Source organism: Haemorhous mexicanus, chromosome 2 (genome assembly GCF_027477595.1).
Source record: "Haemorhous mexicanus isolate bHaeMex1 chromosome 2, bHaeMex1.pri, whole genome shotgun sequence".
Lineage (NCBI taxonomy): Eukaryota > Metazoa > Chordata > Aves > Passeriformes > Fringillidae > Haemorhous > Haemorhous mexicanus.
Genome location: NC_082342.1, coordinates 117,852,665 through 117,924,200, shown reverse-complemented (window position 1 = coordinate 117,924,200; position 71,536 = coordinate 117,852,665). Strand labels below are relative to the sequence as shown.

At 45.1% G+C, this 71,536-nt stretch overlaps 1 protein-coding gene across 1 annotated transcript; it reads right to left on the bottom strand.

Annotated features, from left to right (window-relative positions):
• Positions 1 to 24,622: 24,622 nt before the first annotated feature.
• RIPK4 (receptor interacting serine/threonine kinase 4) lies at positions 24,623 to 48,203 on the bottom strand. The gene is made up of 8 exons (XM_059840097.1): positions 47,943 to 48,203; positions 39,455 to 39,746; positions 31,463 to 31,611; positions 30,671 to 30,720; positions 29,499 to 29,657; positions 28,488 to 28,594; positions 27,739 to 27,991; positions 24,623 to 26,824 (listed from the first exon to the last, which is right to left on the bottom strand). The coding sequence occupies exons 1-8, from the start codon at positions 48,122 to 48,124 to the stop codon at positions 25,647 to 25,649; spliced, it is 2,370 nt and encodes a 789-aa protein (XP_059696080.1). The 5' UTR covers positions 48,125 to 48,203; the 3' UTR covers positions 24,623 to 25,646.
• Between the last annotated feature and the right edge of the window lie 23,333 nt (positions 48,204 to 71,536).

Genomic DNA, 71,536 nt, shown 5'->3' with positions numbered 1-71,536 from the left:
GTGGTGGGGAGAAGGTCAGGCAGCCTGGGGATTTTGGAACAGAGCTGGATTGCAGGCGCTGCTGCTTTGGGATTTCTTCCCAAACACTCTGATTGTGGAAAAGCATTAAACCACAAATGGGATGAGGCATCTGTCAGTCCATGGGCAGTGCTGGACAGAGAGGTGCTTCCTGACCTGTGCCCTAGGTGGTGACTGTCTACTTGTGGGCAGAGCTGAGATCAGGGGGGCAGAGGGTGTTCAAGGGCTTTCCTTGCCCCATGAACCCCAGCTGCCCCACAGCCTTCAGCAGAGACAGCACAAGGGCACATCTTTGCTGTCACAGTCACAGCACCTTATGGGACAGGAGATGGTGGATGAAACCCAGCCACGAACAACACTGCCTGTGCCTGGTGGAAAAGTCCCTGTCCATCCTGTGGCCCAGCAGCAGAGCTGGATTTCCCTGCCACCACCCCTGGAGCACGCCCAAAGCCTGCAGTGAGTCTGCACTTATGCACCTCCAAGCTGTGCTCTGGCTGCAGCAGGGAGCTGGACCCCCCAGATGTTTCCCAGCTGCATCACAAGTGCTATTAAACACAGGAGGGGGAAGAAGAAAATTGACTTGTCTAGTGCTGTTTTGTCAAAATACAACCAGGACAAGCACAAACTAATTAGAAATCGAGACAACTCCCATATAAAACGCAATGGTGTGTCATGTGTGTGCCAACAGGCAAAGTGATTACTCAGTTGTTGTTCAGGCAAAAATTCCCACTGAGTAAGGTCAGAGTAATCAGCTCAGGATCTGTCCCTGCTGTGTTTGCCCCCAGCTGCCACCTTGCTCTCCCTGTGAGGAGCTCCAGGCACTCTCTGCTCCCGGCCAGGTGCGTCCTGCACTCAGGGCTTTGCTGACTCAAGGCAAGGCTTGGCATCACCCTGGACATCACCCCGTCCCCTGGGAGAGGAAACACAACCTTGTGGGCTCCTCCATCCCTGTGCATACCTAAATTGCCACAGGGATTAGGCAATGCTGCCTGTGGGACTGATCACAGCCAACTGATCACCCTCCCCTGCCTTTCCATACCATGACCTTCATCCACTCTTCCCCAAAAGCTGTGCAGGTCTCTTCCCCACTGCAGGGTGGTGAGGGAGGATTGCTGGTGCCTGGGCCCCTGCTGACAGCCCTGCTGTATCCCCCAAGCCTCACAGTGTCCTGAGGCAGGTGTATGTTTAGCTCCATTTGTACATTTTTGGGGTTTGTGTGCACTGGGGATTCCTCTGTGTTCTCTGGAGATCTGTGATGGTAGAGCCCTGGTATTTTTGGGCAAAATCCTGGCTGTGTCAGAACCTTCACACTTCTCCCTGAATTGATGTTACTCCTCAAAGCCCACCTCCAGGGCTTGTCTTTACCCTGGATGTCCCAGGCTTGGCCAGGATCTGGACCAAAGTTTTGATCTCCACAGTGCAGGAGAGGGTGTCTGTGCTTTTTTTGAGGGGTGGGACTCCGGTGGCTGCAGTTTTAGTAGCTTGGGTAGTCCTTAATGTCAGTGTAACAAGCCCTGCTAGACATTAAACTGTGTCACTCTGTGTCCCCAGCCTTCTATTTCAGGGATTTTCAGTTCCCTGCATCCTTTTTCCCCTCCTCTGCCATCTCCCTGCAGGAATGGATTGCATTCCTAACCTAAAAACCAGGGGCTCTCATCTTCTCCCACTGCTCCCCATTCACTGTCCTGGGCAAGGAGCTGCACCTGCCCCTCTCCTGAGCTGTGGGTTCCCCTCCTGGGTCCTCCACACCTGCCCCAGGCCAGCTCCCCTCTGCTCTCCTTTCCTCCCTGGGCCCCACCCAGCTTTATCTCAGAGACAGACAGAGATATGACACACAGCTGGGCTCACCTGGCTGATGATCTGTCCCCAATTAGCCCAAATGCAAGCTAGCACAGCAAGGAGGGAAGGAAGTTATTGGGAGGGCTTGAGAGAAAATGTCCTGCTCTGTGGCAGCAGCAGAGGAAAAAGGAGAAGGATTGGATTTACAGAAAAAGGAGGCTGCAAGGTGGACTTCTGGATCAGCTTCTGGCAGGACTGATCCACAGACAGGACAGTTCCCACTTTGACTTCCTTTTCTTGTGCTCAGTTGTGGTTTTCTCTTTATATTTCACTTTATGTGCCCCTGGCTTGATGAACCATAAAGTGGGGTAGGTTTGAACCAGCACAGCCCAGAATTTGCCAGAGGAGATGTCCTTTTTCCCCAAAGCTCTTACCCAGCAATGAACTCACAGTCAGTTTTCTTTCTCAGGAGTCAATAGCACAAATTCAGGGTTTCTACTCATGAACATATTTCAACAGGTACCTAAGGAAGACTTTGAAGTGTTTTACCAGAACAATGGGTACTTAAAAATCACAGAATGGTTTGTGTTGGAAGGGATAAAGATCAACTCCTTCCAGCCCCTTGTCACGGGCAGGGGACCTTCCACTAGAAAAGATGGAGATGTAGCTTTTGACATTGTGCAAGAGCAATGCTCTGGGAGGAAATGTCTCCCTTTCTGCTGCTGTGGGTATTAAGTGTGGCTGCTGGGAAGGAAAAGGCCTGTCCTTTGGGAGAGCCTTGTTAAGGGAAACCAGCTATTAACAGGTATATATGGAAAGGGTGGGGTTCCTTATTACTGCACTCGTTTCAGCATCTGCTATCTGCCTCAGGAGTGCATCATGGTGATATCAGCCTTTATTAATATCAAACTCAGTATTACACATCCCTGATTACACCACAGGGGTAATTCAGGGGCTCCCTGACACTGCAGCCTATCTGATTAAAGCAGCAGTGCAGTGATCAGCGACACCAAATTAAGCTGTCAGTGTCAAGGATCTTTTGGTGTAAAGCTAAATTATATCCAAGGATTAAAACCTGGGAGACTGTGATCTCATTAGCTGAAGTTTATCCTGTGAGTGGTTGGGATGTAATAACTTGGTGATGCAGAAATGAAAATGCCCAATGGCCAATTTTCTCTGTGGGAAAGTGAGAAGTTACTTGGGTTTGGTGTGTGCTGCATGACTCTTCTGTGTGGTTTTTTGATTTTTTTTTTTTCCTAATCTAAGGAATATGCCATTGTGGAAAGATGTAGTCATTTAATTCTTTTCCAAGCATGTAGGGATTACAGAATTTTCCCTCTCTCTTTGAGGAAAAGTATCTTTATCTTGTTCCTGTCTTTATTACAGACTTACCACAAAACTCTAATTAGGGGAGCCATGTTTTTAGTGGTGAGGCTGCTAAGAAATTAGTACTTCTGTTCTGAAGTTCAGTGTTGACACTTAAATGCTGTGTGGGAATAAAAAAGCCTGCATTTCTTGCAAAACAGAACTCAATTACTCCTAATGAAAATTTCCCAGAAACCTCTCATTTTTACAGTACAAGTGTCTTATACTCTACTTTCATACAGATTTTAATAGTGAGATCATAGTTTAAAAAATATCACCTATCAAAACAATTTTCTCATTAATTTTGTTAATATGAAAAATTGTTTGGTCCCTTGCTTTCTTGATAACACTTAAATCAATCCTAAAATACATTTAATTCTGTTTACAGTTCCTTTTTTTTTTTTTGTTGGTTTAATAGAAAACTCTTGCCCCAGATGTTGTGATCACCTTTATGCAGCACACGAGTGCCCAGTGCTCCCCCTGGGAGCTGCAGGGTGGCTTCAGATGGATTTTATGGGACTCAGCACAGCTGAGCATGAGTCCCACAATATTTACCCAGCCATGAGGCAAGCAGGTGTAATTATATTGGCCTTTATAATTTTCTCATGGCTGATAAGCTGCCCCTGGTGAGGAATCTGCGTGCTCCTGTGGCTGTGAGTGCACAAAGAGACACCAGGGCTCCCCACTGGACCATCCCAGCCCTAAAGGGAGGGGAAACTCTGCTCTCTTTGTCAGAATTGAAGCTTTTCTTATCCTGCTGTTGGTGGTGGGGACTCTGATGTGATTCAGTCATGTCTCAGGATGCCCCTTCCCCTTTTACCCTTCTCACTGCATTCTTTGCTCTGTGAAATCAGGTCCCTCAAACTGATTCTTCTTCAGAGAACCTGCTGCCCAAACTGGCCTCCCCCTGCACAACTTGGAAATAAATAACCTTCTCCAAGTGCCACCATGCTGTGTCTTGTAATAGCTCTTGCTTTCTTTTCTTTTTCTCCTCTAAACTCGGGCTGTTGATGTGCAGAGGAGCCCGGTGATTGTGCCCTGTCAGGGAGCAGAGATGGGAAGAAGGATTTTATCATCTGCCAGTCAGTGGATGCATGTGAACAGGCAGGAGAGGTCAAGCTGGCCTTTGAGGCAAAAGATGAGCTGGGAAAAAAAAAAAAAAGGTCTTTTTCACTGACAGTGAGAAAGTGGGGTAAGGGATGAAAAATGTCCCAGATTCAGCTTCTTTTCAGTTTCTTTTTCTAGATGTCAATATTTAACTGTACCACTTTAGGGAGGGGCTAGCTGGGGATCAATACTTGTGTTTCTAGTAGTGCCTTTGACCCACTCACATGACACTTGTTACTTGGTGCCTAAATAAAAGCTCTGGTGATAAGTAACCAGTGCTGCTCCTGAGTGAACTGTACAGGAAATGTGCTGGATTTTTACTCACTCAGTTTCCAGCTGGGGAGACAGACACTGGAGTGAAAGCTGAGCCTGAACTCATGACTGGAAATGTCAGACATTGGAAATGGTCATCATTGCTCACAGCTCAAGTCAGCTTCCCGTTCCCCAGCACCTTTTTGTTGTTACTTGGCCAGGTTTCTCTCTTGAGGGATGTGTTTTCCTGTCTTCTCACCCCTCTCATTTCTCTTTCCCTCAGTATTGCAATTCCTGTGGAGCCTCCTCATACCTTGAGAACACTTCCCACACTTCTTGTGGCCAGAAAATTCCCCATTCACCTCCAAATCATCTCTGGGGAGAAAGAGCAGAGGATGATGTGAGGATCTGGGGTTACATTTCTACAGTGGGTTTGGGATGGTTATTTTAAGGGCAAACCCTGTAATTTTCTCAGATTTTATTTTCATTTCATGAAGACAAAATTCTTCTTCCTGTTCCACTTTTAATTGGCACATTTAATGTATCCTACTGTGTGCTAGCAAAAAGAAACATGTTCTCTTTATGCTTCCTCCCACTTTTTGATTCTTTTCCATTCACTCTGTTCACTTGAACATCTGAGCAGCCAATTTGTCTACCTAAGGTTTCTCAAGATAAATATATGATTTGCCATGTGCACCAAAACACGCTAAATGGATAAAAATAAGGAATGTTAAGGTTCTTTAAGTCCTCAAATCTCTATATACTATATTAACTTTCACAAGAAAAGTTTCTTGAATTACTTTGGAGATGTTTCATATGGTGAGGACTCTTTCAGGCTTCTCTCTTGATGCCTTTTTTTCCCTTAACCAGAAATACATGTTCTTTTGCCTGGTGCCATTTTTACACTCCTACCATTATCTCCCATGCATGCCTTTTCCTTTAAGTATTTAATTGATGCTGGAGACTGTGCCCTGTTCAAAAACAATTGCATTAACTCCTGTATTTTTCACATAATGTGATGTGTGTCTGCTGCAGCCTACAAAGGCTTAATAACAAGGCTAAATGCTCTCTGTGGGTGCAGTGAAGATTAAGCTGGTCTGAGTATGGAAAGAGCAGAAAGAAAAGTGGAGGGGAAAGGCTTTTGTTCAGCTGAAGTGGGGTGAGAAACCTTTTCCTCAACTGAAGAGGGATGAGAAACCTTTTCCTCACCTGGGGCCACGCAGGGTTCCCAGGCTGTGGCACACACCAGCCTGTATTTCCTTATCCCCCAGACCTGGGATGAGAACACAGCTGCAGCCAGTGGGATCTGTGCCCCTTCTGCCCCCCAGCACCAGGACCCCTCAGCCTGCTGAGCCTGAAGCCCCCAGGGATGGCACAGCCCCCACGTGGCACACTCCTGTGTGGAGTCCTGCACAGGATGAGCTGTGGGGAGGAGCCCAGAGGAGGCCACAAAGGTGATCACAGGGCTGGAGCAGCTTTCCTGTGAAGCCAGGCTGAGAGGACAGCTGGGGCTGTCCAGCCTGGAGAAGAGAAAACTCCATGTAGCCACATTTCTCTTCACAGAGAAAAACAAGGCACAACTTCCCGAGAATATTTCTGGGATTCACATTCTCTGAACCTCAGAGAAAGGAAAAACAATTCTTATCTCATTTGCTGTGCCTGAGTTTGTGCCAAAGTAGAATGCAATATGGAGATTGTTTGCCCAGAGTGATGGTGTTTTGTTCCCTTGGCCTGTCAGGGCCAGGTGTGTGTGTCGGGACTGTTGGGTGACAGTCACGAGATTCTGGGCAGTGTGAGCAGCTGAGTGCTTGGCAGATTCAGTTTAGATGTGATGTAATATAGTGTAATATAATAGAGAATAATACAGTATAATAAAGTAATTAATTAGCCTTCTGGTAAGATGGAGTCAGATGCATCATTTCTCTCCTTCTTCGGGAGCAAAAATATCCACTGTAGCTCCAGGGAGACCTTGGAGCACCCTCCAGTGCCTGAAGGGGTTATGAGAGAGCTGGAGGGGGACTTTTCACAAGGGCATGTAGTGATAGCACAAAGGGGACTGGCCTTTAGCTGACTTAGGTTTGATATTAGGCAGAAATTCTTCCCTCTGAGGATGCTGGAATAGGTTACCCAGAGAGGTTGTGGACTCCCCATCCCTGGAAGTGTCCCAGGCCAGGCTGGATGGGACTTGGAGCAACCTGGGACAGTGAAAGGTGTCCCTGCCCAGGTAGGGGGTAGGAACAAGGTGATCTTTTAGGTCCTTTCCAACCCAAGGTGTTCTATGATTCTATGAGTGGGGAAATGGGAGTCCAGGAGCATCCTCTGGGACCAAGGAGTGGAACTAGAGACTGGACAAAGATCAGTAGAGAGGATGAGGAACAGGGGTGGGACTTTGCAGGGCACCATTTGCCATCAGGGTGGAGGTTTCACACCTCTGTGCTCAAGAGTCAGCTTTCAAATTCAACCAAGCAAGGACACAGCTCAGCCCTAGCCCCGTGCAACGAGAGCTGTGTGTGCACAGGGATATTCCCTGGTGGAAAGCAGCACTTGTGGTTGCAGTAGAGGGAGAAGCTCATGATTTTGGGGAGGGTAATGGCAGTAGAGGAGGGAGGCCCACACTGGTTGTGTGTACAGGCAAGGTGTTGCAAAATCCTAGCTGTGTCAGCAGCTGGCCAAGCCACGTGGATGTAGTGAGGCAGAACTTGTTGCCTTTAGCCTCATTCTAGGGAGCCAGATTGGGCAAAGCAAATTTATTAACACAGGATTTAATTTACAATTTCTCCTGGAGGAGAAAATTCAGAACTCATCTCATTCTTTTCTCCCCCACTCTACTCTTGCCATGCCTGAAAGGAAAAGTAACCAGCTGAGGTTTAAGGTGTCTGACACCAGTCCTGATGCAATGGCACTGCAGGCTGAAATAACCAGGTGCAAACCCTGCCTGGGAGCGTGGAAGATTTGCTAAGGGACAAAGCTGCCCCTGGTGCCCCAGCTGTGGCTTCCCAGGCACAGTCCCACCCTTTTAGCCTCTGGTGTGGGCACTGCCCTCAGTGTTACTGCCTCAGCAGGCAGAAGTGCTGAGCAAATGCTGTTAGGTAGGGTTCCCACCCTGAGTCCCAGAGAAATCAAGGCTGTGTAAGGGTGCAGATTCACAGAATTCACAGAATGACTGGGTTGGAAGAGGCCTTAAAGATCATCAAGTCCAACCCATGCCCTAACAACTCAGCTAAACCATGGCAAGAGATTGGAAAGTCTTGCTGGGCCATGGAGAAAGGGAAGGTGTAATGGGATAAATGTGTGCAAGGCAAGGTCCTGTGGGAGAAGAGAGGGTGACAGCCAGGTTTCTCTCTGCTAGTTGGGGAGCAGATCATTCACCTGCTGGTTGTTTTCCATTCTCAATCTGCTCATTGCTCATGGTGTTTGACCTGATGTAAATTCCTGCTATCTGTTCATATATCCATGCTCTGGTGCCCAGTGTGTCCCTGTAACATCACTAGCAGCTGCTGGAAGTGTCAGAGTTGCTCTTCAAAACTAGATTCCTGCCACTGGGTTCAATTTCTGCTGGAGATGTGTACAAATGTGCCCTTTACACACACCTGGACAGGGTGGCTGGGAAGAAACTCACACAAAGTTCTTTTCAAGTCAGGCACACAAACCCTTCAATTATAAAAGGGAAAACCAAAGTACTGTGATCTGAGGATCTGTAACAGATCCCTACAGTATGGAAAGGGATGCATGGTGCTTAAAAAAAAAATAAAAATCCCTGTCATGACTGTCTGAGGGTGGGACCATGTGGTAAACAGACACCTCAGTCTCCCAAAGGTCAAGAGAAAAAGGTCAGCAGGAGAAGGAGTTGTGTGGCCAGGTTCCTCCAACATGGGAGAGACAGCTCATCTCAGAAATGGGAGGCAGCTAATAATAGACTGGATATTTCAGTATCCTTCCTGGTGAACAGAAATAGATTGAATAATCCCATAGGTGGGAGTGAACTAAGTGATCATAAAAAAAGCTGGGTCACCATGATAAGAATCGTGGATTTCAGGAAAGGTACTGGGCTGTTTGGATGGATGTTATGTGGGACAAAAGTCTAAAGGGTAAAGGATGACTGGCATTAAGAGACTGTACACAAAACATGCTGGTAGACTCTCCTGATGCAGCAGCCAGCTGGAAAGCTTTGTCTGGAATGCCCTGGAGATGAGTTTGGTACAGACAGGCACAGCCCCACTTCAGATGTGGCACAAACTCGAGTGTGGGGAGCAGTTCCTTGGCAGCAGCAGACCAGAAGGACCCAGCTGTGCACAGGGTACAGAGGATGTCCAGTGGCAAATTTGGCCTTCAGCAAGAATGGCCAAACTCTGAGCAGACTTGTGCTACACTATGGGCTCTCTGGATTTGTATTTTGGGATTCCAGCACGTTGTACCTCAAGTGTTTTGTGTCCACAGGAATGTGAACAGCATTGAAATCAAGATGAGGGTGATTGATACAACGCTGTTTGTTTGCCAACCTGGTTCTAAAAGGTTATTCTTCTTTGTAGTGTGCTCTGAGGTACAAATGGAAGTATCCTGATGTCTGGGTCTGCTCTGAAACATGCACAGTGGAGCCAAAGATTCACAGTGCTGACGTGTTGGCCTTTGTGCAGTCTGGGGATGCAAGGGACATAGCTCTTGCTATAATAATATTCACAATACTACTGGTGAAGAACAAGAGATTTGCAAGAAATGTCATGTAAGTACCAAAGCCCTGTGAATCAGCCCAGCTTTGTTGCCTTGCAGCCCTCTTGCACACTAAATATGTTCTGTTAGCTGCTGCTAGAGGTTCCTTTTACTGTTACAAAGCTGGAGCATGAAGAGAAATATGTGCCATGTCCAGCTTTTCCTGTTCAGGGAGTAATTTTTTCCATGACGTCTAATCTTTTTCTTTTGCTGAACTGTCAGCAAAGCCAGACCACTTTGGCTTGGCATTTCGCCCACATCCACCTACATATTTTTCTTAACAGCAAACAAACTAATTAAATGCCTTTATCTTATGAGGCATTCCTTTCCCTGGTAGTTACAGATTTAAAAAAATAAATAAAACTTCTCATTATTTTGAGAAAACAAGAGATGAGTCAATGTGTTCACAGCCTGGTTTATTATTAAATAAGAAGGCAGGATCATAAAAAATATGAGCAGAGTGGAAAAAAATGTTAGTGCTTGTCACATTGTGTTTGTGGCCAGTGAAAAAAGACTGTTCCTACTCCAGTGAGCATTTCCAATATCTATTAAAATTCATGAGCAATACATTTGCACATGAAGGTGGACAGGGGTACATAAAAGAGGAAGAGGTACCTCTTATGTGAAAGATTATTGTAATAAAATGTAAATTTTATAAACCCAGGTTCATATTGCTTCGTGTTCAATAGCCCTTTCAGTAATGCCAGCTGGAAGTGGAAAGGCAATTATTCAGAGTCAAGAGAGGTTCTCCAACTCTGAAAGATAACAATGATCTTGAAAAGAAGATAAAACTTCAATTAGAAACTCTAAATTTTAAAGTGAATTAATTGTGAATGGAAAAATTCAGATAGGTTGTCTAAGCCAACATCTGCACTTGGGGGAGTTGGGGGATAGCAGGATGTGTTCTCTGGAATTTGTAGCTCCCAAACAATTGCCCTGATGATTTGGATAAATTCCCTGCATACATCTTGTCTGGTGGGTGTCAGGACACACCTGTGCAGCAGAATAGCACAGGACAGCAAGGGAGCAGGAGCAAGGGACACTAAGCCTGGCTTTGGGTGGTGCCACGAGAGCAGTGGGGCTGGTTCTGAGATGGTTTCCCGTGCCAGGACTGAGGAGCAAAGGTGGTGCTGGTGAGGGCAGGTGGCTCTGGTGTGAACCTGAACTGATCCCTCTGGACCTCCTGGGCCTGGGCAAAAAGGTGCCAATGTCTGAGTGCTGACTGCAGCACCCTGACCAACCCAAGGCAGCAGCCAGGCAGTGAGTGCTGAGCATGTTGATAATCTCCTGCCAGGACAGCAGCCACTGCAATGCTCTAAGCTAAAGTGAAAATAACAATAAAGAGGTCTTCAGTTGTCTCCTTCCCTAATATTAAGCCCGGTTCTAGGCTTGCCTGTGTTTGTCTGGAGAACATTTTGTGCCCCAAGACAAACCAAGAGACGCTTGCTGCTATTACCAGCAGCCCTCATTCTACTTTGGGAGGTGTTGCAAAATGTGTAAATCAGCTTAGCTTTTCATCCCTTGGTTTTCTTAATCAGGGCTTCAACTCCAGCCTTTGATGCAGGCTTTACTCACAACAGACCTATTAAGTTATTTGCTCCTGCTATTGTATACCCAGGAGATCCACACATGCCCCACAGTTACACAGAAGCCATCCAGACTGACACCAGTGTTTATGCAAATCTCCAGGATTTATCATTTGGCCTAGACTTTTGGGATAAAGTGCCAAACCTGTATTTAAAAACTACCATGCTGTGGAGCAGCATCCCAACCCCAGAAAAAAAAAAAAAAGAAAAAGAAAAAAAAAGCAGGAGCTATTGGCTTCCAGTGGCACCATCTCTAATCCAGCCTCCCAGCCCTGAATGATTCAGAAGCTGGCTGAGATCTCCCATGCATTGTTCTGATCCCTAATCCCCTAATCCTGCCGGGTCCTCCTCCTTTGATATGCAACAGAGGGCTGCTGTTTGCCAAGGGGTGGTGAGGAGACACCAGATGCTGGAGGTTTGGTAGCACTGGGCAAACTGGAGTCAGTGTGGTCCGAAAAAGGAGCTGGGAAGGCCCCGTGGGTGGAGCTGATGGTGAGTTTGGCCAGACAGAGATGGTGAGCAAGGCTAAATAACCCTGCCACCAGCTCCCACCCTGCCTTCCCACTGGGCCAATCACAGCAGGAAAACAGGCTCTGCCAACCCAAACATTCAGTGTGTGTGCCTGCAGACACAAATGTGGGAGTCCCTGCCTCATCCCAAAATAGCCCAAAAGTCATTGGCTTGTTTTAATGCCAGCCCTCCTCCTGCTTGGGAGCTCTGTGGATCACTTGGGCTCCACCAACCCTGCTGCTCCTAATCTTGGCCCTCATCTCAGCACAGGACCTCTGGCAGCTCATCCCTATGGAAAACTCTAATCCCTCCAGGACGCTGTGCAGTCTCTCATCCCAGGCTCCTGGATTTACCTTGTGGTAAAACAGGAAACTCCTCAGCTCCTGCTGAATGAAGCCCTGGCCCTGCCCTGAGCTTTCTGGGGCGTTTCCACTGCCTTTGGGTTTAGATTAACACTGGTGCCACGTGGGTGGGGGGTTGAGGCTCCTGTCTGAGGGACCCTGTGGAAAACTCAGGGACTAAAGAGTTGCATGGATCAATATCTCTCTGTGCCTGCAAGGCCAAACAAGCAAAAGTGAGGGTGTCATCCTGAGTTATCTGTGATTTCTTCAGGTGTGAAAAAATTCTGATTTTTTTTTTTTTTTTTAAACAATGGCAGAAAGCAGGATATTCAGGGCTGGGTTTATCACGGGCTGAAGATCTCTTGGGCTTTATGTCCTGTTCTGCTGTGTCCTGATGGACATTTAAAAATAGGATGACTACCCTGTGGATGAAGAATCCTTATTCATTTTGTGCCAGCTCAGGGCCTGTAAGCAAGGATATCACCCCATCATTAGGGCTCACGCTGCTCACAAAGCTGTAATTTCTGTTCGGTTCTTGTAGTGCCATAAAACTGAGGAGTCAGCATCACCTGGGGCAAAAGGGTCATAATTCACTTAGGTTCAGCTCAACATCACTGGAAGAGAGTGTTGAGAGCAGAAGCTGAAGAGTTTGATATGACATGAGCATCTGCAGGGCCTGTCTGGCTAAGATAAGGGTTGATTTATGTGGAGGCAAATAGTCTTTGATTGGCTCAGAAGGTAGATGAGATTTTACTGTAAGGCTGAAAGCAGCCAGTGCCTCCTGGTGTAATTCAGTGTTGATTATTCTGGGCCAGATTCAACTCATTGTGTACATATATATATATGTATAGTCTATATACTGAACAGGTATTTTGATTTACACCCATGAAAACTACAGGGTAAAAGCAGAGGGGGTTGTGATCTAGGCTTAAGACAAGGGCAAGATGGGTGTTAGGTCTCAGAAAAGCAATTTTCCTCATTGTGAAGAGAAGTGAGAACTTGGCTGATCACTGGTGCCAGGAATGCTGAATCAGACACCCTTGTTTAGGATAAAATGGATGTTCAGTGTTACTGGAATAAGTTACTTGTTCCTGTGATGACCATTGGCTTGCATTCATCCTCTAGGTAACATTGCTCATGTTATTTCTTTTGATCACAAAGGAAGCTTCAAGCAGCTTCTCACAGAAGTCCATAGCTCACCCCCAACCCCCAAAACGTTGCCACGCAAACCCAATACACCCAAAAGATCACCTGACATACCTCCAGCTCTGAGCCTTCCCTACACCCAGGAATTCTCAGCCAGTATCTCCAACCTTCCAGAAACTTCCTCCATGACTCAGCTTCACAGCTCATCTTCTGCTGAGGCAGAACCCTGACACAGGAGACTAAAGGAGCACTGTTAGCACAGGGTGGATGACATGATTACCCCCAGAGACAGCAGAGCTCACTGGAGGTCTTTAGTCCCTGCTAAAAGCAGAATGTTGAACTCAGCTCTTTGGTTCCTTCTGGACTCTTGTCCATAAGCATAGCCCAACCCCGGGGTTAGCCCAGGAGCCTGGGCAGCTCAACCCACACTGCTGGACAGTCTGCTTTGCCAGCAATCTCTCACAAGCAGCACTCTGCCCAGCAGGACCCATCAGAGGAGATACCTGGCTCTGCTGCTGCTGCACTCCTCTGCCTCCCTCTAAGCTCAGGCATGAGCCCAGTGCTCCATCTCCTACACCAAAACCCTCCTGTAGCTCCAGTGATGCCCTGAGCTGTGTCCCAGGAGCTTCTCACTGCTGGACTTTCCTGTGGCTCTTTAACAACAAAGTGGAGGCAGCCTAGCTGGGATTTGGCTGGCTTCCTTCCTTCCTTCTGCCACTTCCTTCCGCCACTTCCTTCCTTCTGCCACTTCCTTCCTACCGCCACTTCCTTCCGCCACTTCCACCACTTCCTTCCTTCCGCCACTTCCTTCCTTCCACCACTTCCTTCCTTCCGCCACTTCCTTCCTTCCGCCCCTTCCTTCCTTCCTGCCTTCCTTCCTGCCTTCCTTCCGCCACTTCCTTCCTTCCGCCACTTCCTCCCAGCTCACCCAGAGGTACATCCCCATGAGTGAGAAAGGTGGGATGGATGAATAAATACACAATGTTTTCCTCATTTTCTCCCACTGGTTCCTGGGGGAGCTTTGGCACACTTGCAGGGATACCTGAAGTTGGGTGTGCTGCATTCAATCTGGCTATGAAAAGTCATATTTAATGAACATCCTAAACACCTGTGATTGTGAGGCTGAGTAGCTCTATTTGCCCTGGTTTAATAGTCTCTGGCTTGGTCAGGTATTTCTAGCCCCTGCAAATGTGGTTTTTTGGTCCTCTGTTGGTGCTCCCAATAATTAATTGGTAAGAATGTTACCTGCTGTGGGCTGAGCACAGCCCCTGACCTGGATGTGTGGGAGGAGACCCTGCTCTGGTGCCTGGTGCTGCTGTGGGAGGACTCGGAGTGCTGGGGGATGCTTGGGCCCTCGGTGCTGTGGGTTTCAGCTCTGAGAAGCTGGCATGCTGTGCTGGGGCAGTGGGCTGAGCCCTGCCTTGGGATCCCTGTCACTCCTGGAACAGCCTCTGAGCCCACACATCCGTGTTCATCCAGCACGTTCCCAGCAGGAGTGGATGGTAAGAGGAGGGGAGGCCAGGGAGAGATGCAGCAGTCAGAGGAAAACAAACCAAACCCACAGCCTCCTTTTTGTTAGGAGCTGTCAGAAAAACACCTGGTGGAGAGCTGATTTCAGCTGTTACCTGACACCAGGTGATGTCACGGTGCTGCCCTGGGTGGGGTGTGCAGAGAACAACTTTGGTACAGGAGCATTAAAGAGGTAATGGCTGGCTCAAACAATGGGAGTCAAGGGAAATAAAGGGGAGGCTAAGAAAGTAATTGTCATAATTAGGTAGGAGGAGAAAACTGAATAGGCTGTGTTGGAGGCAGAAAAGCACTGCTGGGCTACCTGCTGCAGGTGTTGAGCTGCAATGGCAAAGTCTCAAAAGGAAAAATTAAGAGTTGTGTAATTAATACCTCATGAATAATGCAAACAGGTGTCCTCACAAGTAGTTGTATAACTGATTTTGTTACAGGGATGCTGCATAATTCCACAATGTGCTTTTCATTTCCAGCTCTCTTCTTGATGTTCTTCCTCCACATTTCTGTTACAGGAGTTGCCTTTCTTTTCACTGAATTCCTAAGTTTGCCATGCCTGTCCCCATTTTGCTGCTGGTAGAGAGAGAGATGCTTAATAACTCAGCTAAGATAGGAGGAAGTGCAAGGTGGATCCCTTGGGGACCTCCATTATAGGTGGCAAGGAGAGAGAGAGAAAAAACCTGTAGTGACTGTGCACAGTCCCAGACTAAGTTACAGAGGATGTTGGCAGCTGTAAAACACTGAAACAGCTTCTCCAGGGAAGCAGACACCTCCAGCCTCTGGAGATCACAGTGCAGCCCTGCAGGATACAGAGGGGAGAGAAAATCTCCACTGGACAGGGCTGAAATACACGGGCTCTCCTTTGTGTTCATTTCCCTCCCTCCCCCTGCCCTGTGAGTCACTGAGGATTCACCGTTCAGCTCTGGGTGCATGAATTCACCACGACTCAAGGGGCAGGGCCCAGAAGAGGAGCAGGGGATGAAGAGAGGCTTAAGCAGCCTTCCAGTGGCAGCTGGCACACCTGAGGAAAGGAAGGGCAGGCTGGACCCCTGGCATGTGTGGTGACTGCAGGCACAGCCACGTGTCACCGCTGGGTCACCCTGTAGTGACAACACCCCTGCAAGTGCTGCTTCAAGGGACACCAAATGTGAGCATTTAAGAGCTGGCTTAAAGTCTGGTGGGTGAAGTTTGCAGCTAAGACTGAGTTGAAAGAAAGGACAAATTTGCAGCTTAATGATCTTTTTCAGACAAGAGATCGGCATTTAATGCAGCCTAGGCACAAAGCAGGCACTCTATTGGAGCAGCCATTCCTCAGAGAGCCTCATAACTTCTAATTTGCATGGATGCTAAAAAATATCTCACCCAGATGTGAGTTTTTCTGCTGAGGAAATCTTCCTGCCCCAGGTTCTCTTAATGGCTTGATTGAAGGATGGGATGTCAAATAGCACTACATTTAATCCATGGTTAAAGGATTATTTCTTGGCTCCTCAACAACAACATATTCTGTGGAAACCTGGTGATCTTGTGTGTGTCACAATATAATATTTATATCCTCTTTAGGTATTAATTGTGTCACAACTCAGATCTGCAACCAAACTCTGCTGGCATCAGCTGCCTTTGTACTGACATCTTAACTTCCCTGCTGTCGTTCAAATGCCTTTTGGGCAAAACTAGAGGACTTGGATTGGTTATTCTGGAAGAGATTTAAGGAGTTAAAAGCACTGGAGGGGGAGCCCAACCCAAAAACTGAGGCTGGCTCTGGCCTTCTGGCAGGTTTCTCCAGCAGCAGCACCAATGACTTCCCAATTCCATTTGGAGGCAGAGCTGCCCCCAAAGCCCCAGTATTGTATTTGCAAGGATGCCCTGATGAAGGCAGGAATGATGCATCTGACTCCATCTTCCCAGAAGGCTAATTTATTACTTTATTATACTATATTATATTAAAGAATACTATACTATACTAAAGGATACAGAAAAGATACTTACTGAATGCTAAAAAGATAATAATGAAAATTCGTGACTCTCTCCAGAGTCCCCACATAGCTTGGCCCCAACTGGCCAATGAGTCAAAACAACTCACAGCAGAATGCAATGAAACAATCACCTGTGGGTAAACAATCTCCAAACACATTCCACATAAGCACAACACAGGAGAATCAAATGAGATAAGAATTGTTTCCCTTTTCTCTGAGGCTCCTCAGCTTCCCAGGAGAAAAATCCTGGATGAAGGGACTTTTCCAGAGAATGTGAATGCCACATCCCACCATCTCTCCAGAGCTGGGCAGTGCCTCTTCCAGAACAGACCTCTCAAGAAATGGAACTTTGTGTGGAGCTGAGCTGCTGGGGCTGGCTGTCCCTGCAGGACACCAGTGCCTTGCTCAGGAGCCAATCTTCCTGCAGCTGGGTCTGCTCCCAGCACTTGCTGCTGGCACAGGAGCTTTGATATCTGATCAAGGAAGATAATTGAAGCCTCTCAGGAGGCCTTCGAGGAAGCCATAATCCTCTGGCATGACAAGTGGCTGGTGAGGAGTGGCCAGGGCTTGGCACAGAGTCCCTGGCACTCACCAGGGGCAAGGGGACAATTTTAGCTGAGATATCTAACTTTGCTGGGAGACTTCATCCACTAGACTGGAAGGTTTTGCTGCTTTTGCATCTTGGTCTCTGGTGAATTTTGTTAATCTGGGATACATTCAGGGCCTTAAGAGTAAACCTGGGGAAAAAAACAGAGCTTGGGAAAACAGCAGAAGGGCAGGAAGAGGTTTGATAAAAAGCAGTGTAGCTGTGCAATTGCCCACTCTGTGTGTACACATGTATGTCTGCAATGGAAGTTAGAAATACTTGGTAAATCCCTTCTTTATGGGCCAAAAAATGACCTTTAGAGGAGCAGCAGTTGTTAAAATATGGTGGAGAAGGCAGCTGGGGGACAAGGGGAGGAATCATAGAGTGGTTTGGGTTGGAAGGACCCTTAAAGATCATCCAGCTCCAATCCCCCTGCCATGGGCAGGGACACCTTCCATGGACCAGGTTGCTCAGAGCCCCATCCAGCCTGGCACAAACAAGCCACAATAAACCCTGCAAAGAGCTGAGGCCAGAAGTAAGTAAATTACTTGCAGCTCCTTTAGGTTTTGGTGGTTCAGGAACAGCAGCCTCATGAACCATTTTGGACCCAAGTCCTTGCACCTGGGTTTGGATTTGGGTTGTTGGGATGGGATAGGGGTGGAGCTCGTGTCAACAAGTAGCACTGTAGAGTTTGTATCCTGTCTCATGTGACTGCTAAAAAGAAGGTAAATATGAATTATTGAGTATTATTAAATATGATAAGAGGATATATTGTTATATTATTAAATATCTTGAGGTATTTGATATTATTAAATATGAGAAGAGGAGGCAGAAGCAGAATCCAAAGGCAGGATGCCTTTAGACTGATCAAATAAATGCTTTCAGGTTTTTTGGGTTTTTTTTATGTGTGTGAATATATATATATATGCACACACATATCTATTTATGTTTTTTTTTTTTTTTAATGGTAACTGAAGAGCAGTGTAGTATTCTGGAAATATTTAAATATTTACTATAGATAAAGTGGGCACTGTGATAAGTGACTGGGATGCAGAAGGCATTTTCCCTATGAGCACTGTGTTTCCTAACTTCTTCGAGAGGAATTATGATTTGATTTTTCCTTCAGCTTTTAACACAGGAAACTGAGGCAAAACCAAATTTGAGGAATGCTGATCTCACCCCGATTGTGCTTTCTGAGCTGGGAACAACCAAACCAATGCTCATGGCTGAGGAAGTGGGTGTTCCTCTTTCTTTGCAGAGGGGATTTGATTCCTCTCTGACAGCAGCAGTGTCCCAGGTGAGTGGATTACGGGGTTGTGATTTGTCACAACTCCAACCTTTGTCAGCCTGCAGGGACAAACCCTGAGGCAGCTTTTATCCCCATGGATGCTCTGCAAGACCTCAGGGAGCTGAGAGGGAGTAGCCAAAGGGGAAAGTTGCAGACTGCTGTGGGACCAAGCAGTTGGTGGGATCAGGTCAGCAAAGCATTGCACAAGCAGAGATGAGTCACTGCCATCTCCATCCTCGTGTTCTAGTGTGCCCCTGGAAGCAGAGATGATGGCCCTGCTTGTGAGCAGCTTGTGCTGGGGGAGTGTGGTGAGTGTAGTACTCTGATGTGGGGGGATAGAATGTAAGAAAATAAAGATAGTGCAGAAGGTAATGCCACCCCTGAGGAGTTGCAGCTGTACTAATCACCAAAGATCAGGAACAGGCCTGCCCTTAACAGGCCACAGCTGTGTCCAGTGAGGATGAGGGCTAAAAAAGAGTGGGTTAGCTGGGTGCGGAGAGAGCTGCAGTTTGTTGGCTGTGCTGTGAGGAAGAAAGAGTTAATGCTGTGAGGAGCTGCCCATGAGAAATCACCGAAAATGTATTGGAGCTTCACATTAAGGTGACAACACTGTGAGAGCTCCCTGCCGTGAGAAGTGGAGACTTTTCAGTGTAAAAACAAGCAGTGAGTGTTGTGTGAGTGAGCACAGGTGTGAGCCTGTGCAGGGAGGGGCACAGGCACCCAGCTGTCCCTGTGAGGGCAGTGAGGAAAAAGCCACTCTAAAAAGCTGGAATGGCTGGAGATCCCATCCCTATGTCTTCCTACCTCACCCTGCCCCACCCTGTCCCGTTGATTCCTCACAAAGAGCCCAGATGGTGTTGATCAGTGGGTTGGGTCCTTCCTTGGGAAGTCCCATTGCCTTGCTGTGAGCCTTGTGACACTGGGAGAGCCCTGACTGCCAGCTCAGAGAGGGGACAAAGTAGTGGCATGCACTGAGGGCCTCTGTGGCACACCTAGAACAGTTATGGGAATTTTACATGGAAATAACCTGACTTTACACGTTTTTCTGGATGCTGCAGAGCATTGGCTGGAGCAGGGTACTGCAGTGTGGGCCAGGAGGGAGCAGAGGAGGTGGCATTTGAAGGAGCAGCTCCAGATGTCTGCAGGCATCAAGCACAATGCTGGCCAAGCCCCATAGGTCAGCATCCCTCTGGTTTTAATGAGACTCAGATTCATAAAATCTTCTTTCCAGCCTTGGAAAGAGGCTGTTGTTGTTAAAGGAATGACAACCTCTCCTGGAGCACCTTTTCTTGGCTTGCTTCAGGCTAGAGAGTCTGTCAGCACAGTGCTGAAACACCATGGAGAACAGTCCCTTTCCCAGGGTGAGCTTGGCTAGCTGTGCCAGAGCACTGCACCCTCTGCCTGACCCCTGCTCCCCCCTGCCCTTCAGCTGCCAGCACCCACCCAGTGGGGGGAAAAAGGGAGCCCCCTCCAGGCACAAGCCCCTGCCAGCAGGGTGAGGCTGATGTATTCCTCCACATTTGCTGGCCTTTTAGTTTATTTTTTCTTCCAACTCCTTCAGGAAGGAGGAGTTGAGCTCCCTCTCAGCTAATTGAGAGGGAAGGGAAGCTCAGAGGGAGGAGGGGGAGGATCAAGTATGCCTCAGCTTCCCCAGTGGCACAGGCTGGTCCTGAGCCATGATGACTCCCCAGCCCTTTCTCTGCTGGGTGTGCTTGCCAGCACAGCTCATTAACAACAGCCTTCACCATCAGCCTTCACCCTGGCTGAAGTGGCTGTTTTGGTTACTGATGAGGAGGAATGAATGGATAAAGTCCAGTGGCATCTTCAACACCACCTCCCTGCCAAAAACTGGCTGGCAAAGCCCAGCCAGCCCCGTGAGCCAGAGCCAGCTGTAGCACAGAGCTTGCTGGCACATGCTGAGCTGGCTGCCACCTGGGGCCAAGGGCTGCTGCAGGGCTGCCTCATCCTGGCAGGCCTCTGGGAAGGAAACACAGGGTGCTGTGCTGAAAGCATGTCTGGGGCTGTGTCCTTGGCACGGCCATGGGGATGCCAGGAGCAGCTCTGCAGCTTTCTCTTTCCCCAAAACTGACAGAGACAAGGATGGGCAGTGAGCCCCTGAGTTTCCAACTCTGCAAAGATTTTTGCTTGGGAAATGACCTACAGCTGGGACCTTTTTGGCAGAGAAAACCCTGGTGAAAGGGAGGGAGGTGCAGACTGTGGGTTGTACCTTTGGCCCAAGAGCTTGTCTGCATCTGCACTGGCTGCCCTGGTTTGCTGCACTAAAGCAAACTTCTTCCCTGGGAATTGGGGCAGTGAGAAATGTGTCAGGAGCCCAGAGGATAAGGGGAGAACAGAGATGATCCTGAGAGCAGTTTGGCTTGGTGGACAATGGAGCAGTACCACCTTTCTTTAATAAATCACCATCAGAATCTGGATTTATGTTGAGACCTGGGGAATAAAGGCTTTTCTGCTTTGGGAAGTCAGTGGTGAGGCTGAGTTAATCTCAGGGCATCCAGCATCTTCTTCAAGATCTGCTGAATAGATTTTAAATCTTACCTTTTTTGTGATCTTACCTTTTGTGAGCTGGGAGACTGGCAGAGGTTAGGCTGAAGTCAGCCTTTACATTCACCACAAACGTCTAGGCTTTGATTTTGCAAATGCCTAAACCCCACTGCACGTGTGCTTTTGGATGTGTGATAGAAGTTTCCAATGTCAGTTATGATTGTGCCCTGCTAAACCTCCTACAATGCCCCTAGCAAAGCATCTTTGCAAAAGCAAGGCAAAGCTGGGGCAAAGCCAGCCTCACGGGGGGTTTTAAAGCACAGCAGACATCAGTAATTCAGCACAGGACTTGGCATGTTCTGCCTGTTAGTGGACTAAGACAAGCAATCCTATTTAAATAGATAAAAGGGAAACATATTGGACCCGGTCCCTGTTGAGGCAGGGTCAGGGCATGAACTCCTGTGAAAACTGGCTCTGCCAGGATTTATTTCCTCTGATCTGATCAGGCAGTGGAGACTGGGGTGGGGGAGACTCGTCAGGCAGATTTCTCTCCTTGTGCATGTTCCGAGTTGGCCCACGGCCCTTATTCCTGTCAAGGGTTACTCTGTGCCTCTGGGGCAGAGCAAACGGGCTCCTGCCTGCTCTTCCAGGGGAGAGTGCAGAACATCTTTCCCCTTCTCATTGCCACAGCTGGAGTGTTTGCCTTACACTTCTGCATGTTTCTACTCGAGTCTCTCAGGCAAGGTGTTTCTGTGTAGATCACAAGTTGCTCTTTATTAGCTTTTAAATGGTCTTAGCTCTACATCACTGCAGAGCAAAGCCTGAAAGCCTCTCCCACAGTATTTCAAAAACACCAGGTAAATAAGGTAGTGGCAGCACTGATTTCAAGTCCCATTCTTCCTCACGTGCCTGCTGAGTGTTTCTCTTTAAGCTCAGGACTTCTCTGGTGCAGCAGTGAGAGTTTTCCAGCCCAGCTGGGTGTCATGCCAGCTTCTCCAGGGTGTCCCCAGGGCACAGGCTCCCCGCCCTGCTCTCCATCCCAGCTCATGCCCTTCCGGCCCTGTGTCTCACTGTGACAGCCCCTGACGCTCAGCTGGACGTGTTGGGATCTGCCTGTGCCACCTCCCCTGGAAAGGGCTTCCTGTGCTCTCACCCTGCCCTGCTTCATCAGCACTCCCTTTGGGCTCTGAGTCTCTCCCTGGCTTGGCTGGCAGTAGTAGTGGACATGGCAGTGCTGGGTAAGAGGTTGGACTCGATGATCTTGGAGGTCTTTTCCAACCTGAACGATTCTGTGATTCCTGGATTTGGCATTTCACCACAGCCCTGGATGAAAGAGCATCCCAGAAGAGGGAGAGGGGAGGCAGTGGAGCAGTGCTGTGCATGATCCATCCCTCTCCAATACCAAACTGCTGTGGCCAAAGCTGTTACAGGCTTCATGCAGAGACCTGGGCTCACTTTCAGGTGGTTTTGGCCAAAGAACAGGACAGGCAAAGTGCAGCTGGGCATCTTCCCTCAACCCCCTGACCCCAGGACTGGTGTCTGGAGAACCCACTGCTCTGCCTTCCTTGCTTGTGTGGGTCTCCTCCAAAGAAACACATCAGAAGCCAAGGAAGAGGAAAGGCTGGATGCTCCCTCCCCAGGGCACAGGGACAAGGGGATCTGATCAACAGCTGGGCCCAGAGACAGCCAGGGAGGTAACACAGCTTTGCACCCCAGGAGCACTTTAGCACCTGAAGACTTCACCTGGGATTTTTGGAGACACCCCTGAGCTGGTGTGCACCTCATGCCATCCAGCTGGGGTTAAAGGAGTGTGGGGGAGAGGAGATATCCCCTCCTCCAGAGCCCTCTGCTAAGGGAGGCCTGGCAGAGCAGCTCCCACACGCCTTGTTTTTCATGCAAGCCTGATGCTGAGTGGAGCCAAGGTGGTGCAAGAGAGGAGAGGAGGCAGGAATGAAAGGGCTGAGGTTTGCCTCGGGGCCTCTTTGCAATCACCCAGCAATTCTCTCCCCTCTCCACCACCTCCAGCAGCAGCGTGTTTGAACCGCAGGCTTGTCGAGTCCTCTCGAGGCCTGTACAAACACAGCAGCAGGTAAATAAAGCTGCCTGCTGCTGGGAACAAACTGCTGCAAAGACAGGTAACGCAGCAGGGGCTGTGTCTCCCCCGGGGGCGGAGGCTGGGATGGAGGAGTCAGGAATGGGGATGGTGTGAGGCACCTTCCCCGCCGCTGGGGCTCCTGCCCGGGGAGACGGCACCAGCAGGAGCCCAGACTGTGCCACCAGAGCTGTGCAGGCATAAAAACCACATCTAGAGATGGAAAGGTGAAGGTTATGGTCATGAACATCATTTCACTCTATCGTTTTTTTCTACTGTTTCTCCCTGGGCTGGAATAGCCACCTTAGGCCATGGTCAGAAGCCCATGGATGAGATGGAAGGAAGGAAGTAGATGTCTGCAGAAACCCTGCAGGCGACCTCTGCCTGATCTTGGAAGTGAGCAGGAAGAGTTGATGTTCTTCTTTCAGTCCTCTCACCTGCAAGGGAGCAGCTGGGGGACCTAGCAGGCTCAGCTCCATGGGAGCCCTTTGTGTTCACACACCACCTCAAACCCACCCCCCAAGCCTACAGGGCTTTTATTTTTAAAGAACACACCTGAGAGTGGAAGGAGACAAAGAAATGCCTGTAAGGTCAACAGCCAGAGACTTCAGCTAAGTCAGTGGAGTGCACATAGCACTAGAAAAGTCACCTGTAGGAGACCTTTACAAAACAGTAATTCCTAATTGCTGCATTAGTGCCAATTTAGCACCCCCCTCACCCCTCCTGCCCCCAAGGAAGGCTGGTTCTCAGGGAAAAATACCCACTCCAGTACTGGCAGCATGTCACTGCAATCCTGTGTTGGTTTTTTTTTGTCTAGTGCCAGCTGTGCTGCCTTCCCTGTAATGCATAGCTGGTGCCTCTTATTGTGAAAGACAGCATGGAAATAAAGACTCATGAGTGTGGCCTCATGTTTAATTAGAAGCTAATGTACCATTATTATTAGGCACTGAAGGAATGTACTGGCGAAGCAGTGTTTGAGCTGTTTTAAAAGCATTTTATAAGTGTACTTTCCCTTTGCCTTGCTGGTGTTAACCACCTTTATTAGGAGGTGCAAGACTGCTGTTACCTGATCTTACAGCTCTTTTGCACTTTAGGCAAGCACTGGAATTTGAGTATCTTTAATCTCACTGTTCAGGAGACTGTGAAATAGAAGGGAATGGTCTGTGCTAGGCTGAGGCAAGCGTTTAAGCTTGAGAGACCAAGTGGTCTGTGGTTGAATTTGCTAAATTGAGGCAGTGATTAAGCACAGCTTAATGAAACATGGCCACCTTACTGGTCTCCAAAGTGGAAGGAAGCAGGAAAATGACAGTTGTTTGTTGAGTGAGAAGTTTCACTGTCAGCACCTTTAGGAGCTTGCTGGGACTGCCATGCTCTGCTAAGAGTGGCATTACTTTGTAACCCCCATGTAGTGGCATGTGCTTCACCATCTACTTTTTAATGCCTTTTCATTCCCCACTAACAGCTACAGCATAAGAGGAAACCATCCCAGTTGTACATCAGTGTGTTACATGCATAAAGATTAGGTTATGTGAGGCTTTATTCTACAATTTTGTTCTGTAAAGAACAAAAACTTCCCATTTCTGCAAGCTCCTCACTTTCTGTAAAGCTGTAGGGAATGTAAAACTGAGGGCAGCCTTACATGTCAACAGTTTGGGCTTCAATACCATTCAAGACAAGGCTGGAGCTCTGAGCAGCCCGATCTAGAGGAAGGAGTCCCTGCTCAGATCAGGGGGTCTTTAAGGTCCCTCTAACCCATTCTGTGATCACTGAACACATGATAGTTGTGCTCCTCTTCTGTTGTTGGTCGATGCATTTTCAGGTGCTTTATTGACTCCAAAATACAGACAAGTTGCAGAACACAATTTTTTTTATTAATAACAGGCCACATTTGTACTTCGAAAAGAATGAAATTAAAAGGTGTATTAAAACATACCCACTCTAAGCAATCTATTTTCTTCTGTAGAAAAAAAGCATACAACAGGTAGAAATCCTATATACACAGTATATCAATTCTAGTCATCAGCCCCTCCAAACAGTGTTTTACAAAGTGGTACAACGGTGTCAGAACAGACCATCCAGTTCCAGTCCAATACAAACTTCAGCTCATGACTTACTCATTTAAGACAAACCACTAAGCACCTAATCCAGTTTACTGATCTCGGGATACTTACAAGGGAGTACTGTACATGAAGACAGCAGTGTTATGCTTTTACTTCTGTTTAATTTTTTTTTGGACTCCTGCCTCGTTATTAAGTCTGCCTCATAAACTTTCAGTACGTGGAAATCTGTAATCAATGTCTCCATTAAAAAACGTAGCAGAAACGTGATGAACTGTACCTTAAACAGCCCTTTCCTCAACTCCTGCATTAATTTCCAGCAGACTGCTGTTGTGCTTATCCTACACTGGAGGCTTTCAGCCCAAAATATCAATGAACCACAAATCTATGCCATCTATTTTTTTTTTTCTTTTTGCTTTGATGAAAATAATGAACCACAAATCTATGCCATCTTTTTTTTTCTTTTTGCTTTGATGAAAAAAAAAAAAAAGCATAATGTTAGTTCTTAAATTAGTTTGGCACATAAGAACAACAAAAAAAAAAAAAAAAAAAAAAAAGCAGGGAGAGCACACAAGTTGCATCCTTCTCTCACAACGTCGTTGGGGAGGGGAATGTCTGGGTCCAGGCAGGGTGGGCAGGCATAGAATGAGTGACACAGACCACGGCAGGCTCCAGCACCTGGCCTCAGTCCCACTCAAACACCCCAGTCCATCAGCTGCCACCGCTGGTGAGCGCATCCCTGCGCAGCTGGAGAAGGCCCTGAGCTCCAGCAGCCTCCTCACACCGGGTAAAAAAGCACCACTGGGCAGCCTTTGCTTAAGTATCACTCAACAACACCGTAAGTGAGCTATTCCTGCTGTGCTGAGCAGGAGGGACCGGGGTCTGACACTTGGGTCTCGGCATGTCAGTGTGGGCCCCGTGCTTCAGGAGAACCTCCACCGCTTTGGCGTGCCCCCCTCGCGCGGCCAGGTGAAGAGCCGTGAACCCCTCGCTGTCAGAAAGGTCGATATTTTCCGCACTGACAAGTTCTTCCACTACTTCAGAGTGCCCGTTTTCCGCAGCGAGGTGCAGCGCTGTCCTGTTTAAAGGCCCTCTGGCTAGAACGCTGGCCCTTTCATCCATCAGCAGCTTTGTTGTGGCCAAGTGGCCGCTGCGCGACGCCAAGTGCAGGGCCGTGTATCCTTCTGCCGTGGCGGCCTCCATGTCTGCCCCGTGCTTGAGGAGCAGCCTGGAGGTGCTGGTGTGGCCGGTTTCGGCGGCGATGTGCAGAGCGGTCTGCAGGAGCCCGTTGCGGACGTTGACGTCCGACTCCAGGTCGATGAGGAGGCGGGCCACGCGGTAGTGACCCCGCTGGGCGGCCAGGTGCAGCGAGGTCCTCCCGTCCACGGTCTGCACGTTGACGTCGGCGCCGCGCTGCTTGGCCAGCAGCTTCACGATGGGCAGGTGGCCCTGCCAGGCGGCGTAGTGAAGGGGCACCCAGTCGTCCTTGCCCTTGATGTTGACGTTGACGCCTCTTCTCAGCAGGATGCGCACGATGTTCTCCTGGCCGTACTGGCAGGCTATGTGGATGGGGGCTCTGCCCTCAAAATCCACCTCGTTTAAGGATGCGTTCTTATCAAGCAGCATTTTGGTGCTGAAATCATCCCCGTTCTGGGCAGCGAAGTGAAGAGCGGTCCACTGGTCCTCGTCTTTGGCGTTGACGTTGATTTTCCTGGCCATAATCAGTTCCACGATGCTTTTAAATTTCTTCTCGATGGCTATGTGAAGAGGGGTGGACCCTTTCTTGTTGGTGAGGTTAGGGTTAGCGTTGTACAGCAGGAGCCACTTGACACATTCTTCTTGACCTGCTTCAACAGCCAAGTGCAGAAGGCTGGAGTTCCCATCTAAAACAATATCAACATCTTGAGGCTGGAGGATCTTCATCAGCTTGCTGGTATCTCCAGTTAAAATTGCCTCCGTTAGCTTCCTCTTCTGTATGTCAGTGGTGCCAATATCTAAATGGATACAAGGAAGAACATTTTTACTATGAGGGTGGTGAAACACTGGAACAGGTTGTCTAGAGGTGGTGGATGCCACGTCTCTGAACACATTCAGCTTGACTTGATCTATTTGAAGATGTCCCTTCTCACTAAAGGTCCATTCCAACCCAAACTGTTCTAAGATTCTGTGGAAAAGACACCATCACAATTCTGATACCCACCAAACCCAAACCTTACCAGCCCATGGTTTCAGCAAGGAGCTGCCTGCACAGCAATTCACCCCCTTTGCCCCGCAGCAGTCCCAGAATATTTTCAGGTCAGACTTGGGCCCCCACTAACTCTCTTGGTTGTGGCATGAAGACCAAAGGATGTTGTGGTTGATCTCCCTGCACTAACCATTGTTTACCTAACTGGAAAACAGATGTCTGGGGTTTGCAGCTCAGGAATGAAAAGTGAGGGGGTCTTTATCACAATGGCCCCAGGGGCTGCTGAGAAGGTGGCTTGAGTCCTCTCAAAAACTAAGGTCCTGAGGTTTAGGCTTAGTGTAACTGAAAAAGCCACAAAGTCAGCTGACCTGACAGGGCAGTGGCTTTAATCCCATGTCAAGCAGGACGCTGGACTAGTAGTGACCTCCCTTCCAACCAACCTCTACATGACTGATTCTGTAATTGCTTTAATGGGAGTTTACTCCTTTACAAAACTAAATGAGATTTATTATTTCTCATTAGATCGTGTTTGGGAACCACATAATTTTTTTTTTTTGTTTTTATTTTTTCCTTTTAAATAACTACCTCCAGTAAACAAATTTGTAGTGCTGACAGCAAGAGAAAGCAAGGCTAACAGTAATTTCCAGAATGTTATTCTCCTCTCCAACCCACTGACTCCCATGCCCCAATCCAAACAACTACAAAGGAAAACTTGACCATTACCTGAACTCTCCCGTTCAAAGGAAAGGGAAAGGGATCCTCTGGATGAAAAAGCTGAATCCACAGAAGAAACTCCTGAAAGCCTCTTGTCACTGGAGGCAAGTTTGGACTCAGAAGAGCTGCGGCTGAGATCCTCAGGGCCTTCCATAGTCTGTGAAATCCCGGAATCCAACTGGGACAACAACTCTGAGAGACTGTAATCCTTAACTGATGGTAGGGCAGGCTCCTGTTTCTTCTGGGATAGAGCACAAATCCCCTTCAAGAGAAGCACACAAGCATTTTAGAAAGGTCAGCAAACAAAACTGAGCACGAGGCCCTACAGAAGAAACATAAATTTGTTAGTTTGCAGGTAGCATTTAAACACTGTATTAAATGAAATCTATGAATAAAGTCACTGAATTTTTTCAGAAGCAGGAGGGCAGTTTCCATCAGTATTCACAGAGCCACTAAAGCCTCGTGGCTCTTTTGTCTATGATGGTTTTTAAGATCAGTCACACCCACACAGTTCCAGCCTTTGTCTCCTAACTGTCCTGCTGTCCCTCCATAGAATAAGATGTACTTGCATTTGGTTCTGCCCTGAGGTTTTCCTGAGCTGATCCATGCCCCTGCTGTCATTTGTGCATCCCAGTCCTTCACCAAGACCCACTTCTATCAGGCAAGGTGGTGCTCAAAAGCAGCAAAAAGGAGGACATAAAGGAGCTTGTTCCTCCCAAAAACCTGCAAGTTTGAACAAGAAGTGAAAGAGAAAATACCTCAGGCTGCTGCTCTGGGGCATTCTTGGTGTCCAGGTCCTGAGTTATCATCTCTTTTGTGTCATCTTCTGGTTTTTCACAAAGGGCTTCTGTTTCTGAAGTGATTTCTTTAAAGAAAACAAGAGAAGGTTTTAGGAGAAGGTGCTTGTTTTTTTCAGAAGGGGAGTTTCTGAGATACCCTGCTGCCTTCCTCTATCAATTGAACTTAAAATCTCTGAGATGCTGAGGGAGAAGGACTCCAGTGCTGACCATTCCATCCAGCACCTCCTCAGTGGGCACAAGTGTGCAGCCAAGCCAAGGGTGCACAGGGCTGCCCAAACAATTCATTTTCAGTCACACCAGACTGCTGTTACACAGGGGCCACACTGCAGGACTGTGAAATGGGAGCCACTGTACTGCTGGCAGATTTAGATATGGTTTTTTTAAAAGATGGAATCCCTCATGCCTTCAGTCCTCATTCCTTGTATGAGCAGGAGGAGGGGAAAGAGGCAAGTCTCTCCCATTCTTCTGAAGCTCCATCCCTCTGCACACTTGAATTCATAACAGGTGCTTTGGACAAGTTCAGACCTTTTACTGGCAGAGAAGTGACTGCACAAACTGTTTCAATACAAGGAAACAATTCAGTTTCTCAGCACACAACAGTACAAATTTCAAGAGCCAGCTCCTTCAATGCTTTGGTACACTGCAAACCACACCAGCTCCAGCTTGGCTCATGTCCTGACACTCACTATCAGAAATAAACATCATTTCTGGCTAAATGGACCCACTGGCTCGGTACAAGGCTTATTCCTGGCGTGTTTACATAACACCATCATGGTCAGACATGTCCTCAGATAATCCCTTCCTCCACAAATGAGTAAGTGGCCTGTATCATTGTCTCCACCACACAATGTGCTCTATTTACTCTGTCACAGAGCTTCTCAGCGTTTACCCCAAGGATTAGCAGAGTCCTGAGCAATAATGTGACTCACAGCAGAATAAATGGGCAGCCAAGTTAAGAGGAAATCTTACCTTGAAATGTTGGCCGTTCACCAGGATCATCTTGCCAACATTTTTGCATCAGTTTGATCAAGTTATTACATGAATGAGGCCTGGATTTGGAAACAGCAGGGAGCTCTGGGCGGTGCCCTTTAACTACTTTTACCATAATATGTAAAATGTTGTTTTCCTCTGCAAAGCAAAAGCACACAGATTTAGATGTCCCAGCAAAAGGAATCACTTCTCTTTTTTCCAAGAGCATTAAGAGTGCATTAGGCTGAAAATTTGTTTTCACACTTTTTTTCCTAAATTTTTTACCAATAGGGGAAAAATTGTTGGTTGTCTTCTCCAACAAGATATTTTTTAATGCAGTAACACCTGATTCTCATGTATCATTAAAAAAAAAACAATTTTCAGCAAGTGACTGTGTTCTTTTTTCACCCATTAAAGAACAAAAGGAAAAAAAAAACTCAAACAGTTCTTTGCTACTTCTCTTTGGATTTCCATACCTGCTGTAAGAAAACAGAAGCTCAGGTTTTACTTAGACCAGGTACCTGAACTATCCATAAAGGTGAAGGAAGAACACAAATCAAGAGGTGCAGCAATGCAGCTCCTGACTGTAAATCAATCACTGGGCTAAACAGAATCCCTCACTGGGAGAAAAACTAATAGTAGACTGGAACTTGTTGGGACATGCTTGCTATACATAGGCCAGCCACAGACACAGGAAAGTCATAAAGAATAAATAGCTGCCTCTTGAGGTGCATTACTGCAGGGTGGAACAAGGCTTAGTCTCACAGACAGCTTTTCTTTTCTTTTTCTTTTTTTTTTTTTTTAAGGAACAAATCTGTACCCACAATCTACAAATAAACTACAGAACCTCTCTACAGAGGAGCTGCTCCTGAACAACAGCAGAGCTGCCTGCCAAGGTGGCTTTGCCACACACTGATCTGAAGCTCTGCAGCAAACTCCAGCAGAAGCAGAAATGTGCAGACAAGGGTCCCTGCAGCAATACAGGTTCTGTTTTCGTGACACAGGACAAAGGAGGACTTCAGCTTGTGATCAGAATTTGAGAGCTTAAAAGTCTCTACCACACAAGACTGTCAGAATTTAGAGGTCATGCACAAAACTCTAGGGCTGGTAGGGCAAGAAGTATGCTTATCAATGGGAAAAAGGAAAAAAATCCAAGATAGCAGATAACTTACCTGCAAAAGGCTTCTTCTGTGTAAGAACTCCCCAAACCACGATGGAAAAGCTGTAAAAAAAATTTGAAAAGGTAAAAAAAAAATTCTAGAAATTTTTTTAACCAAAAAAACCTCACAGAAGTGTAATTTATTTTCCTTATCCCTCCACTTTTGCACCTAATTCAGCTGATGAACACACACACAGAGGAATGAAGCCAAGAACCATGATTTCAAAGTCTAGCATTGGCAGGGAGGAACCTGAGGCAGCAAACACAGGGACTTGCTGGAGGCTGCCAAGTCCTTGGTAGCATTTACAACCACTCCACATCCACCCTGACAAAATCAGAGAAAGCATTACAGTGGGTTTAATTTAATACTTCTGCCCTGCAAGATGACTTCAACTAAATCAATTTAATTTAGAGTAAGAGATATCTTTTTAATCTAAAGTGATTTCCTTTTCCTAATCATCTTGCCATGAAAGAAGAGCCAAAGACCTAGTGATGAAATCCACTGAGATAACTCAGAATTTTATCACAGACTCAAAAAGTAGGTCAGGATGTACCTTTAGGAGGGAAATTAAAGGTGGGCAGAGTGCCTCCCACTGCCAACATATAATTTCAAGACCCAGGATCACCTGCAGTTTTTAGAAGGCCTCTACCCTACAAAGACTTTGCAAAACCCAAGGCAAATGTGACATATTTCAAGATGAGGCTCCAACTGGATTTAGGGATTTCATGCTTTAAAAAAAGTAAACAAGGGCTCATTTTACAGGGTTACCAAAATAGCATTTAGGTGTTTTCATAGTTCACTGACCTGTACACATCATGTTTGGTGTCAAAACACCTGTTTTTCTCCTTGATGCGCTCTGGAGGAAGATAGGCAATCGTGCCACACAAGCCATCCATGCTGATGTCATGGGAATGGGACAAGCCATTGCACTTTGCAAGCCCAAAATCAGAAATCTGGGGAAAAAAAAAAAAGGAGGAAGAAGAAGGTGAGAAAAGTTCATGGTACCATCAGAGTTTCAAGGTGTTCACAAAATATTTTTTGCAAAGAACAACAGATGCAACAGGATCACTCAAAAAATACAGTGAAGGGCTGTTCAGAAATGTTAAGCTGGTAAAACATCTCTGGAAGCATAATGGTATGGTAGGTTCTTCTTTATGGTTAAGCTAAAAGAAGAAGAAGAAAAAAAAAGGCAAGCAGTTTTTGCAAGCAGCAGCATGCCAGCCCATTACATAGCAAACACAACAAACACTCAAGACAATTTATTGTAATTTAAACCAGTCGAATTCAGCTACTGCAAACTACTTTAATGTAATTATTGGCCCTGCCACCCCCTTTGCCTGCATAGCCTCACACTGCATGAGGTGTTTAAATGCCCTGGCTCCCCAAAGAACTCTGGAGAATCACTTTTTCAGGTATCCCTGTTACACTGACCATGCCAATGAGGACCAAGCCCAACAGCAGAGCCACCAAGTGCTACAAAAACCCAAATGGAAACACACACACCAAAAAGCCACACTGGCAACTCTTTGAGGCAGCCAGGAGATACAGCAAGTTGGTGCAGTGACGCAGGGAGCACAGCTGAAATGAGCACAACAAGTGACAGCAAGTTTATAAAAAGGACACACCTCCTCTTTAATTTGAAGTGTCAGGCAAATATGCATTCATTTGCTCTCAAAGGCATACCAGTCATCGAGCAAACAGATAGGGCAGGAATTTCCTTTGTCTTACTTATTTCCCACTGGACAAAAATGTCTATTATGCCAAGTGGTAATGTCAAGAAAAGTCAAGTCTTTTTGGACCACTGAGCCCACTGATTTTTGTCTACATGTCAGATAAGATTGCCCCTCCCCCTAACTTATACATTCCTTTTATCTAATAAATACTCAGGTTTTTCAATGACTCATTCCCCTTTTGATCTTCACAGCTTCTCCTTTGAGAAAGTTTTCCCTCAAAACAATAAGCATAATTTAAAAAAAGCTTTTCTTTTTTTTTTTTTAAATAGGCTCCAACTGTACACTTTGAGAAGTTTCTCTCTAAAGATACCACAAAACTAGTTGTAACATGTGCCCATTACTGGAAAGGGAGAAAACTGCTGCCAGCTTCAGCCTCCTGGAGGACAGGCACATTACACAGCCATGCAAGGAATCTCCCTTTGCCATAAAACAAACAAAGCAACCCACACAGCTTCAGCAAGAGCTTCTCCCATGGACAAAGAGCTCAGCAGAGGCATTCTGAGGAGCTGGAGAAGCCCTGCACCCTAAAACACAGGTATGTCCAGCCTGTTGCCCCTCTTTAATCTGTAGGGTAATGTGGGAATAACTTGAGAATAAAAAAACCCACACATAGGGGAAGAAAAATAAAAAGGGGAGGAAAAGGGAAAAAGCAAAGTTATCTGGAGGAATAGTTTCTCATTCTTGTGGAGCTACACTCTCAAGGGAGGGATTGCTGGACTCCTCAGCAAGCCAAGCACTGGAGCCCAGGAAAGCAGCAGGAAACCCTTGTCCACACGCCAGGTCACCCTGGGAAGAGTCAAATTGTCCACCACAGGAAATGCTGCATGAGGCTGGGGCACAGGAGAACAAAAACCCAAGCCCAGCATCACAGCAGACTGTGGTGTCAGGTTCATAAATGAACTGAACCCTGCAAGTCTGAACGGATCCGACGTGGCGAAGCGCTGCTCTCCTTTGATTAACGTGAGGCAGAGGCTGGTGTACACCTCAAGAAATCCAGGTGTAATTAAAGCCACACACCTCCCTCTTTGTCTAAACAATGGCGTGTTTCCTACTGCCTGAGTTAAGAAATAAAGATGAAATGCAGACAGCAGGGTGACACTCCTGTGTTTGGAGCCACCAGCTACGGTGTGTGAATCTAAGGCTGGGGGCTAAGGCAGAGCTGAGCACTCCAGACAGAAAAAGTCACCCTACAAACTAAGAAACAGCTAAGGTACATAGCATACACCCTCCCTGGGCTAGCAAGAACTTCACCTTGTGGAACTGTCCCTACCTAATGTGAAAGACTGGGTGTTACATCAATTAATAAAAAAAATCACCTGTACGGCAGGGCTTCATTCATACCAAATTCTGCAGGAGAAAGCACTGGAAATTGAGGAATTGTTATCTTGCAGGCTGCAACAAAACAGCAACATTCTGCAGACAGCTTTTCGTGGCTTTTATTAGTTCCTCTAGGGCGAATTTTCCACGCTGCATGGTGTATTTAGTCATGCAGGCTCTTTAAACACCAGTGGGAACTGTGCAGTGGGTGGAAGATACAGCCATTTAACTTGCCTGGTTTGCCTTTAAATTGCTTGCCAGGCACCTCGTTCTGCAACTGCCTTACTGGGGGAGGCAGTGAAAGTGGAGCACCCTTCCCCACTCCCTCCTCCACATCCTTGCTGGTCCCTGCAGCCCACCCCAGGCTCTGCCCTTCCCCTAAATTCTGAGGGAATCTACAATCTTGCTCCTCACGTTGATGCCTTGTGAAGGCTAACCTAGAACAGTGGCTGGACAGAGCTAAAGAATAAAGCAGGGATTTATTCAAAGGATTTCCTCCCTGGATGCACCTTGGGCAGCCCCAGAGCCCAGCCAGGGCTGCACCCAAGATGAACCAAAATGGCCCCAAAATGCACGGCCGGGCACGGGGTCTCTCCCTGGGATCAGCTCTGCTCCATTTGCACCTTGCAGTTCATTGTCCCAGCCCAGCTTTAGCCCAGGCACTCCCACCCTGCTTGTTTTTCTCTCTCCAGCCCACGGGGTTTGTGCTCCTGGGCTGAGATTTGGCTCATTTGTCCTTGGTGCCCAGCTGGAGCAGGAATTGTTTTGTCTCCCTGCTCTGTGCACAGAGCTCACCATCCCATAATATGAAGCCCAGACCCACACACTAAAGCAGCACAGAACCTGAATAACATAAAAGCTAAACCTGAGGGATCAACATCAGTGATTTCAGGTGGTTCCCTTCAAAAGCACACGTGGTAGCAGCAGGGGAGACACGGAGGCGACAGAGTGCTGCACACAAAACCCGCGGCGGGAGCCGGGAGAAGGGGAAGGAGCCTTGGCCAGAGCCCAGGCAGGCTCTGGGATGTTCATGTTCAGGCAGCTCTGCTCCTTCAAGGGCTGCATGAGAGCCAGCACGTGAGCACCAAGCAGGGACAGGAGCTGCACGTGCTCTCCTGCCCACTTCCAGCAACGCTCGCTTTACTGAAGGGTTCCGAGATCTGAAGATTTCTATTTATTTGTTTTTATTTTTAGTTCAGTTTGTTTTTTTAACTCAACGCAAGCAAGACTTTCTCTGCTTCTGCCATTTGTGGATCTTTCCATTCTAGTTCTTACAAAAATGCTCACTTGCAAAGTTTTAGATGCTTTTTGTCATTTTTTTCTATTTTGTGGTTTTATTTTTTTTTAAACTAGAAGATACACTCACATAACCACAACAGTACTATAGTCAGCTATTCCCAAGCACTGCAGGGATCTAGTTCTCAGGAACAAAATGAGTGCTTGGAAAGTGCCTTTTTTTACTGATGACTCCTGACAGGCTGCCCTGAACTCTGCTCTCACCTCCTGATGTCCTGAACTGTGCACCTAGCTCCTGATGCTTTATGTCATTTTTCTGCAAGCAAAACTCAAGAACCCAATGCAATGGACTCAGGGACAGAGTTCACCAAAAGGTTTTCTGCATCAAATCCACTGGATTAATTTTTAATCTCTGCTGGAACATGCAGTATTTGTCTCTCTACAAAGTCTCTGCACTTGGATATTGAGAATGCCCCCACATTTGTCTGTGGGGTATTTGGGTGTCTGGTGGCAGGGGAGGTTTCCTTTGTTTGTTTTTTCTGGGGATAGGGGGAAAGGCTGTTACACTTTTTATTCTTTAAAAATGCCTGAAATTTTAAAAAAATTTGCACAGGTCACAGATTTGGACTACTAAAAATTATGACTAAAAATGAGCTCCAAATACCAACACAATGTGCACTTCAAACCTATGTCTTTATGAATAGGGTTTTTTAAATGAATGTACTTCAGTTAGCTTCTAAAATAAACTTTTCTGGAACAGGCTGTATTTCCATCCTTTTCCAACCTGCCCTGAAACTTTTAACTCCTCCAGACCAGTTTCAGGTGGGACATTTGTAATGCTCTTTTCAGAAGCAGCACAACCCAAAGCCAAACACCCATTTTAATCCATCCTGAATCTACATTACTGTAACAGGGATGGTTTTGTTCCCTCCCCTGCGCCACCACAATCAGATCAATCAGAGAATTGATCAAGGTGCAAACCAGCTTTGTTGGTTGGGATTAAAGAGCCATGCAACAACAGCTCTGCATGGAAACATTGATCAGGAAGGGTAGGAAACAAGCAGAAGGGACACACAAAACAAAGACTCTCTCAATCTATAATAACAGGAGAGCAATTGCAGCTGATAAAAACGTGGCTGTGCTACCTACTTCAGGCAGTCTAATAAAAAGAGACAACTGCTCTTTACCAGCCTGGCCTCTGGGTATTTCTTGGACCTACAGTTAACAACCTACATGAAGAAGCTTTCTCATAATGAAATTTGCCATCAGACTAGGCTGCTTCTAACTTCATTCTCAGAAATTCTGCAGCTGAAGCAAATAAAAGTGAAGACCACAGAGGAAAGACCATCAGCATGGTACAACACAGCAGCAAACTGCACACAGGTTTAAACTGGAGGACTGGGGAGGGGAGAAAAGCAACTACAGAGAGCTTAAAGCAGTGCACAGCTGAGGGCAGCTCATTCTGCTTCATGTTCCTTAAAACCAAAATGTAAGAGATGAAAAACAGCTGGTCAGGCTTGTGTCTGTGTGTACAGGAACCCACACATATATACATGTATGTCTGTGTGCAAATATTAGATATATATATATATATAGATATAGATATAGATATATATTTGACAAGATGAGGAGCTGCAAAAAACCCAAGCCTGGATAGTGAGAGAAACAAGAGCTTAAAAATAATGGTTTTCCCCAAAAGTATTAAGCTGCAGGTTGGCTTAATTTTAAACAAAAAAGTAACACTCTTGACCATGAGATTTTGGAAAACAGGAGAGCTGTGAAGCAGCAACAGAGATCACGAGGGCATGGTGGCTGGCAACAAGTTGGGCATGAGATTTCTGCACGTGGTGGGGTGTTTATTCTCCTACCAAGGGCCCTGCAGAGAGATCACATTGCAGCAGGGAAGGAGCAGACTCCCAGCCCACGAGGGCAGTGCTGGAATGTGGCATTGCTTCCCCCGTGCCAGCGATTGCCACATCACAGCAGCTCAGGGGACACGTCCAGAATGTGTGTGGAGGGCAGGAGAGCTGAAGAACAAGCTCGAAAGATGTGGCTGAGCAAAGAAATAGATGTCAGACAGCGTGTAAATATTGGAAGATTGAGTAAGAGGAAGACTGGAGAAAGGGAGGATCTTGGTGGTACAAAGAGAAAAAGGTTGACATGAAGGAAGACAAAGCCTGCCTGGGTATGGAATAATCCTGCCAAGGAAAGCACAGTGTTTAAGGCAAACAAGATGGAGCAGGACATGGCAGGGAAGGGAGGTCCCAGCACCAACTCACAAGGGAGGATGGATGCATCCACCTTCCAAAACACACCCAACCTTTACCTTGCGCTGTACACGTTGCACACAAGCATTTAAAATCCCCAGGGAATCCCCCCATGTGCCTTTGGTAAAGTTAATATCTGTCCATCTATATCCCTGCCCAGGCTAATGCCATCCTCCTAATTATCCTCCCAATTCAGCACAGGCTTATGTAATGGCCAGGCTTTATGATATGGAGGCACCCAGTTGATGATAAGTTCTGCACAGCAGCACTGCCTGAGTCACCAGCCTCACTCAGGGCTTTACAGTGAGCACAGCACTCGTAAAAGGAGCAGGGTGTGTTTGCATTTAACTGCAGGATGGCACAGCAGCATTTCCAGTGCTCTCCACGGGAAGACTGACTGCTTCCTGGCTCAAGGGCAAACAGTTTGTAAAAGTCCTCCCTACCTCCAAACTCTTCTTTTGCAGTCTGCAATGTCTCTTCGCTCACCTTAGGACTCTATCAGGGACAGGTCACATACTAAATTAATGCTGGCATTTAAAAACACTTCAATCAGCAGCTCCCATTAGCCTTCCAGCAAGAAAATGCACATTAAATCAAGCTGCAGGGTCTGAAATTTAATTGTAAATTTCACGTCACACAAAAAGAAGGTTCGGGGCCACATTTTTAAAGGGAAGGAGCCTCACAGAATTTGTTCATCTCTCATTTTGCATATGGGTTCCTGTGCCTGCTTTGCTTCTTGGAGGGCTTCCCAAGATGCCTGTGGATGTAAAAGACTGCTGGCTGGAAAAGGTTTGGATTGGACCATTCCTTTCTGGACTCCATGGAAAGGATGTGAAGACCTTGACGTGTTTTCTACAGAAGCACATCAGGGATGTCAGCAATGACCTCACCAGAGAGTTTTCTATTTTTGTACGTTTTGCACTTTGCCCCCTCGTGTTACATCACCACCCAGATATAGGCTGTGCAGCAGGCAGAACATCAGGCACTTCAACCTCCTGGAACAGTGAGAAAAACACAGCCTTGCTATCTGGGCTCACAGATGAGTCAAGAATCAGGAATTTAAGAAGTTATGCAAGCAAGCATGAACTTTTAAGTAAATAAATACTTAGCAAAGGTCTCTCAGCACTATTGTGTGAGAACAGGATTTCAACAGGTGAAATCCTGATGTTCTGGTCATAATAGCGTGACCACCTGCAGATGCCTCCTACCTCAGAAAGAAAATCCTTCTAAGAAATAAATGACTAAGAGGCCTAGTAAAAGAGCTGAGACCATCACAAGTGTGATTTCATTAGTGGCACACACCTCTTATGGCTCCAGCCCTATCATGACATCAGGAAATCTGTCTTTATTTAATGAAAACTTCATTTTTAGAATGATACAGGCAAGACCAAAGGCGCTTGATTAGTGAGGGGGCCAGGAGAACAGGGAGCAGACGGATTATGGCACTGCTAAAGAAAAAATTGAACACAAAAAAAAAAAAAAAAAGGGGAAAAAATTGTATTTCAGTCTCTGTGCTCTCTGAAAAAGAAAGTTGAGAAAGCAAGCACAACCTCCTTGGTCCAGCTGACCACAGAACCTCCAGCAGAGAAGGCCAACAAGTTTGCCTGTTTACTCTGGAAATGGATAACGAAAATAATTTCATGCTGTTACAGCCACAAAAGAAATTCCTTTCAGAGACCTCTGGTATGCATGAACAGTCAGGACAGAGATCCTTCCTCGCTGTACATGCCCTGAGCAAATGGAAATGAGCTGCCTCTGGGAAGGCTTTCCCAGGCTCCAGCTGTAAATGAGATCTGTGCATTTAGTGCTGCAAAGACCCAGAACAAGGCAATCATGGCAACTGTGGAAGTGGCAAAGATGATTTAGAGGTTCACACTGCTTTTCTCCCCCTGTTCTCAAAGAAATTTGTAGCAGGACCCATTAGGTCTCAGAACCAGAGTTCCTGAATGCAGTTAAGAGATGCAGTTCCTGAACTGCATCCTTCTAAAATTTCAGGGGGTTTCTCACAAGTTCCATAACCACACCTCTGTTTAAGTGCTAAAATGGTGCATAAACCAGGTGCATTTATTTAAGGGCTCTATTTGGGTGGATTTTAACGTGGCAATCAGAGGGGTTGGCTCAGTGGGCTTTTCTCTAATTCCAAAGGAACGCTGCTGGCTTCTCTCAGGCTTTTTGCATCTGGCAGGAGCCACGGGGGAACATCCAAAGCTTGGATACCCTGGCACAGAGCATCCAGTGCATACCTTGACGTGGTAGTGGGCATCCAGCAGGATGTTTGCAGGCTTGAGGTCCAGGTGGAGCAGGGGAGGGGACATGCAGTGCAGGAAGTTCATGCCCACCGCTGTCTCGTGGATGATGCGGAAGCGCAGTTCCCAGGGCAGGGGCTCGGAGGCCAGGAGCTTCTCCAGGGACCCTGTTTCCATGTATTCCATGACCAGGCCCACTGGCTCTCTGCAGATGCCATAAACAGGGAGGATGTAGCGAAACTTTGCCATTTCCATCTTCCTGGCTTCTTCCAGTAACTCCATGCGCTCCCTGGGTGGAAGAGAGTGGGAGGTGAAGGATGGAGCAGCTGCTTCTCCTCAGGCCAAACAGAACAAAACATTTCTTATAAAACCCAACACCACCTTTCACCATCATCCCCTGGCTGACCCACGCTGCATCTCAGCAGCCTGAACACCAGGTGTATTTCCAGATTTACTGATTTGGGTTTTATGCTTTCAATAAAGGCTGTGGAAGAGGTTTTACAGAGACTTCTGTGAGCCAGAGAGAAGTCTGATAAGAGGATCCATGTTTACTCCCAAAAGAATTTTCTACCAAGGTCACTGACATAGAAACCAAGAAAGAAGGAAGGATAAATAAGAGAAACCTGCAACTGCCTATTCCAATAAGCACTTTGTCTCTCATGACCAATGAGTAAAGTGTAAACTTAGGAGTTTTGTAAGAATGTATAAAAAGCATGCATGCTAGAATAAAAATTAATTATTAATGGGGCATTTTCAAAAAAACCAGAATTTTCTATTTCATTAAAATAATGTTTTTTAAAAAAAGCTCCATTTCTGCTTGACCAGATCCAGTTCATTGAGTGAATTAAGAGAATAAAAATAAAAACCAGTTTGAAGCCTTCTGAAAATGGAGTTTGTTGCTTTGTACTGTCTTTGTCACAACTATGACAGCAGGCAGCTCTCAGCTGCAGGAGCACAGGTGAGCCTTACACTTCTACAGTGTAAATATCCAGAATGCAAAGCCCATCTCCCTGCTTTGATGGTTGTGCTGTGCGGCTGAGGAGGAGGATGATACACTTAGAGCCCAACTTTACCACTGCTGGAACTCCTTGGGCTGAAGTAATTAACTTTTGGTGAGTCACAAGGCTGTGTTAATCAGACAGCATCTCTTCAGCAGCCCTGCTGGTGTATCCTGAGTGCTCCCAGACCCAAACCTTGAGAGAGGAATCCTTGGACCCACTACTGAGGGGAGCAAACAGCTGGCTGTAACCAGGGGGACACAACGAGAGCCTCCCCAAAATACAGATGTGACAAGTCCAAAACTGCACTCACTCAGCTCCAGCAGGTGCCCAAAACTCCCAGCTCACCATTTTCAGTGATGTAACAAGCCTGGGCCTGGCAGCTGTAATGAGCACCCCGAGTTGTTTACAGGTCACTTCAGCCTGACCCTGCACAGGGGTAAGTGTTACTCAGCCCAAGCTGCAGCCTCCCAGGTCAGGACCCTTAATTGCTGTGCTTTTCTTCTGCACCTCACTCACTGCCTTCTGCAACAGCCCACAGGGCCTCAAGCTGGAAAGAGGAAACAAGGATCCTGTCCCCAAGATGGCTGTGCCCACAAAGAGGGGTCACACCTGATGGTTTAAAGACCCTTCAAGCTGTAAAAAATGCATTATTAGTGATTATGAACCATGCCCAGAGCAGCTTCGGGCACTGACACATCACTGTTGCTGCCATAGACTCACAAAAGAGGGCACAGGGAGGTCAGACAGGTAATATTTCCTGAGCAGACCCTCTCTTATTACACAACAGCTCCTGCAATGCACCCAAAGATGTGCTAACTATCTAATGGACAACAGTACCTGAAGTAAAAGGACAAGGTTGGTGCTCTGTGCCACCAACAAGTGATGCCAGCTACCACTGTGGGAGCCTCATGGCAGAACCTCAGCTCAATCAACACTCTTCTGGTTTTAAAATTTCAAATCCAAGGCCAGCTAGTAGCATTGTGCACTTCTAAAAAGAGAAAACACCAAGTCCAGCCTGCACATAGATGAGACTTTTCTCCTCATGTGTGCCCCGGTGCCTGGATGACCCGGGAGAAGCTGAAGCACAGCCTGTGAGGGACCCTCAGATTTTGGGAGGCTCCCTCAGCAGGACACTCCCCAAGGCTGGGAATGTGGTCTGCTGCCTGCTGCTCACCTGCTGCTGGTAACATTTCCCACCAGGGCCCAGCCAGGAGCAGCAAATCCATTTCAGAGGCAAGATCAGGCTGAAAAATGGCTTAAAGAGGGACGTAAGATAATGGAAATCTTTTCCATTAACCATGTTACAGAGAGAGAAACAAAAAGAGATAAGAGAAATCTTTTCCATTAACCACGTTGGCTCCTGCTGCTCCCTACAGCAACTTTCTTGGGAAATAATTGCCTTTGCAGACAAGTACCCAGTTTGCTCTTTGGCACGCTGGAAGGGAGCGCCCATGAATAACACAACCAACTCCTTGCCCCCAAGCCACACGCATAGCCAGCATAATTCACCAGAGCTGGAGTCAGGGATGTAAAATACCTGTCTGAGCCCTCCCAGGCAAAGCAAGAGCCCAGCAACAGCCAAGGTCTGACAAGAGCCACTAGACTCAGGTTCTCAGGCTAGCAACAGCCTCGGAGAGCATCGCCAGAAGCACAGATTGGCTGCTGGAAATGGGGCGTTTTCTACAAAACCTGAATTTTCTGTTTCATTAAAATAATGGTTTTTTTTTTAAAAAAGCTCCATTTCTGCTTGGACCAGACCCAGTTCATTGAGTGAATTAAGAGAATAACAGGCAAGAGTCCTCTATGTAATTTGCCTGTTTAAATAAAGCCCCCATGCAACAATTACCACCCTTAGCACTTTCCCATACCCAGAGCGTTCAAAACCGAACCAGCCAGAGGCCTGGCACAGCTTTCAAACAGCTTTCCAAAGGACCCCTGTCACCTCCTGAAAGCAGAAAAGGAAAGAAGAAAAAACCCTGAATTTTCTGTTTCATTAATGTTTTTTTAAAAAAAGCTTCATTTCTGCTTGGGCCAGACTCAGTTCATTGAGTGAATTAAGAGAATAAGAGGCGAGTGCCCTCTATCTAATTTGCCTGTTGAAAGCCCCCATGCAACAATTACCACCCTTAGCACTTTGCCATGCCCAGAGCATTCAAAACCCCATCAGCCAGAGGCCTGGCACAGCTTTCCAAAGGACCCCTGTCACCTTCTGAAAGCAGAAAAGGAAAGACAAAAGAAGCGAAGAGAGCCAAAGCAGTCATTAGGAGCGCGCTTGCATTAACGCTACCAACAAAAACAGCTGGTTAGAGCAAGATCTCCTCCAGCAGGCAGAGATCAAAGGTCTCTCCCTTCCCTTCCCTTTCCCCTCAAGATGCCACCGGGCACGGAGCGCGGCGGTCCCGGGGCCCCGTGGCCCCAAACGGGAGCGCTGGCAGAGGCGCTGCCCCCGGAGCGCATCCCGCGGATCAAAGGATGCGCTAGGGGTGGGGGCGGGACTGCTCAGGTATTCCGTGCTCAGGAGTTATCCCGAGCTATCCAAAGGGAAGGAAAAGCAAAGCTCCTGCTGGGGTTTCTCAGTCCAGAGCTGTAGGTCTAAGCCTGGTTTTCATTTCGTACCCACGCGGTTAAAGAGTCGGGATTATCTTCTCTAGGAGCCTCGGCTCTGCTCCCCTCTCCCTCCAGTGGGGTAGATGAATTTAATCGTAATAAAGGAAAAAGAAAAAAGGGACAAGAGGAGGGAGAAGGGGAGGAAAGGGGGGGGGGGGGGAAGGGGGAAAAGAAGGGGTTAACAGAAATAACAGGGGAAAAAAGAAGAGGAGGGAAAATAATGGGGGAAAAGAAAAATGGAAAAAGGGGGGAAAGGAAAAAGGGGGGGAAAGGAAAAAAAGAGGGGGAAAGGAAAAAAGGGGGGGAAAGGAAAAAAAGGGAGGAAAGGAAAAAAAGGGGGGGAAAGGAAAAAAAGGGGGGGGAAGGAAAAAAAGGGGGGAAGGAAAAAAAGGGGGGAAAGGAAAAAAAGGGGGGAAAGGAAAAAAAGGGGGGAAAGGAAAAAAAGGGGGGAAAGGAAAAAAAGGGGGGAAAGGAAAAAAAGGGGGGAAAGGAAAAAAAGGGGGGGAAAGGAAAAAAAGGGGGGGAAAGGAAAAAAAGGGGGGGAAAGGAAAAAAGGGGGGGGAAAAGGAAAAAGGGGGGGAAAAGGAAAAAGGGGGGGAAAAGGAAAAAGGGGGGGAAAAGGAAAAAGGGGGGGAAAAGGAAAAAGGGGGGGAAAAGGAAAAAGGGGGGGAAAAGGAAAAAGGGGGGGAAAAGGAAAAGAAAAAAGAAAGTAAAAAGGAAAATAAAAAGAAAGAAAAAGAAAAAAAAATGAAAAATGAAAAAAAAAAAAAAGACAAAAGAAAAACTTGCACCCCAGACAGCTGAGGTCATGTAAATGATGGGCTGCACACACTTTCTCCTGTAAATAGTACCAGAAGACAGGGGCCCACACTTCAAGAGCTCCAGCACTGGGTCTAGTGCCAAAAGAGCATCTCTGTCAGAGAAGTCAGCACAGATCACACATTTTCAAAGCAACTAGAAATATTACATGAATGGGAGACCTCCAAAGAGCTGTCTGCTTCCACTCCACATCAGACAGACAGGGCTGCATTCCTTGGATTCTCCTGGAGACACAAGGGCCTGGCTCTTGCCCACTGCCCCAGTCCCCAGGGCCCAGCCCTTGTCCCACAAACCCTGCCACAAGAACAGCAGGAATTACAGCTGTACCTGCATTTGCATGGATCCAATCTTTGTGCCCTAGAGATAACACTGCTGTAAAACTACCTTAGACTCACCAGGCAGTCCTTGCAGTTTTATATTCCCCCACCACTACCACCACATTTCCCTAATGCAGTCTGAGACAGAGCAGTTAAAAGCTGCTCCAGAGAAACTCAAAAATTGCTCCAGAGATGCTAAAAAAATTGCAGCTGGGGCCATTTGTGTGAGCCACCTCCAGACACAGAGCAGCCAGGCTTCTCTCAGCCCAGGGCAGATCCAGCTCTGCTCTGCAGTCAGGAATTTCAGCTCCCTCTTCACAAACTACTGGTGGTGGTGCAGATGGGGGTCCACCAAATTACACACCCCTGCAAGTCCTCAGGAACTCCTCTCACCTGCATCATGGCAGAGGTTTGAAGAGCACACAGTGGCCTCTGCTCTGCAGGGTGCATATTTAACAACTTCCACACTGCTGACTCGCAGAGAAGAATGAGAATATGAGAAGACAAAAACCCCTGTGTGGTCAGGGCAGGGTATGTTGGGAGGAGAGGGTGGGAAAAAGGAAGAAAATCCCTTTTTTCAGGTTAACAGATGTCAGCCCTGCTAACAGATCCGTGCAGGTCTGGTACCAGAGGATGACAGGACAACCAGGCTCTCCTCTACTCTCTAAGAAGTCCAAGGTGACTCTTAGGTTCTCCCTACACAGAAGGGACATTCATTCACCTTCACCCCCGGAATAAATGCAGCATCCACTAACAGAGAGCCATTTCTAAAACCTCAACTTTTAAGTCCTGTTCCATTCCCAAATCCAGGATGTGCAGTAGGAGAAATATGTAGGGCTTTGCTTGTTTTTTGGGTTTTTTTCCCCTAATCAAGAATTTTTTATCACGTCGACAGCCTGTAGTCACCCCCATGGCCAACACCTCCAGCCAAGATCCCTCTCCAGGAAATGTTACACATTACAGTCAGCACGTTTATGTTCTGCAGAAGAAATCAACAGAGGATTCTCTCTCTCCGAGCTTGCCACTGTTTTCCTCCAGACCACACGGATAAAGAGAAGAGACCTCCACTGCAAGTCCCGGGGGAGAGGCTCCTCCACCCTTCGGGGTCACAAACATCTTTTGTTCAGATTTACCTTGAACCTCCCCATACTGAGAGCATCCTGAGTCCCGGGAGAGAAAGGAGATCTCAGGAAAGTGGGAGCAAATAAGGTGTTAGGAATGGAATTTGGCTGGATTGTCTGGGAGGGCTTGGGCTTAAAGGTAAAGAACACTTCTGGCTCTACATTCAGTTTTTCTTCTGCTTGAGGCCACTTGGCTCTATGATGTGATAATTGCCGAGGGAATGACTCCAAATCTCTCACTGTCTGCAGAAACACACTAAGAGAGACTACACAGGGTATTACCACCACCAAGCCATTACCAACAGGGTTTTAATGTGGTACCAAATAAATACATCAGAAAAAGCCTCTGTGCTTTTCAGTTAATGTTTCTGATACCACTGGCAATTCTTCTAACTCTTCACAGGGATCCAAGAAACAGCTAGTCCAATTAATCTCCTGGATTAACAATCTAATTACACAGGCTTGTTGCAACCTGCCAGCTAAAGAGGCTGTGTTTGATTCTGTCTGTGCCCCCCACCCCACCATTTGAATAGCACAAGTTTATTAGAAAAGTTTTGGCTAAAAAGTCTCAGCATAACCATCTCCTGAAAGGGGCTTGATAGAACAGCCCAAGAATCAAATGAGTAATTAAAAAAAAAATTAAAAATCAGTTTACACTTATTTAGCAGGGGCAGCTCTTTCAAAGAGCCAGGAATGCTCCAATTTCTTATCAATGCTCTCCTCAAGCATCTGAAGCACAGATTCTGCAGTAAAATAAATCAGTGTTTCAAGGAGTGGTTTATTAAAATCAGTCAGAAGCTGCAGGACCCCTATGGCCTCAAAGTTCCCAAATTCTCAAGGCATTTTTTGCTTACTGAGCTGCATGTCTGTATGGTCTTCCAGTATTTGCACACCTAAGAGCCACAGAGGGACAGGTGGCTCTCTACTGCACGTGGTCTATATTAATACAGAGATCTGATAGCAAATCTCAAAACTAATTATTAAATATTAAATTAATAAATAAACATTAAAATTAATTACTAAACATATTAAAATAGATTACAGCATCCTTTGTCTCAGAGAGGAAATTAACTTTCGGAGTAAATTTCTAGATGTACACCACAAATGAAAGGTTCTGGCTTATTTTTCAGACATGTTTTAATCTTAACTTCAAAATTAATCAGCCACGGTACCATTTTGATCAATAAGCACCAAACCTGAAATCTCCTTTGAGATTTTAATAGTAGGGGGCTTGCAGATTAGCACAATACAAAATACACTCTGCAACTTCAAGGTCTTTTCCATTTTATTCAGAGAGAGCACAGCTACCCTATGCATACAATAAACTCTGCCTCTCCAAAGGACATTTAATTTCATTTACTGCACTCTACAAGCCATGCCTACTGCAAAGTCAGCAATCCACTTACTGGAAAAGATGCTCAACTACCCCAGAAATCCTGCAGAAAATGGGTTTACAAACGTTTTCAGTCTTGAGCTAGCTGATCTCCCTCTCTCTGCAAGAAAGGCACCAACAGGAAACCTTTTGTGACTGAGCCAACCCACGTCTCAAAAACTGAACTGCAGAATCAGCCTGTGAGCTGGTGGAGATCCCAGAGATGAAGTGGAGCAGGGAAAACTCCAGGAACACGACTTGTGCATATTCACCTCTCTGTGCACAGAGGCTGAAGCCACCACTGTCCTTACAACACAGGGATGTTTCTAAAGATGCACCTGACAGCCTTCCTCTCTTGGGAGAGGAGCCCTGCACTCCATAGCTCCCATCCCTGGAGGTGTTCAAGGCCAGGCTGGACGGGGTTTGGAGCAACCTGGGATAGTGGAAGGTGTCCCTGGTCTTGGCAGGGGGCTGGAAGGGGATGAGCTGTAAGGAATTCCCCAGCCCAAACCCATCTGTGACTCTGCGATCACACACACACAGCGTGAGAACAGCACAGCCCATCGTCCTCACCGAGGACCACACCGAGTGACAGAGGGCAGGGGAGTCCCGCCGTGGGGCACCTTCACCTGCAGTACAACACAGCTACAAGCAGACAGACAGACAGACACACGGACGAGCGCTGCCCCTGTCCTGGAGCTGGACACATTTCCCAGCCCGGCTCCTTTCAGCGCCCGCTCCCTAAAGACACCAAACCCGCGGCTCCAGCGCCCGCACCCCAACACCCCCGATCACTTCAGCCACAACTCCTGCACCTGGCAGCCAGGCCTGGCTCCAGCCAAGCCCCTGCACCCCAGACACATTCCCAATCCTCCTGCCCTTCCCTTCCCTTCCCATCCCATCCCGGCGCGGTCAGTGCCTGCTGGGGCCGCAGCGGGCCCGTGCAAGCCGGCACACGCAGAGCCTGGGCAGGGCAGGAATGCTCTCCGCATGGCTCCGAGGGACAGGCGGGACATTTGGGATATTTCATGGTTCCCAGGGAACACGCAGGACATTTGGGGTATTTCATGGTACCTGCTGCTGCTGCTGTTGGTTGTGAGACGGGCAGGGCTGCACACCGGGAGCGCTCGGTCGCCCCGCGGATCCCCTACTGGGCATCCGCGGGGTGACGGAGAGCTCGGAGTGCCTCTGTGGGAACAATCCCTTGTCCCCCGCAATGTCCCCCGTTCCCTTTGTCCCCCCCCTTACTTCTCATCCACATGGAGGCTGGGCGAACACTTGATGGCGAGCCACGTCTTCCAGTGGAGGTGCCGCACCTTATACACCTGCCCGAACCCCCCCGAGCCGATCTTCTCCCAGCTGCTGAACTCGCTCTCCTCGAAGGTTTTCAGCAGCCCCATGGTCCAGGGGGAGCCGCCGTCCCTCGCCATGGCCGCTGCCGTGCCCGGACACCGCCCGGCTCCGCGGAGCGCAGCGCCGCCGCTGCCGCCCCGTGCGCCCGCCCAGGTGAGTCAGGTGTGCCGGGGGGAGCGGGCTGCCGTCACTTCCTGGGACGGGCGAGTGGGTGGGTTCTGCACAGCTCCTCTGGCTGGCCCGGCACAGAGCAGCGGGGCAGTTCCCGGGTTGTGGCTGCCCCGGGGCCACGCTCGCGTCCGGAGCGATGGGGCGGGAGGGGAGCGCCGCGCACGCTGCTGGGCTGTGACAAAAAGCTGTGACAAAAAGCTGTGACAAACAAGCTGTGAAATAAAGGAGAAGGAAGCGCCAGCCACCTCATTCCTGGTTTTTCTTCTTCACCTCCCCAGGGAACCGGAGCGGGTCCCCGTCCCTCCGTCCCTCGACCCGTGCATCCCAGCCTGGAGTGCGGGACTCCGGCCAGCCTGCCCCAGGCTGCTGTCTGTCTGTCTGTCTGTCTGTCTGTCCTGGCACGCTCTGAAGCAACAGTTTTTAGGCTCCGAGAACTCAGACGTCTCTGGGTTTTAGTTGCTCGTGGGATTAGAAGCTTTGATGATCGCAGCGCTAGATTTCAGTGCCTGGATCCTTTTGTGGATCTGATTGCAGGGACCACAGGACCTCCAGAATTGTTTTGTTTGGAGAAAACCTCTGAGATCATCAAGTCCAGCCTCTGGACAATCTCCACCTTGTCAACTAAACCATAGCACCGAGTGCCATATCCAGTTTCTTGAACACCTCCAGGGATGGGGACTCCCTGGGTAGTCCTCCCAATGCCTGACCACCCTTCCAATGAAGAAATTCTTCCTGATTCCAACCCAAACCTCCTCTGGTGCAGCTTGAGGCTGTGGCCTCTCATCCTGTGCCTTGTTCCCTAGGAGCAGAGCCTGACCTTCCCTGCCTGCCCCCTCCTGTCAAGGAGTTGTAGAGAGTGAGAAAGTCCCCCCAATCTTCCTTTTCTCCACACTAAACACCCTCAGCTCCCTCAGCCACCCTCCACTGGTCTCATTCTCTAGATCCTTCACCATCTCCTTTGCTCTTCCCTGGACACAGCTCAAAATCTTTCCTGAATTTAGAGACCCAAAACTGGACTCAGGATTCGAGGTGTGGCCTCAGCAGTGCCCAGCACAGAGGGACTCAGCCCTGGTCCTGCTGGCCACACTACTGCTGACACAGGCCAGGTGCCATTGGCCACCTGGGCACACCTGGGCTCATGTCCAGCTGTGACTCAGACCAATGGGTGCAGGGTCTCCCCCTGAGATGCTGCATTTGGAAGGAGCCTGCACCCTTTGGTGTGTAACAGGATTGGTGAAGAGGCTGTCCTGACCTGCATCACAGCCTTCACACCACCTATCACAGGTCTGAAGTTTAATAAAGCTGGTCTTTGTTTGTTACACTATCAGACTCGAGGGGATTGTTCTAGGCAGCCAGTGTGTGTCATTTAATCTGGCAGGTTGGGCAATAGATAGAGGACAATGTGTTTTAAAGCCAGGATAATAGCAGTTCTTTGCAAAGCTCCATTTAAAAAAGAGTCTACAGAGACATTTAATTACTTTCAAAAGACACAGGACATGAAGCCTGTTCTCAAGGCTTTATTCCACATGGATTTCTTCCTGCTCAATTTACTCTGGATTAAACTAAACAATGGCTTACTCTGAATGAGAACATCTTCATATAAATAAATCAGGAAAAAGAAATAGCTGTGTGCAGAGGCAAGCCCATGGGTCACCTCTGTGACCCAGCAATACACCTCTATCTGGTCTCCTTCTCCTGGATATCATCCTGACCTGTTCCTTGCTTTTATTTGGGATTCAGCTCTCAGTGGATGAGCCTGGAGAGTGTGCCAGGCTCTCAAGGAGCTCTGCTTAAACTGATGGATTTGGAGAACCAGGGCCCTGGAATTTCTGGAGGAGTGCACACCTTTGCTCACAGCAGATAATTTTATTCCTCTAATGATACATTGTCATTCAAACCCCTGTTTCACTGGGCACACGGTGAAAGTTAAGCAAGACAAAACCCAGCTTGCACTTAGCTGGCAGTTAAATTTAACCAAAAAGCGAATTCTGCACCTTCTGCCTCCACTGTGATTTGAGAATTAATTCAGCAAACACCAAGCAAGAAAGGAGTCAGAGCTCATGACAGAACACAGAAAGAGCTCATCTGAGAGAATTTCAGTTACTTAAATGCTTTCAAAAGGGCTAGGCCTAAATAAAATTCACATTTGGGGTGCTTAGAGGACTGGCTTCCCAGGCTCTGAGCTTTTTCTTGATGCAGTGTAGGAAGGCTGGAAAAAGACACCAGAAGAGCTTGTCTTCCAGAGGCAGAAAAAGAAGCCAGCAAGGGAATTCCAGAGCAGTCAGGTCACTGAACAAGAATGAATAAATAAATAAATAGATTCCTTAACTAATTAAAAATTAAAAATATCCCAACAGTTGGCCAGACTGACAAACAGCAGTCAGTACCAGGTTTATTGAGAACGAATCTCATGCAACCAACCTAATTTATCTCTTTTGTGGCAAGATAACCAGTCTCATGTCATTCCTTCTCTCTTGTGTGTATGTTAGCAGGGGCACCACAGAGAAACTCTGCTTCGTTGTCTTGCAGTCTTTTCTGAGAACAGGATCCAATCCAGTGCTTCACCTTAGTCTTTTTAGAACAAAATGCTTCTAAAGGGTTGCTTGGCATAAGTGAACTCAACCACCCTGGTGCTTCAGCAGGTCACAGGGCACCTTTGTCCTGTTAGAGCTAAAACATTTTGATTTTCCATTCTGTGAACAGACAGCAGCTGGCAACTAGGTAATAGCTTTAAAGTCGATATAAACCAGCACTAATTTGCAAAACTATTAAACAAAAATCCATCTATTTGTCCACTCTGCAAATATTTAGCTATGTTGGGTTTTTTTTCTACACAGATGGTGCAATAGTGCAGCTGGGTTGAGCCAAGCCCAAGCTCTGGAGGAGGCTGCCATCCCCTTCTTGTGCTCCCATCCACACGGCTGCGTTTGTGCTCACGTGGTTGAACAGTAACTGAATCAGCTCAGTGATCTCACTTAAAAAAACTCCCTTGCTTAGTTTTCAGCCAGATCAGAAAGCTGGCCTGACTTACCAGGTGCTCCTTAATGTCAGCAGCAAGGCAGAGGAGTGGGCTGGGAGGAAACTGCCTCCACAAGGAGGTGATGAAAGGGGCACGGCTGGGCTGGAGGAGGCTGGAGCTCCTTGCTGATCTCACTTAAAGCACCCTCACAAAACATAGGGAAGTGTGGAGATGGAAATGAGCAGTGGGAAGATGTGGCAGTACCAGTTGTGGGTTTCTCTGGGTCAGGATTGAAGGCACTTGAGACAGTAATTCATGTTCAGACTCAGGTGTTTATTATTTCTTATCACTAAAACAGTCTCACTGCTGTGAGTTCTGCAGCTTTTCATTAGAAGGCACAAAGTGGCCAACAATCTCTTGTTCCAAGGTCTTTCAAGACTGAACTATCCAATGAAGAACTGACACCTGGATTATTTTCCCTTTTACCCCAATAACTGATCCCAAAGAGCTGCAATGGGGACTTTTCTGCCCAATTACAAAATGTCACCCAAACCCATGGAGAAGGAGGAAGAAGAAGGTGAAGAAGAAACCCAGAACCACACCCTGTGCCCTCCATCTTGCTTCCATCCACAACACACTAAAAACCCCAAAACCTCAATTTCTCACCCAGTGACACACCTACACTGCTCTCTAGAATCTGTTTCACACTTTTGTGGATTCCAGTCTATCTTGAAGTCTAGGAAACTTTCTCCATGACTGAGGGTCAAAGTCTGTGCTGCCCTGGGGGTCAGGGCACCCCAGAGCAGACACAGAAATATTCCTGGTGCCCTGGGTTTCCACAGGAAGACAGGGGGAATTCTGAAACCAGCTTTTGCTGAGGAACATTTTTTAAAAAGCAAGGGTGTAGATAATCCTATGGAAGTCAATGACACACTGGAGCTGGGCTGCTCTGGGCACATGTGTGAGTTTTTGGGAGTTCAGAGCTGAAGGTAATGGCAGCTCTGCCTGCCCAGTACCCCAAGAGTCAGCTCCTTTATAAATTGGTTTGAATGCACAAAAGCTAAGCCAGGAATTAAAAGGCAGGTTGAGGACCACACTTGGGCCTTCAGCAGAGTGGTTTTAGTGCTCATAATATCTGAACAAATGAGAACACAAGTTAATAAAAACCTTGTGGCTTTCTTGTAAAGATGAGAACTCTTTAGAGGCAGACAACTGAGGCACATCATCATTTGCTGGAGATCACATAAGCTCCTTGCTGTAGACAATAACAGAACAAACTGTATTTGATGTGATCTATTAAGAAAATTACTGGTTTGGGGCTTTAGGTAGGCTTTGCACATTGCTTTTAACAGGTCTTATTTCATGGAATTATATGCTAAAAACCATATCAGGGCAACCACTCCTCTTCCAGACACCAAACTTTAAAGCCTGTTCAAAATAATAGCACTGCTTAGTGAACCAGCTTTGAGATTCTTTTTTCCCAGAGACAAATAAAGTACTTTTTTTCTCTACTGCTTTCTTAGAAACTACTGAATTATCTTTGCTAACATTCTTCCTCTGTAAGGATAATAAAAAAGCCCTACATTCAGGAACCTAATTAAGAAGTATTAAACAACCCAGATTTTACATGCACCTCATTGTCAGTTCTGTTAATGATGGACAGCCTGTACAATTGGAAAAAATAGTAATTAAAAAAAATATTAATCATGTTTGCATTAGCAGCAAATGACTAACACAGTTGTTTGTGTGGTATTTGGGAGAAGAATGCCTAGCTTTAAATTTTAATTCTTCAACCTCTGAGAACAGAAAATGCTTTCTCTATGATTTCCTCCAGCTTGGTGTTGCTCTGCTCCTTGGCAGCCATGCTCATTTTTTGGGTACATTTTTGGGGTACATTTTTGGGGTACATTTTTTCGGGTACATTTTTTCAGGTACATTTTTCTGGCTACATTTCTTGGGTACCTTATTTGGGTACATTTTTCGAGTACGTTTTTTAGCTACATTTTTCAGGTAAATTTTTCCAGGTCCATTTTTCAGGTACATTTTTTGGGTAAATTTTTCCAGGTCCATTTTTCAGCTACATCTCTCAGGTACATTATTTGTGTACATTTTTTCAGGTATATTTTTCAGCTATATTTTTTCGGGTACTTTTTTCCAAGTACATTTTTCAGGTCCATCTTTTGGCCACATTTTTCGGGTAACTTATTTGGGTACATTTTTTGGGTACATGTTTCCAGCTACACTTTTCAGGTACGTTATTTGGGTACATTTTTCAGGTACATTTTTTAGCTGCGTTTCTCGGGGACATTTTTTGGGTAAATTTTTCCGGGGACATTTTTTGGGTAAATTTTTCCAGGTCCATTTTTCAGGTACATTTTTTGGGTACATTTTTTCAAGTACGTTTTTCGCTTACATTTTCCAGGTACATTTTTCAGCTATATTTTTTCAGGTACATTTTTCCAAGTACATTTTTCAGGTACATTTTTTGGCTACATTTTTTGGGTACGTTATTTGGGTACATTTTTCAGGTACATTTTTCAGGTACATTTTTCTGGGTACATTTTTCAGGGTGTATTTTTTCAGGTGCATTTTTTGGGTACATTTTTCAGGGTGTATTTTTTCAGGTACATTTTTTGGGTACATTTTTTGGGTAAATTTTTCCAGGTACATTTTTCAGGTACATTTCTCGGGTACATTATTTGGGTACATTTTTTCAGGTACATTTTTCGCTTACATTTTCCAGGTACATTTTTTGGGTAAATTTTTCCAAGTCCATTTTTGGCTACATTTTTTGGGTAAATTTTTCCACGTCCATTTTTCAGGTACATTTTTTGGGTAAATTTTTCCAGGTACATTTTTCAGGTACATTTTTCCAAGTACATTTTTCAGGTGTAGCCATCTTTTGGCTACATTTTTCAGGTACCTTATTTGGGTACATTTTTCCAGCTACACTTTTCGGGGACGTTATTTGGGTACATTTTTCAGGTACGTTTTTCCAGGTACATTTTCTAGGTCTATTTTTCAGGTACATTTTTCTGGGTACATTTTTTAGGTACATTTTTCTGGGTACATTTTTCAGGGTGTATTTTTCAGGTACATTTTTTGGGTACATTTTTTGGGTAAATTTTTCCAGGTACATTTTTCAGGTACATTTCTCGGGTACATTATTTGGGTACATTTTTTCAGGTACATTTTTCGCTTACATTTTCCAGGTACATTTTTTGGGTAAATTTTTCCAAGTCCATTTTTGGCTACATTTTTTGGTTAAATTTTTCCAGGTCCATTTTTCAGGTACATTTTTTGGGTACATTTTTCCAGGTACATTTTTTGGGTACATTTTTTCAAGTACATTTTTCAGGTGTAGCCATCTTTTGGCTACATTTTTCAGGTACCTTATTTGGGTACATTTTTCCAGCTACACTTTTCAGGTACCTTATTTGGATACATTTTTTGGCTACATTTTTCGGGTACGTTATTTGGGTACATTTTTCAGGTACATTTTTCCGGGTACATTTTCTAGGTATATTTTTCAGGTACATTTTTCTGGGTACATTTTTTAGGTACATTTTTCTGGGTACATTTTTCAGGGTGTATTTTTTCAGGTACATTTTTTGAGTACATTTTTCGGGTACATCTTTCAGGTACATATTTTTTCCAGCTGCCGGCTGCGCTGCAGGGCACCACCTCCTCGGGCATGGTCAGAAGGGCTCTTTGCCAGCACCTCCTGCCTTCCCAGAGCCCAGGGCTGGCATCCAGGACCGAAATGCAGCGGGATGCCGTGCTAGAGCCCAGGCAGACACCGCGCTGCTTTTCCACTCCTTCCTTATCTGATGCTCGGGCTCGTCCAGAGCCGGTCCCGGTGACTCACGGCCGCCTCCTCCCCGCGGCGCACCAGGAGCTGTTTTTCAGGCTGGATCCCACAAATCCCGGCAAATGATGCCTTGGTCCTGGCAGGGCCTCCTCCCTCCTGGATGGAAGGGGTGTCGGACAAAGAGATTTGCGTGGCACAAGCCCCGTGTGAATTCAGAGCGTTCCGTCCGCAGGCACCCGCTGCACTGCGGGAGGCTGGTGTGTCACCATGGTATTTTCTGAAAAATCCCTTGGCCAGGATTTCTTCTCCTGGGAAGCTGGGAAGCTTCAGCTTCTCCCTGTTTTGCTGCTTTGGAATGTGATTTGGAGAATTGTTTATCCAGCATGTGAATTGGTTTAGTTTAATGACCAACCACCGTGCAGATGTGTGTCGAGGCTCTGAGGAGTCACGAGTTTTTATTATTCATTCTTGTTAAGCTTTCTGTCTGTATCCTTACTCTTTCTTTAGTGTAGTTTTAGTATAGCATTTTTTAATATAATTGCATATAATAAAATAATAAATCAGCCTTGTGAAGAACATGGAGTCAGATTCTCATCTCTTCCCTAGTCCTGGGGACCCCACAAACACCACACTAGTGGGAGCACCCACTTCTCTGTGGGACATCACTTCACACTCTGAAATCAACTTCAGAGGCATTTCCAAAATTAGGCACAGCCAAAATTCCACTTTTCAAACCCAAACGGGCTCACTCACAGTCGTTTCAGTACAAAAAAGTTAAAATTTGTTATCAAAATCAGGGGGGGAAAGAAGGTGCCTCTTTTCATCAAAATGCTTTTGAATGGGTATTTTATTTTGTATATTTGCACCAGCATCTTGGGGTGCTAATAATCTTAACAAAATATTATTAAAATCTTAACAAAAGATAATTAAAAATGTAACATAAGATTATTAAAAATATTAACAGAAAAATTGGGAAAAAAAGCTGAAATAATCTTAACAAAATATTATTAAAATCTTTACAAATAGTTCTTAAAATTGTAACATAAGATTATTAAAAATATTACCAGAAAAATTGGGAAAAAAAGCTGAAATAATCTTAACAAAATATTATTAAAATCTTTACAAATAGTTCTTAAAATTGTAACATAAGATTATTAAAAATATTAACAAAAAAATTGAAAAAAGCTGAAATCATCTTAACAAAATATTTTAAAATCTTTACAAATAGTTATTAAAATTGTAACATAAGATTATTAAAATATTAACGTAAAATTTAAAAAAAAGGCTGAAAATACCCTGAAAATCATCCTTGCTGACTTCTGTTGTCTACTAGAAACAGGGGCATTAGCAAAACCTCTATATGCAAACAAATAGAAAAAATTTGTAATGTAATATAATATGTAATGTAAATTCTAAAATAGATTACTGACCAAAAAAAAAAAAAAGATGTAACTTTTATCTTTGCAAACCCCTTGTGTGAATGCAAACTCTGTAAATAATAATAATGAAATAAGCCAGGTATGTAAGCAATACAGCAATTATTTTGAAAAATTATTTTCAAAAATAGCTCTTAGTTAATAAGTTATCACCCCATTTGTTCTGACCCCACAGTTGATTTTGCCTTACAAAATACATTCAATAGGCTCACAGGACGAGGTGGGAATTTTGGACTTGCAGGTTGTATTCTTGCTCGTATTCAGCTCCACAGCCCAAGTACAAACCAAGTAACAATGTGCTTTAATTTGCCACGTGAAACCTCGAATGGCCTTGGTGTAAATTAACCTTGGTACCTGCAGAGCAGCCTGCACTGAAGGCAGCAACCTCCCCACCAGGCATGGGGAGCAAGAGTAGAATATTGGACAGGTGAGCTGTTATAAAAACCTGGAGAAGGCTCCTGTGTGCTCTGGCTGACTAATACTTTCCATTCCAAAGGACTCTTTCCCTGGGAAGGGTGAACACCTCTTGTTAACACCTCTGTTGTTCTTTGCAGGCCTTTGATATTTAGCAGGGGAAATCCCAGGGGCTATAGAGAGCCCGATCCATCGCCCAGGGAAACGTGAGTCAGTTCTGCCTGGCTTTAAATATTCAAAATGCTGCCTCCCTGATTCATGCAGATTAAAATCGGGCTGACACCCACATGTGTCTGGCCTTCCCCCTCTGCACAGATGGCTCAAGTGCTCTTGGAACATCATTTTACAGCCCAGCATATTTAGTGAGAGTACAACCTGAGCACGGAGATCTCAGCTGCCTGCAAAGCAGGAGTTTTTGAGCACGGGGGGGGAGATTTTTACACCTGCCCCTTTATTGTGACTGTATTTGTGACAAGGCCTATAAATTCCTTTGCAACAAGAAAGTCTCTCTAATAACTCCTGAAATAGTTTTGAAGCCACTAAATATAACTAAGAAACCCACCCAAATTTTTATATTCTTTTATACATCTCACAAGCTCGTTACTGTCATGGTTTTAAAAAATCTTGTTGCTCAGGATTTTCTCTTGGGAAGCTGAGAAGCCTCAGAGAAAAAGGAAAACAATAATATCTCATTTGCTTCTCCTGCGTTTTGCTGCTTTGGAATGGGGTTGGAGATTGTTTATTTAACATGTGAATTGTTTTAATTTAATGACTGTTTATTTAACATGTGAATTGTTTTAATTTAATGACCAATCACAGTCAGGCTGTGTCAGACCCTGGAGGAGAGAGTCAGGAGTTTTTCATTAGTATCTTTTAACCTTCTGGCTGTATCCTTTCTGTATTCTTTAGTATAGTTTAGTATGGTATTCTTTAATATAATATAGTATCATAAAATGATAAATTAACCTTCTGAGAACATGGAGTCAGATTCATCATTCCTCCCTATGACCAGAGTCTCAAAAAATCCCACACAAGCTGTTAGCTAATTTCTAATAAATAACATAGTGGGCTAATAAAAAATGGGATGTTTTACCTACCAACTCAAATTCTTTGTCTCATGCATTGGCTCAGCATTTTCCCCACAGTCTGTATGTTTTTAATAAATAAATGAACACATATATATGCTATATGAATATGCAGAACTAAAAAGTCACTTCTCAAAAAGGCTATGAATGAACTTCTTGTATGTGCATGGCATTGTGTTGATCTTGCTTGTATTCTCTAAGCACATCAGAATAATTTAACAAGAAAGCTGAGAAAACAAAGTGTTATATATGAGATTTGACAAAGATAAAAGTGAACACTTTAAAACTTGCTTTGTTTAAGAAAGCAGACCTGTCCCAAAGAGTAAAAAAACTCATTTTTTTTCATAGTAAAATTCCAATAAAAGACTGTTTTGCTAGAAATCTATCTGAATTCCCAGTTCCACTGAAAGCCCAGTTCCATTCCATCTTTGCCAAAACTGTTTTGGCTCGGTCAAGACTTGTCACCATCTCAAAATCCTGCCCCAAACCTTGGCTGCATCCAAACTCCAGTGTCTTTCATTGTCATCTTTATGTCTAAGGGGAAAAGAATTGAAAATAATGAAAACACAAACTACAAACATAGCATTTGCAGCAGAAAATAAGAAGAACATCAAATTAGATTGCCAAAACTGATAGTGTCAGCAATTACAAGATGAATTAGGTTGTTGTTTACTATGTGGCACTCAAACAAAAGACACCCTCTGTGATGGAACACCTGCAAGAGGGTTCCAGTAAGTGGTTTTTATCAAATATTCAGCATGTAAGAGAAAATAGGAGATTCATATTCATAACAATATTTTTATTTGTTGCATTTTCTTGTCCCAAAATGGAGGGAACAGCTTGTTTACACTACAAAAGCTGCTGATGTATTTCTGCACTCTCTTCCATGGATACAACTTGCAGGGCTAAACAATTTCTTCTAAAAATATCAATGACAAGATTTCACAGTTGTAAAAGCAGAATATCCTTTTTATTTCCTTGGTTTAACCATCTTAAGTTTCACTACCATGATGGAAAACCCAATGCAAAGTAGTAAATTGTTTCACACTCACAATGCCTAAAATGGAACCAAACTTTAGAAAACTTTAAATTAATTATCTGGATCTCTGAATCAGGATGTTTTGGAAAAAATACTTTATGGTCTGAGCAAGAATCAGCTGGTAACATCCCTGAAATGAGAATATCTGCTGAGTTTATGAGCTTTTTGAAAATGTTGGGTCAGTGAATAACTCCAGGAGAAATGACAGGTATGCAATTTATATTTCAGAATGACTCTTGGAAAGGAAGACTGTTACAGTCATGGAAGGCTTGCACATATATTTGACAAAAAATTAATCCCCTGTTGAAAAGTGGAAAACCACACTGAATAGCTGAAGAAGTTTTGAAGTAGCTTGCTATTTCCAGTAAATATTTCCAGTTTGTGGTTGTTGGAACTGGGCTGATTAAGGAACCCCATGAATGTGGAAATTCTCTGCCCTGGCCATTGCTACTGCAGATCTCCAGGAGCAGGGTGGGAACAGATCCCACTAAAATAAATTCATTTTACAGCCCAGGAGTGATCACAGCTCAGGAAGCTGAAGGAACAAGCAGCAAGCATGCATAAATTACAGCAGCCCAAACTGAATTTTAATGTGTGGCCACACTCACATGATTGAAAGTTTCCCTATTCTCAGGTAACATATTAGTTCTAAGAATGGAGTACCAGAAAGGTGATGTTGAATTTTAATCCCTGAAATACTTTGCTGTTGAGATTGGAATTGGCATGTGGGGTTTTTTCCTTAAAAAAACAAAAAGAGGAGGTGGGAGGAGGTTGGCCAGAGTTCAAGACTCTCAGAATGCAACTGCATGTACCTACAGCAAGCACTCAAAAGGAGGAATCAGGTCCTTGCTTAACACTTGCAAGAGTCCTAGAAATGTGTGCAAATAAATGCTGGATTTGATGCAAAAATAAAATATTAATTCACACAAAACCAAACGCACACAAATTTGAAACTTTAGTCTCATTTAGAGAAATGTATTTTATCCTGCTCTTTATTACACTCACCACATGCAGCCTCTTGCAGTGCTGTCTCAGAGCTGGTGAAGTCCATGAAATAAAACCACATCCTCCAACACCACAGCTGTAGGCACCTGAATCACGGTGAGTTTCAACATGTTTATGTAGATCAGAGGCACTCTTGGAACTGAAAACAAGGTAAAACAAAGAGCAGATATAATAGTACAGAGGAGTAGCCTTGTGGTTCATGTTTAGGACTGGGAGGTAGAAATTTTTGGCTCTGACAAGGACAAGTGAAAGTGCAATATGTGTAAATTGCTCCTCTGCCTCAGTTTTTCCACCTGTGGAGAGGGGATAGTACAGACTTCTCTTTGATGTGCTCTTAATTTCTTTTTCCATTCCTTCTTTCTTCCCACACATCCACACCATGCCCAAATCCAGGTTATTTTTCCACAGCTATTACCCTTTCTTTATGTTCACATAGAGAAAATTCTTGCATATTACCAATCATGCTCTTTGGTTTAGAAATTCCAGTTCCTTCCTTTTATCCACACACAATGTGAATCAAAAGTACTTAAATATTGATGCATTTTACCCCATTTCCAGCATCCAAAGCCTAGGCCTCTCATTTTCTCAGGAAAAGTTAAAACAATTTGCCAGTGCTTATGTGTGGAACTTGGTTTGTCACATCCCCATGGCTCAGATTTTCTTACTTGCAGTCACAGAGGTGACAATGGAATGATGGTGTCAAAATTGGATTTGTGCTTTCAGTGAGGAGGCACCTGTGCTCACCATCCCACAAAGGCTGCAGGTAATACAATTAACTAGAAAAGATTATAGAGAGAAAAATGCATTTTTTCTTCTTTATCACAGCTTCATCAGGATTTCAGGATTTTGCCTTCTACATGACCAAAAAAAAAAAAAAAAAAAAGAAAATGTCAGATTAAAATTAGCATATTATAATACACTTGGGAATAAAATCTATAGAGAAAGAAGGAGATCAAAATGAAATGCAGATCCAATAAAGAGGGCAGTGGAATAATGGTTGATGTACAGTTTCAGGTTACTTCAAAAAAATAGATGGTAAGATCATGTCTCACCCTCTAGGCCCTCACAAAAACGATGATTATTGTTTTGCCCTTGGCACTTTTGGAGGATTTTTAAAAAGTGGGTGTTGTCTGGAGGCCTTCTGAGGGACAAGCACTGTCAAATCTGCTTTTGGCGTTTGAGGTTTTACCACTCTCAGAAGGGCAGCAGGAAGAACATCCATCCTCTGCCTCCCCATTCCACAGAGGGATTTATTTCCACAGCCATGCCCAGGGCTTGCTCAGCTGCAGGCTGAGATCTGGGATTGCTCTGGCTCTGGATTTGGGACAACCTCTGGCAGATGGGCAGGCAGGGCTGGAAGGGTTTACCCTGAACAAACGCTGCTTTGTGCTATGAATCAGCAGCATGGTGAACTCTGCAGGGAGAGTCTCTAAAAGAATGCTTGAATTTGGACAAAAGCTGGCTTTTATAGGAACTTGAAACCTTTCATTGTTTTATAATCAGCTCACTGATTTACAGATGTCCAGAGAAAAACAGTCCTGTTGTCTCAAAATAAAAAAAAAGTAAATATGATGTATTGTATTTGCTAGGATACCCTGAGGAAGGCAGGAATGATGAATCTGACTCCATGTTCTCAGAAGGCTAATTTATTACTTTATAATATTATATTATATTAAAGAATACTATACTAAACTATACTAAAGAATACAGAAAGGATACTTACAGAATGCTAAAAAGATAATAATGAAAACTCGTGACTCTCTCCAGAGTCCTGACACAGCTTGGCCATGATTGGCCAAAGAGTGAAAACAACTCAACCAGAATCCAGTGAAACAATCACCTGTGGGTAAACAATCTCCAAACACATTCCACATGATCACAACACAGGAGAAGCAAATGAGATAAGAATTGTTTTCCTTTTTCCAAAGCTTCTCAGCTTCCCAGGAGAAAAATCCTGGGCGAAGGGATTTTTTCAGAGAATATGAATGCCACAATAATGCATTTTAATATTCTGGAATCACTCCCTGCACAGGTATTTTTCCTCATAGCTTGTCTCAGACCAGGAATTTTGTTTTGCTTTTCTCCCTAACATAAATAGCTTCATGTGGAGAACCTGTCTGGAATAACTTCATCTGCAAAACTGTGTCAGTGAATTTAGCAGGCTCTTGGAATGGGAGCACCAAGTTTACTTAGTTGTCTGCCATGTAAATATGTCCACATAGGGAGCGATTTCAGAGCATCTACAACATTTGCATTCACATCACAGCTTATTTCAGAATAATTTCCTATAGGTAAGCAAGCTCTTTAACAGGGAGTTTCAATATTTATCAGCAAGCTGTTATGCAATACACCAGGGCAGGAATACGGGAATGTCATGTCTGCACTGGCACTCTGCACCAACATGCAGACATCTGTGCTGCCAGAATTGCTAAAGAAAGCTGAATCATGGCCCAGGGATGTAGCTGCCTTCAGTATCTGAATGGATTTAGGTTGTGCCTGAGCAGCTGGGACCCTGAGATGCCTCCCAGCTCCCTCAGCCAAGTTCACTCACTGGGATATGACACAGGTTCGCATCAGCCTTGCTCCTGCTCCAGCCACCTTGAGATTTTCCCTGCCTGTGCAAGCAGAACACAGCCAGAATTATCAGGGCACAAGGACAGCCAGGCACACTGTACAATTCACAAAGTCTTAATCACTGCCAGAGTACCCAGATACAAATAGTTCAGTTAGCCATGTGCTTTATTTAATAGATCAAATCTATCTGAATGTGTTATGCTTTAATTGTTAGGGCATAGGTTGGACTCAATGATCTTGGAGGTCTCTTCCAACCTCATTATTCTGTGATTCTGTAATTAAAATAAAAACAATAACCAAAAAGAAACAGCATATTTAAACAGCTTCGTTAGTTAATAAAACAAAAATTAAAATCTCAATTTGGATGTATTTCTAATCTCTTTCCAAAAGCACCTTGAGTCTGATCTAATGAAATGCAGAGTGTCTAAGCATCAATGTGTGGAGTTGTAGTCAGTGAAAAAAATCATGTTTCCTTAAGAATGCAACTGGAAAGCAGAATCTGCCCCGACTGAGCAAGTCTGCACAAAGCTCTTTGTGTGTTTATAGAACCTGAACGTTCCCAGGTCTGGCTGCATGGCTGGAATATTCCTGTTCCCAAGGCAGAGACCCACCCTGCTCCCTGCATTTCCTGTGTGTCCCACAGCAATAGCACAGGTTTCCTTCTGCTCAGATGCACCAGGATTCTTTCCCAGCAAGTCATCGCTGACTTGTGGGAATCTCTGGGACCCGAGGGAGGTTGTGGTTAGGTCAGGGAAGGACTGGGCTCTGTGAGTGAGGCTGAGTATGTGCTGCAGCCCCAGCTGGAGCACACCTTGGGCTTTCACCCAGCCCTTGCTCCTGAAAGCAAATAAACAGAGGTGCAAGAGGAGGATAAACACCTGCATGGGAGCCACTGCAAAAGAGAAAAGCCCCTTGAACTTTTTGGTTCGAAGGCACAAAGAATGGAATTGCCATGCCTCAGAGGCACAGGCAGTTCTTACATTTCCAGCATTTGTGACACAGCTCACCTAGGTTCATATATCAATTTTCTTAGCTGATATAACAATGCTTCTAGCTCTGTAGTTTATCTGACCTGCAGTTTATCTAACCTTGAGAAAAGCATGTTTTATTTTAGGAAGTTCTAACTTACCCATGTTTTCTCATGTTATCTCCTAGCAGCCTTTCATTGGCAGAATGTTTTCGACCGTTCTGTCAAGCAAATATTTTTTCTGAATTTAAACTGGAGCTACTTAGTGGCAATACAAATAACTTTTGAAAGATTTATTAATTTATAACTTGTTATTAATTAAGCTGCCAGTTTTGTTAATATAGTCATATAGCATTGAGACAGTTTCAATATTCTTTTTTTGCTACAAATTTAGTTTAGGCTAAATGAAGATGATGGTTTATAAGTAAATATCCTAAACAGAATAATAACCTGTTCAAAAAACCAACAAATTTAAAATTTGTGATCTTCTGTCAATGCACCCACTTTCCACCACCAAAAAATCCACAAATCCTAAATGTATTCTAAGCACTTAAAACCAGAGCAAAGCCACCACCTGTCCCTCCCTTTTCAGGTTGCAGGAAAGCACAAAGTGTAATGCACAGTTGAGGTAGGGAGTGTTCTGGTGAAGAAAATGCTCCCCAAACACAGAGAGGGAAGAGAATTTCTGTGCTTCATGAACACAACAACCTTCCTGGAGCAAACTCTGCTCTCATGCAATTGACTTCCATGCAAGTAGAAATATTTGTTAAATTACACATGCACATTAAATGAAAATCTTAAAATTATAAACAGAAATGAGAGCATAACACCTTGCTGTTTTCTGAAACTTAATTCTGTACATGATAAAAATACCACAGCTAATCCTACACCTTCCTTTAAGTACACCTCAATACACCTAAACAACCTGAACCAACCAACCAAAAAATAAAAAGCTGCAGGTGAGGACAGTACTTTTATATGCAGAAGCAGAAGAAGCAATCACAAACCTATGTCTGACTGTTCTATTTTTAGAAATACACAAACTACTTCTTTAAAAAATAAAAATCATGTCAGCAGTGTTGCAAACACCACAGGACATTTAACCCTGCAAATGTCCATGGCACAGGGTTGTGTTCAGACATTTCTGGAATATCTCCAGTCTTCATAGTCCCTGGAGCACCAGGATGATGGGACAGGGAATAAATGTCAGCTGTACAACTCCAGAACTCCACTTACTGACTGCTTTTGTTTAAATCTTTGCAGTTTCTGTCTTTATATTTAAATTCACATAGTGGTTAACCACGAGCAATCAGCAAGCCACCAAACCATCTTTGCATTTCAAAAGCTCTGTCCTCTGATCTCCTGAGCTCAGGAAGAGCTCTCTGATACTGTGGACACGATGCAATTTTAACAGCAGAAGGAGAAAACTCTGACTGCTGACATGTGACCAGGGGAAAATCCCAAGTGGTTTTGTGTTTGGGTGTAAATAGAGCTAGAAAACTACATCCAGGAGGAAACTTCAGACATATGGAATACTTCAGACATAAAGGAATGTCCTATCACCTCAAGCAAGGAGCAGCCACAAATGTCTCTCATCTGCCTATCAAAGGTGACAGCTCTGCAGAAATCTCCCTTTTTAGAAAGGTGAAATCACAGCCTGCACCCAATCAAAGTTTTAAGAATCAAGAGGACTAAACGCAAATTCAAGAACAGGGGGCAGGGAAAGGAAATATTCTTCATGATAAGAACTCAGATGACACTTAGGATATCTCTAGGTCTCAGAAATGAATACATAAAATTAATTTACCACAAAGAACTTGCCTAGCTCATGTAACCAAGTGGGAGCAGAGTGAGTCCAGTTCTGCTTTTCATCAGGACATTCTCTCAAGAAGAACAAGAAGTAAAACCTTGATCCCAGCCCACATCCACTGCAGTGCATGGAATACAGGCAATTTCCTGGCACGGAGTTCTGAGCTAAAGATTCATGTACTTATTAAAGGGTCAGAACCCTCAAATCTTTATTAAAAGACAGGAAATCTAAAACCTCACCTACAATAGATCTTGCAACTTTCTTGTAACTGATGCTCATCACTTCTCATCTTTTCTAGCACAGACGTGGAGATCAAATGGTTTCCCTGCTCCTAAACATCTCTGAAGACAAACCATATTCCTTTTCTTGCACATCTGACTTTTCCCCATTCCCATATTTAGGCTGTACAGCAAGAGGAGTCCCTTCATCAGTCCTAATGGGCTTTATTTTCTGAAGTTATGGTCCCAATGATGTGTGATTTTTGCTTCTCTTAAGGACTAGACATTTTACACTCCCGGGTTGCTGGAGTGAGCTGAGTTCTCCAGACCAAAAATTAATGCATCTTCCTGCTGATCTCCAGAGGGAGCGTGAACACATCTGTGTTGCCTTGCATCCACGGATGGGATTTTGTCATCAAGAGCTACCCAAAAATCAACTTAGCCCATAAATTGAAGGGACACCCAGCTTGTGGCTTCACCAAGAGGATTCCAATGAGATGTGGGCTCTGCTGACACATTTACCAGACAAAGCCAAACGGATTCGTTGAGAGCAAGCAGAGAACAATCTGTTCCAGGAGCAGAGTCCCACAAATTGCCTTATTATCCTTCAGCTTCTCATCTGGAGAGGCTCTGCTCCTAGCCTGGCCAGCTCTGGAGCTGAATGGCACGCACAGCAGATGCAGCCCATAGTTTAGCCCTTACTCAAACAATCCAGGCATCTGCCATGAAAGGCTGTCAGTGGAATGTGGCTCCAATACAGCCACGGGCAGGACATCCCCTTTGAAGGCACGACAGTAATTTTAACACAAGAGGTAGCTTGCAATATAGAGAATGCATTAAAAATGCTCTTTCTTACCACAGAGTTGAGAAAAACTGGGGCAGCAGGAGGTGGGTGTGTTTCCCTTGGTTTGAAAGGGTCATGTGGACAGAAGGAAGCTCACCATGAAATATTACCATGAGGGAGACAGCCCCGATCCTGGCTGGTAGAAATAAGTCAAAAATCTTCTAGAATGGTTTATGCACTGTCACCCACAAGCAGAATCATGAGGAAAACCAACCCTGCTCAACTCCTGAGATGAGAACTGCCCATGGATGACAGGAAATACTCTACTTAAATCATGGAGCCCATAAAATAGAAATGTTTCTGTAGCTATGATATTTTCTGAAAAATTTTTTCTTAAGATTTTTTCTCTTGAGAAGCTGAGAAACTTCAAGAACAAAATGTAAACAATAATTATCTGCTGCTGTAGAATGCAACAAGTGAATCTGTGATTGGTCTCATGTAGTTATTTCTAATTAATGGCCAATCACAGACCAACTGTCTGGACTGTCTTGGTCAATCACAAGCCTTTGTTATTCATTCTTTTTCTGTTCTTAGCCAGTCTTCTGATAAAATCCTTTCTTCTATTCTTTTAGTATAGTTTTAATATATCATAAAATAATAAATCAGGCCTCCTGAAACATAGAGTCAACATTCTCATCTCTTCCCTCAGCCTAAGACCCCTGTGAACACCCTCACATGTTTCTGCAACTATTTCAGATAGGTGAAAAAAATATCCAAAGATCTTTCACAAGAGAATTTTATAAGAAACATTTATATGTGAAATACTTTTTGAGATAGTATGCTTTAATTTCTCAATGAATTACCTTTCCAGTCACAAGAAACAACTTTTTTTTATTTTATTTGTAACAGTTCCTTCTGTCTTATCAGAGGCATGAAGAGCAACATGTTCATAAAACCACACTGGGTTACTGAAGGTAGCATAAACCAAAATAGAAGCATGGAGAAGACAGGATGGTTTTGGCAGAAAATCAACAGTCAGTAACATAGAATTAAGTGTTTTTAAAAACCAAACAGACACCAGTAAATATTGCAGCAACATTTAATTAACTCACTCCAACACCGAGACAATTACATCAACTACAAAAATGCTGAAAATTTTGCAGTATCCACAACACAAACCAGGTCCTGCATTCTCACCCACCATCTCTGAGAGGAAAAATCTGTCCAGACTAATTGAGTGGATGCTCCTCATTCTTTTGAGCAGGGCTGTGCCTGCAGATGCATTTCTGTTGGTTTATTTCTCTGTATATTTTTACCTTATCCCCTCCCTTCACTTCTCCCTGCTCCTACTCAGGATTTATGAGGGCAGTGCAGGTAATTCCAACAGAAATGGGAGGGCTGCACAGTGATCAAACTGAATTTGGTTTACATGGGTTTATATTTGGTCAGGATGCAGCATCCCACAAGTCCAGATCTGTCTGACAAGGGGGGACTAAACCTTAATTATCCTCTGCCTCAGGCCACAAAAACCCCACAGCTGAGAGTGAAAGTGGGCTGTACATTGCATTTCTGCAGTGTGGAACAGGGTGCCATTCAGCAGCACACCAAATTCAAACTGCACCCCTCAGTTCCCAACAATTTGACCCTCAGCCTCTCTCTGCTGTGCTGGCACAACTTGGTAAGGCTACACCCTGAATTTGGGGCAAGGAACTGCTTTCAACAAAATCAAACACCAGGGAGAGGAAATGGGAAACGGGTGAAACTCCTTAGGATGACAACAGATGATTAAAATGTAAATATCATCCAGGTTGTTTGAAGAAAAAAATACATTATTTTAAACACCCTATTTTATTTAGGATTACCTGGTTTTGGTCATTCCAGTCTTAGCAGGGTGGATTAAAGGAAGCTGCTGAGCATTCTGTGTGCAGAACAGAGCATTCCCACCAGGAGTTAATGCAGGCAAAGTGCTGCATTTTAAATCCACACTCCAGTGTATTTCACAACAGCTCCCCCAGGCAGACAAGCCCTTATTTCCTCGGAAGGGCTTGAAACAGGATCTGAGAAATCCAGGGTTCTGTGTATATGGAAACAGAGAGGCACATAAAGGTGAGTCAACTGAAATATTGAGCTAGACAGATGGAAAACCACTTCACCTCCTAGTCAGAGCAACCAAGTGGGGCTCAAACTCATTTTAATTCTGGTTGGCAGCAGAACTCAGAGTGTTTCTGTGGAACTTTCTTAAATGTTCTTTATGTGTGAGCAGGAGAGAAGATTTTGAGTCAGGAGATTTAGGTGTGATGGAACTGAGCCTGACACAGTGAGAGGTGCCACAAGTGTCAGGGGAAGCTGCATGGGTGATTTTTCCAAGAGAATTATATTCATGACTGTGGGAACATGTTTGCAGGTGGATGGGAAAGGTAAGCAGTTTTCCCTGCCCTCAAAGTTCTCCTCTTTCATAGTGTGCCCTACCCCAGCTCCTGGGGCTGGTGGAGAGCCTGCCCACTGAGTTGGGAAACATTCTTCTAATTAATAAAATTCACTGCATAGTTGGAACTTGAAAAAACATGTAGAAAAAAGATTTTGCAGAATGCTGTGGGCTCAAGAGTTCCACCAGCCCAAACTGCCCAGTAACAAATAGAAAAATTGGAATATTAAATCAATTAGCTGGGGTTTAATCCTGTTTTTCAAGCAAAGATTGCTCTCAGTGACAGAGGCAGCAAAGAAAAAATTCTGAGGGCTTTGAACTTTTTCTGAACCTTCCTCATTTTTAAAATAAATAGAGCAGTGATGGCAGCATGTGAGTAAAGGCTGATTGGTGTGCATTAAAGGCCATCAAGAATAACCACTGCAAGAAATATGATTCCTTAAGGTATCAGACATAACAGCAACAAGGTTTGTTTGTAGCAATAGTTTGTAATCAAACTATGCAGACAATCCAAAAGGTATCATAAATTATCTGTATTATATGCTTGGGCTTATAGCTTTAAAAAGATGACAGTGGGGTGCTGCATGTGTAATCCACTTGTAAATTAAAATCTTTATTTAGAGGTTCTCACAGATTGATTTAACAACTGAACTACCTCTCTCTATAGACAGAATTTGAATGTCATTCTTTCTTATTTCACTTAAGGAAAAATTAATGAAAAGAGAGGTATCAGAGCATTATGTGAATAAAGATAGTCTAAATTTAGGGTCAAAAGGATATTTTTAAACATCCTATCTGAAATGTTAAGATGAAACTGGAAGTGATTATAGACCCAGTAAGGCAAAGTTTAGTAAAGCAAAGCATGGACTGTAGGCACCAACAGAAAACAAAGCCAGTTTGTTTTGCTCCATCACTGCAGCATATTTATTCCAATGAATTTTGATAATAAATATTCCCATATCACACTGATTCTAATTCTAATGTGGCACACATAAGAAATAAAATATCTTTGTAAAGCACCACCCTTTGGTCTGACATTGCCTTGCATGGAAATATTTTCATCCTCACTAGTCTTTGTTTTTAACCTCAAAAAGGTAGTTTATGTCATTAATATTATCACAAACTTTGATATGAAAAAATCATAGATAATAGAGAATGGGATTTAAGGATGTTAAGCTATGAATCTTTGAAAGACATGGAGATACATAAGGAAAAAATGATCAAAGCCTTCTGAAAAACGAATTTTTTTTATTGATTCGTAGGTCACTCTTTCAAAACCAACATCAGATTTGTCCATGTGAGGTTTGCAAAACTGTTTAGTTTCCCAGTTTTTCAGCAACTCAATTCAGTTATTTCTTCTTTGCCATTATTTTTTCAGTTATATCACTTCAATGAAAGAGCAAAACTCATGAAAAAAATTATTGTGGACCAGGTAAAAAAATTTCCTGCACTATTTTTTTCTCTAAGAACTGTCTTGCTCAAGAGTTACACCAAGGGAGATGGAAAGGAAAGGAACAGAAGGTGCTTCCCCATAAAGTCATATCAATAGGAAGCCACTTCTGATCAGGAGTGAACACCCTCAAAATGCAGAAAAAAAAATTATAAAGGCATCAACATTTATGTTATTTATTTATTACATTGTTAATAAAAATACAGCAGCTGCTCTTGTCTTGGTTTGCTTGTACAGAAACAGCACAGAATGGATCAGTTATTTTATTTAACATAGGACATTAAAAAGTGGTGAAGGTACAAACCATTTTTAGTTGAAACTAATCTTGGCAATGTCTGAACATCAAACTTACCTGAAGAGCTTGGTGTAAAGATCTGATTTCTCTTTGAGCAAAGAAAAATTCCCAAACATTTCCAACTAACCTAGCAAACATCAGACTTTGTTGCCTTTTTTTCAGAGCAACAATAAACACTCTAGATCTGGCTACGAACTACAAGTTTATCACTGAACTGGGTGAATTAAAGTTTTTCACATAGGCTCTTACAACACAACAAAAGTTGCATCTTTGTCAAAAAGATCATTTTAGACCCAAGAAAGAGAAGGAAAACTTGAATTCAAGGTCACAAATGTTACGTAAATATCATGGAGTGGGTCAGGTTGGGAGGGACCTCAGTGGCTCATCTGGTCCCACCTCCCAGAGCAGAGGATTTTGTGCAGGCAGATCTGGAATATCCCCCTGAGGGAGCTCCACACCCTCTCTGGGTGATCTGTTCCAGTGCTTTGCATTTTTGGCTTTGCTGCTGTGGTGATCTCGTGTTACAAGGACAGTGGGACACCTTGTTCAGGGGTCAAACTGAGCAAAATCTCCCCATTGGGAGCCAAGTCCAAAGAATGCTGAAGTCAGGAAAGGAAAATAAAATGCCCATATCAAGTATTTCCCATCACAATTGTGCCAACTTCATACTCCACGAGTGGCTTTAGCAGAGAAGCTGCTAATTGTATCTACTGATAATGCACCAAGGAAAACTTGCAAATCTCTGTGGCAAACAGATTTTCCACTGTCCCACAAAAGCAGCAGCACCTGAGGCTTTGTGCCTTAAAGCACAACTTTCTGCACAAAGGCATTTCATAGATTCAACAGGGAAATTTTGTCCAAATCAGTGTTTTCTTAGGTATATACTATGACACCCTTCAGCTTAGGACACAGAGACATTGTTAATGTTGGTCCAATTCTACTTTTTTCACCTTTAATTAAAACTCATTCACCTTTAATTAAAATGTCTACACCTGTAATTACACTTGATTACAGTGTTAAGAATAAAGAGCAGGATACACAAGAGC

What these genes read in the sequence shown, in the direction of transcription:
- RIPK4 (XM_059840097.1), bottom strand. Translation starts at nt 48,124, where the DNA reads ATGGCGAGGGACGGCGGCTCCCCCTGGACCATGGGGCTGCTGAAAACC. An exon ending in AGCCTCCATGTGGATGAGAA is followed by an intron (nt 39,747 to 47,942) that starts GTAAGGGGGGGG and finishes TCTTCCACCCAG; the next exon opens with GGAGCGCATGGAGTTACTGG. An exon ending in TGAACGGCCAACATTTCAAG is followed by an intron (nt 28,595 to 29,498) that starts GTAAGATTTCCT and finishes TTTTCTTTAAAG; the next exon opens with AAATCACTTCAGAAACAGAA.